The following is a 69,289-nucleotide window of genomic DNA, read 5'->3' as shown; positions in this document are numbered from 1 at the left end:
GGTGGCATGAAGAGGGGATGTTGCCGGCATTGTTGCTAAATGTTTGACTTGTCAACAGGTTAAGGCAGAATATCATAGACCATTTGAGTTACTTCAGTCGTTGCCTATCCCCGAGTGGAAGTGGGAGCACATTGCTATGGACTTTGTTGTGGGTTTACCTAGTACATGAGGTGGTTATAATGCAGTATGAGTGATAGTGGATAGATTGAGAAAATCTGCTCATGGCCTTCCTGTGAAGACTACATATGACTTTGCTAACCTTGTACAATTGTATATAGACAAGATTGTTAGTCTTTCCAAAATTTCTGTGAGATATTGAATTGAGTTGATCATAATTACTGTGAGATAATAAACTGAAATTTAAATTTATATATATATATATAAAACAAAAAAAAAAGGAGAGCTGGGTTTCTTGTCTGGATTGTTGCGTGTATATATATATAAAGAGAAGACTGCGTCCACCGAGAAGACTGTGTCCACCGAAATATATATATTTATGTTCCTGCGTCCACCTATATATATATATATATATATATATATATATATATAATTGTTCATCCATGCCCACCATGCGAACAGTCCCACCAAGCCATCCCGAAATATATATATATATATTAAAATTATTTTATTTTATTGTTATTTGATATTTTTCTTTTATATTTTGAGTGTGTAGGAGATTTGAATATTCAATCAATCAGTTGAAATTGTCTTTCGTCCATTGAAAATAATCATTGTCTTGGAGGTTTCAGGTGAGTAGTAATTATAGTACATGACACCTTTTTAGTCTCTTTTAAAATTCATTAGCATTAAATTATTATTAAATAAAATTTTAAATCAATATTTTAATAATTATTTTACACGTGATTTTTTAGAGTTTTATTTTTTTATTGAATTTTATTCTAATTTTGATTAAATAATTAATTTTGTTAATTATCTCTGTATTAGAGCCATTAGGATTATGGGAACAGCCTTTAATGTCTTTTTATTAATTAATATCTGAATATAAAATTTATCGATGTATTACACTAAATTTATTTGAGATTAATTTGATCTTATTGACTCCTTGAAATTATTGAAATAAACTGTTGGAATTGCACTATCAGTTATTATTTGCTATCTGAAATTTTTTCGTGGATTTTGATGGATTTGTACAATTTGATTTTCTGTTTTGAATTAGTACCTGTGTCCATTATCTGTATCTGCTATCTGGCCCCGCCGTGTGGACTATCACGGTATTAAGTTGCATTATTGAGTCATGCATCATTGCACTTTATGGTTTGCATTAGTATCATATGTATTGATATTTGTGAAGGAGGAGGAAGGTATCTAATATCTGGTAGCGTGCTTATCATCTGGTCTTTGGTGATGTGGGGTATCATCACCCTGGTGTACTGTATCATAAAATTTTATTAAATGAATTTCTTATATATATATATATATATATATATATATATATATATATATATGTTTTATGACATTATTTTATTAATGATTTTGATAGCATAAGCATGATTTTATTGAATAAAAAATTTATTGTGAAATTAATCAAGCGTCTGTCTGTTCTCGTTCCGTTGTTTGCTATAATTATCATTCATTGAGCATTAGCTCAAACCACGTTTTCTTTGTCTGTTATTTATTTCAGATCAGTAGAATTTTGCAGCTGATCTAAATATTCAGTTAATTTATTGAAGAGGGACAATCTTTAATTTGTTCTCATGGTATGCTCGAATTCATGTTTAGTTTATTGAATAGTTTAAGTTTTCATTTGAAATATGTAGAGACTCTGCAGTTTACTTATGGGATATTTATGATGTTTATTCAATATTTTGTTTATTTAGATTTTATTTATTTTTTAATATTAGTAAGTGACAATATATCTATTCAAGATACTTTAATAAGGCTTGTATGATTTAAGATTACTTAAATTATGTGCTGGTTGCGACACAGAATTTTGGATCGTGACAGTATTACGCATCCTACAAATAAATATAAACAATATGTAACGCAAGTAAAAAAAATTAATATTAATAAAAACATAAAAAAATTACCATGATAATAAAATTTGACATAATGCGTAGTTTAATTTTAGTTATAATAAAATTAAATAAAATATAAAATAATTTCCTAGTAAAAGAAGTATCGATATTTTTTTTTATTTGAAATCATTATATCTATATTAATTTAGTATTATTTAGTGTTATTAAACTTGACCTAGAGATTGACTCGGTGAAGGGACAAAGTGAATGAGTTAGTGGTTCAATTAATGAGTCAATAGTTCAATTAGTGAATCAGTAAAAATTAATTAAATATATAAATTAATTAAAATTAATTAAATATAAAACTTATTAATATAAATAAATATAATTAATTAAATTTTAATTATTTAAAATAAAACTTTAACATGTATTAAGTTATACTTAATAAATTTTAATAATATTTTTAAATTTTACATCGCAGTATTCAAGTAATATAATATATAAAAATTTATATAAATGTATAATTTTTTTTAATATTTATAAAATATTAAATATATATTAAAAAATAAATATATTAAAATAAAAAACATATAATTACTAAGCTAATTCAATTAATTCTGATTTTAAATATTTTTTATAAAATTTTAAGTTCAGTTTTATATTCCAAAAATTAAAAAATATATAAAAAAAGAAATTTTATTGAATAATTGAATTGTTTGAGTCAACTGAATCACTTTTCTATCTAATTCAATTATAAACTCAGACTAATTTAAGGGTTGATTCATTAATTTAATTAGTCAATTTGATCCGAATTTAATAATTATAATATTATTATTTAAATAATCATCTAAAAAAATTAATTTAGATATTTTAATTAAAAATTATTTTATATTAATTTTAATAAAATTAAATTTAAAAAATTGTACAAAAAATTTTAATTTTTTTTAATGATATTTTAAAATCATACTTAAAAACTATAAAATTTGGAGATCAAATCCTAATTGAAATCAAATAAAAAAAAAAAATAATCAAACGACTTTCGATCAATGTATGTAACGGCAAAACGTGGGATAACAGACAGCGAGGCACAACGTAGAAGTAGCAACCATCTACTGGTCACACGACCTGTCCTCTGCACCATATCGAACAAATAGTATTTAGCCACGTCATCAAGAAGATAAATCGAGTCAACGTGATCTAATAAAATTAGTTGCAGTAAATCATAGTCGAGGGCAGTTCTCGGTACTTACTGCGACAGTTGAGAATCCGAATGCCCACACACCCACTTTCCCTCTTGAAAAAGCTAGCCACTTTCAACACGCACACACATTCTCTCTTTCTCTGAACCCCGCATTAAAGCCACTCACCAACTCTACCAAGTACCATCCTGTTATCCCAGAGAGAGATATAGGAGCAAACGTTTCTTACTGGCCAGAAAAACACCAAAAGAACTTACTTCAAACATGCCAGGGGATGATATTGAAAGAGGAGGAGGAGGAGGAGTGAAGAGCAGAACAAATAACAGCTACCCATCATCGTCTTCCTCTTATTTGATAGAAGAAAATGAAACCCAATGGACCTCGTGGCTCGTGCCTATGTTTGTGGTGGCAAATGTTGCTGTCTTTATTGTTGTCATGTACATCAATGATTGTCCTAATCATTTTCATTCTCGGTTCCAAGGGAAGTGTGTTGCGAGGTTTCTTGGGAGATTCTCTTTCGAGCCCTTAAGAGACAATCCTCTCTTTGGTCCCTCTTCTGCTACGTAACTAGTTTTTCTTTCTTCCTCTGCTTTAATTTTTCCTTTGTCAATCTTTTTTTATTTAATTTTCCTTTTCTATACTCTTCCTTGAATGCTGTGAGGAATTTTGGACTATTGGTAGATATAGTTTTGTTGGTTTTCTATTTCCGTCGATGAGTAAGAATGGCTCCCCTGCTGATTTTGTACATTTCAATACCTGATTTTCCATACTGTTAATGACAATTTCCATGGTGGGATTTATGAGACATATAAATCTTGTTACTTTGTGTTAGTTTCGTTTGCTTTGGATTAATAAATTAATTTTGGAATCGAATTTTGCTTCTATATTGCAATCGCAAATTTGAAACTTGGAACTTGAAACTTTTGCATAGCTTGACATGAATATGTGATACCTTGGACATGATTTCCAAGTGGTTTTGATTGATTGTATGCCAGAGGTGAGAATCTGGCGAATTTGGAAGTGGAAAACAATGAGTTTGGTGGTGGTTGAGTGCTTGTGTATTTCATATGGTCATCTTAAATTATAATAGAAAACTGGAAGTTGTCTAAATAATCATGTTTAATTGAATTTGCTTTTCCCTTTCCTTTTCTCTTTTTTGGGTCAAAGATTGAAGAAGTTGGGAGCTCTTGAGTGGGAAAGAGTTGTACATAAGCACCAGGGATGGAGGCTTGTTACGTGTGTTTGGTTGCATGCGGGTATTATTCATCTTCTCGCAAACATGCTGTGCTTGGTCTTCATTGGTATTCGCCTCGAGCAGCAATTTGGGTTTGGTATGTAGCTCTTAAATGTTTTCTAAAGTATATGTTGTAGACTTCCTATATGTGGGGATATTACTTAGACAAGAAAAATCAATGTATATTTTTGGCCTACTTGAATGTTTTCCCAAAATATTTGGGCAACGTACCATTGAAAAGGCTTTAGTTTTGTAGTGCTTAATGTCTGTGTCACAAGGTCACACTTCTTGATGTCTTTGAACTTAAAATTTTATGATCCATGCTGAAAAAGGTACCTTTACTATTGAGAATTTAATTTTAATGTTAATGGGATCTAATTTTCTTTTCAAAATTTGGCAGTCCGCATTGGTATTATTTATCTGCTTTCTGGATTTGCTGGGAGCATTCTTTCCTCTCTATTTATTAGAAACAGCATCTCTGTTGGTGCCTCTGGTGCACTTTTTGGCCTTCTAGGAGCAATGCTTTCTGAACTAATTACAAACTGGACTATTTACACTAACAAGGTCAGCATGCTCATTTTTTTAATATATTTACTTATTTGCAAGTTTCCCTATGTTAATTTGGAAAATACTTTGATACTATGTCCAATCTATTATTAGATCATAACCAAGAGATGCTAATGGCTGTCAGTGTGCTGTGTGCACAAGATTTCCTATTTATTTTACCTTAATAATTCCTGTTCTTTGTTGCTTAAACAGGCTGCAGCACTCTTTACACTTCTGGTCATCATAGCCATCAACCTTGCTATTGGAATTCTGCCACATGTTGATAATTTTGCTCATATCGGTGGATTTCTTGCTGGGTTCCTCCTCGGCTTTGTTTTGCTACCTCGTCCTCGATATGGGTGGTTAGAGCGTCAAAATCTTCCTGCCAATGTTAGTGTCAAATCAAAGTACAAGTCCTACCAATACGTTTTATGGCTGGTTTCTCTGGTTCTCCTAATTGCAGGGTGAGTCATGCCCAAACTTCAGAATATCAAATAAAAAAGTCATTATCAGTCATATGGTTTTTGGGCCCAGGAAACAAAATGATATTGTACTTTGTTGTTTGAATGCATATTTTTATTTGTAGTTTCTCCTGCATTATTTTTGTGTTTGGTGGAACAATATTCTGAAATCATGAAATAAATGCCAGGCTGTAGATCCATTTTCCATGTCATGAAAAAGGCAAACAGATGGAACTACCTTACTTTTATGTGTGTTGTAGATGGCTTTGTTAACCAACATTTTCCATCATTTTGATACTGAATTTTTGGGGTTATGGGTCATGTTATTATTGTTCTGATTTGTGGCACATTGCCAGATTGCTGTTAGAGAAAAGTATTGTCAATCTGTTTACTGCCGCTTGGAGCTGAAATGGATTTAATTTAGTGCATGAATAAACATTAACCTGAATTGATTTGATGCAGATTCGTAGTTGCATTAGTGATGCTGTTCCGGGGGGAGAATGGGAATGATCGCTGCCATTGGTGTCACTACTTGAGCTGTGTACCCACCTCCAGTTGGAACTGTGATGAAAACCAGCTCTAGGGGAGGGGGAACTTCATGATCGCTGTGCTATCAGTTCCCTTATGTAAATGCTTAGCAGTAGCTTAGGAACCCCTACTGGGTTTGTTTATTTGCTTTCTTTTAATATCTGATTCTTGGCCATTCAATAAATAATAGAATTCTTATCTGTAAATCTCTATGTTGCCATTTTGCGTCATGTTACTGTGATTGCTTAGGTGGGTGTCTCTTGGTTTTGAATAATGAAGCAATAATTTGGTATACAACAGCTGCAATTGTTGATGATCCTCATCTAGTATGAATGTGGAGTTAATGACTTGGGGATTGGAGACTTGTAAACAGTCAATTGAAAACAGTTAAAAAATTAATAAAATGTGAAACGTCATGAAATTTCAACAGCTTTGAGCTCTCTAAAACCTTGAACAAAAAATACAACAAAATCCGAAAGTTCAAATACATGGCGTCACCAAGACTCAATCAAAGGTCTCAGTGTTATCAAAGGCGTGAGAGGTGACTAGGCGAGGCGAGACGCCCCTCTGTCGCCTTGATCGGGACGCCTCTCTTGACATTCCGAGAGGCAATAGGTGAGGCGCCAGGCAGACGAGAGGCTCAACTCCTTCAACGCAGTAGTAACCTTTTTTATTTTATTTTTTAAGACAAAAAAATAATAAAACCCTAAAAGCACTCATCTGCCGACAAAAAGGAGCTGCAACTTTCTTCCTCTCCGCGTCGCGACTCCAGGTATGTCTCTCTCTCTCTCTCATCTTCTTCTTCCTCCTCTGTTATCCTGTCTCTCTCCCTCTCCTACTTTTTTCTTTCCTCACAGCTCATGCAACAGTTTCCTTTTTTTTTTTTTTCCTTTCCTTCTCCTTCTTGCTTCTTCCTCCTCTGTTTACTCAGTTATCTTGTCGGTACAGCAGCAGTTTCCCTCTCCCTCTCTCTTTTTTTTTTTTTTTTTTATTTTTTTATTTTTTTTATTAATTAGTTATTTATTTATTATTAATTTAATTATTTTATTTTTTATTTTTATTAATTAATTATTTAAATTTTATAAAAATTATTAAATTAATTATTTTACTTATTAATTAATTATTTAATAAAGGTGTTATTAATTTAACGGTAATTACTTATTATTTTTATTATTTTAATTAATTTTATTTTTTATCTTATTAATCAGACATTAATTTTTATTAGTTATTTATTTTATATAATAATTATTATTTTATTATTAATATGATTATTTTACTTTTTATTTTTGTTAATTAATTATTTAATTAATGAATATTATTAATTTATTTATAATTAATTTACTTTTTAATTATTATTTTTATTAATTTAATTAGTTTGATTTTTTATCTTGTCAATTAATTATTTATTTTATAAAGTAATTATTAATTTATTAATTTATTTTTTATTTTTATCAATTAATTATTTAATTTATATAGATATTTATTAATTTATTTTTACTTTTTTATTAATTAACTGTTAGTTTAATTAATTTTACTTTTTTTTCTTATTAATTAGTCATTCATTATTAAATAGTTCTTTTTAATATACTTTTTGCTTATTAATTATTTAAAAATATAAATTTTTATGTTAAAAGTATATATATATATATATATATATATATATATATATATATATATATAATTTAAGTGCACTCAAATACATATATAATTAAGATAATTAAAATTATGATGCCTTACTTCAAAAAAAAGCTCTCTACTCGCCTCTTACCTAAGATCATAAAGTACTCTATCGCTGTAGTGTAATCTTTCGATTTGATAATACTGTCTTCATGTGTTGGTTTGGCGTGATAACCAGCTACACCACGACACCATACACCTGCTACATCATATGCAAATAGCGGGGCAACATTGTACCTGCCTGAAGAAGCACAAGTTCGTCGTTGCATCCCAACCAACTATTTCTATGATTCAACTGTACAATCGTTGAACCAATATAGTAGAAGGTCACCGGAATTAAGTTCCAGAGAATGAAGATAGGACTGCTGATGTTGCTCTCATGGGCTGCCATAGTTGTGGCAGACGGGGGGGTGCACCCCTGTGATAGGGCTTATCTCAGCTTGCTCCACATCATCTATGGTTTACCAGACCCACTTCCGGGTTAGCCATGCTGTGATGCGATGGCAGAACCCGGGAGATAATAAGAGGTCCGTTTGTAGATGCTTTATGGGCCTGCCTTGTGCCTATAATCCATTGGGCACTGCTATTGCTACTTTGCCGGGGTTTTGTGAAAGCAAATCTGGGCCTCGTTGTTTGTACTAATACAGATTGCAACTCGTAAATCAATCTCTCTCTCTCTCTCTCTCTGTCCCAGCCCATCACAGTGATTCAGCTGCTTGGTATTTTACTAAAAACTGAATTTGGCATAATTTAAACATCGAAAGCAGTTATTAAACTTGTTAACTAGCTTCATTATCTTTTCATGCATTCTAATGCTGTTTATGTAATGCAGCTTTCATTGAGTTTGATTCTAGAGGAAGAGGTTGGTAGAATATGAATTAGAGATTGAATAAGAAGTCTGTCAAGTAACATTGTTAACCAAATTAGAAAATAAGACAGACTTTGCTCCCCTCTTTCTGAAGGGGAAAATAAGAGATTTTTGCTATAGAAGTTTCTTGCATAATATATGTTTAGTATTTCTCTAATTATCCTTTGGATCTGCGGAAGAAATGAGGAGGGTGTATTTAAGAAGCTTGTCTAATTTGTAAGAAAAAGGGAATTAGTTTCATATGTATAAAATGTTAGATCCATTCCTAAATACTAAGCTTCTATGGATGATCAATTCTATTTGCTTCTTGAGCTCAAAATACAGAACCAAGCAGAAGAACATGTTCTAATGGCAGTCATTTATTGCAATGATGAATCCCTATAAAGCATGCATTTGTTTGTCATTTCCTAACGCCAAAAGGGAATGGAAGGTTTAAAAATCTCACAGGATCGAGGCAGTGGTAATGCTAAAACATGCACTTCAGGTTCAGGACATGCTATCCATTCTTTCAAGATTTGCTTTAACGCGATGCAATCGCTTATCATTTTCTTGTGAGCAAAGACAAAAACTTAAATGATTTACTTTTTCAATGTCACCATCATAATTTATTTCATATCATAAACATTCTTCAACTGTGTGATTCATTGGCTTCTTGTGGGTATCCTAGGTTACATTTGACAGATATGGTAAATAGTACATTGCATTTCTCCGTTCATTTGGTATGTAGCGATATCAGACAAATCTCTGGTAGGACAAATTGGGCCATTCACCACATATCAAACTAGAAACTTTGTCTTAACATTTATGAATGCACATGGGGATAAATATAGAGATACTATTTCGTTTTTTTATATGAAACTCACGACGACCACAGAATAGAATAGGATACCATCCGATTTACATAGATCAAATAAGTACTCAGTTTACGTAACGCTAGTTCCTCTCTTAACCTGAAGAGGAGAAATTATCTATCATTATGACTACAACAGCCAGACATCAGATATAAACTGTCGTGACAATGAAAGAATGGTTTGTAGAAGTTTGTGCAGCTGTTCTGCTGAAAATGACATGGCTTGGAAGTATCGCTGCTTCAACAATTGAATTTGAGGTGGTAATGACTCCATGCTAAGCTAAACACGTTTAAATTCTTCTCATACACACAAGTTCAAAAAGTTGCTGTTACTAATGGTGTTTTGAATTCGAAGCAAGTATGCTAGTAACCACAACGGCTAAGTTGTTTGAAAATTTAACATTAAGAAACAATAAGCACAACTGTAATAAATCAAGGTACAATCTAAATTTTGGAAAACTACATCCATTTGAAACACCAATAATAATTCTGTTAAAGACAAAGTTTGTGAGAACATGGTTAATTAATTACAACAATTGCATTCTGCCACACATGGGGGAAAAAGAAGTAGAAAAAACAGGGAAAAGGTAAAGAAAATTATTAAGAAACAAGCAATTGTCACCTTGCATTGGTACCCCCTTGTCTATTCAAGCGCCCAGATGCTGGATAAGCTCTGTTCCTGAAGTTGGCCTGTTGAGCAAAGCTTCTTTCTGAAATAGTGTCTCCATCATGAAACCCCTGGACAGATCTTTTATCCGAACCATATTTTTCAAACTCTAGCCTCTGCTTTGGGGCACTTTGTGATCTAACCTTAGCCCGAAAGGATTCTGTGTTAGCCATGTAGTTTGGGTAACCTGAGTACCCATTAAAGAAGCCCCATGAGTACTCGCTCCTTGTGGGTGTAAAAGGACCTCTTCTACCGCTACTTCCAGGTCTAGATGATGGGGAAAACACATGGGGGTTGTTCTCTACATTCCTCAAAACCGTTTCATCTTTTCCGAGGGGGAAATTAAGAGATTTCAATGATAAAACTTCTCCTGAAGAGACAGTTGGCATTTGATATGTTGCTTTTGTTGGTAAGGTAGATGGCAAGTCGAATGTTGCAAAGCTCTTATTGTTATGATCTGAAGCCAAAACATGCCGTGAGGCCTGCAAGGTTCTGATACTTTGTTGGGATTTCATGTGGGGCTTCCAAGTATCCACTTCAAGGATTTTGTCGCTCTTTTCATCATCAGCATGTCGATTTCTCATTGGAATGTTTCCATGGTTGTTCTGAAAGCTTTCCTCCATCCAACAATCTAACCAATTTGAACCGAGGTTTGCTTCATCTAGGTGAATGATCTCTCTCAGGTTTGAATTTGAACCACATCTCTGCATGTATTGAAATGCGAATGCAATTAGAATTCCCTAAAGAATGGGAATATAATATAGCGACGGCATTGGGATTGTTACTCATAAGCTCTAAGATATAGAATTCTTAATTAAAAAAAAAAAAAAAACTAAAATTTCTTATTTCTCAGTGAAAAAGGTAGGACAAAAGAACAACTTCGAATGTGTGCCACATTGTATAATCTTAGAACAGTGATTCATAATTTCCCATAAACAGCATGAGGAGCTCACTTGAAAAGCCTCTTCTGGTTGTTTGAAGATTAATTTTTTTTTTCTTTAATAAAGTATATTTTAAAGACTACCTGTAGCTCGTCCCTTCCCTCCCCCCCTCTTCTTACTTACAAAAAACTAGAAAATGGAGATTAGAAGTAACTCTGTACGTGTAGAAATATCAAGGTTCTACAGAATCAATTAAAAAGTACCTTAAGGATGGAGGGCCCATCAAATTTAGCACCATAATCATGAAGTACACGATCCTTATGAGGACGTGCAAGAACCTGCAAGTAAATACAAATAAAAGAAGTGTATAACCTAAATGCACATAAAGATCGAAAATTGTATCAGCTTGAAATTTCCACTAAAGTTAAATTATGATTTGGCCCAACAAAATCAGGAGTTTGGCTGAACAGGTATAAACTATTAAGCACTTGCAATTGGTAAATTCCACCAATCATAAAATTTCAATGCCTTTACTACTTTCAAGACTCGACATGCATTTGATGGTTCACCTTGGCTATGCTCAATAAGATACCGAGTGAAAGAAATAAAAAAGGGAAAAATAAAATATCTACCATGACTGACCGATATAATAATTTCAAAGGCAATTTCAGATACCTGAAAGGCAAATTGACATGATATCTTCATAGGCTTATCTTAATCTATCTCTTTAATTCACTATTCACAAGGACAATTACAGACCACTAGTCTACCAGTTTAACCATCATTTAAGACAATAATGATTAAAACTAAATAAAATTACCAGTCCACTAAAATGCAGCTGCAATTGCTTTAATAAAAATTAAAAACAACCATGAAGAAAGGCACTTTCACCAAGCTGATACTCCTCAACTTTAGATATTTTCACTTTTCCCAGGCAAAGATACTAAGTTCCTTTCAACTAAGTGGACTTGCCACTTTTCTCCTGCAAATAAAATATTATTATGATGTAACTTTGTATTTTAAATATTTTTCTATTGAGCTCCTGATTCAAAAAGTGTGCAATATCCAAATGATATATTTTGTGTTACCTGTAATATGAATTCGTATAAATATTATAAATTTCACTTTCTGCAATTATGGGGTTTATAAGATAATATTTATAACTAGCTTTTTTTCACCATATTTAAACTTTTGCTCTTGTTTTGTTTATGAGTACATTTTATAGTTGAATAGTGTAAAATCTTGTATTTTTTTTTTCAGTGCAGTATATGCTTTAAATTTGTATGTTTGTAATTAACTAATTAATTAATATGCATGTATATCAAGAATTGTTCGGGGTGAAAGAAAATATTTGAAGAGCCAACTTCACAGGGCACAATCTAATAGAAGCCACTTAAAGATCTACCATCAAACTAGACCAAAAAAAAAAAAAAGGAAGAAGAAGACGGGTGTCTTACGGTATGCTGTGACTGAGAAGACTTGCCCGGAGAATGCCATGATTCTGATACATGGGTGCGGCTAGCACGAGCTCGAGCCTGCACTGTCACCAACGTTTGCATTCGCCTAAGCATATCTGCTGTTTGCTTTCTCACAATGTGGCCTCTAACTAATGCTTGAAGCTTTACTAACGCTTTCAATGCTCTTAGTGCTCTTCTTGCCTAAAAAAAAAAAAAAAAAAAAAAAGCCCTGATTAATCAAAATAGTCCAAAACCAATCACATGGATTTACATACACGCGTAACCTGCAGCAAGCCAGTCTAAAATGTTACTAATAACAAGATGCTATTGATCCTTATTAATATCCCATACAAAAAAAATGGAAAAAAAAAATTATGGTCTTGATTTTTTCATCCATATGGACACCAATTAAGAAGCCCTTCTTTTGAAGTGTATACAGAGATTCCCAAAGGAAAAGAAGAAAGTCCTGGTACTGGTATTTGGCTGCTAAGTACCTCTTCAATGGAAAAACGGATGACAGTGGAATTGTTTTAAGTCCCCGAAGTGCTTTGGCTCCATAATCCATGACTTTAGTATGATTGGGGCCAGATTAACAGGAAATTTTGAATAGTGGGAGCCATGCACTTATTAAAAGAGGTGTTGTGTCAGAACACATCAAATATATATATATATATATATATATGAAAAAAAAGGGAGAGAAAGGAGAGGACTTGGGGTGGGAAAGCAGGACTGAATTGAAAAATAAAGTCATATGCAAAATCATTTTCCCTTTGGACACATGAAATCTGAAATTCATAGGAAAAAAGCTTTGTATTTGTCTTGTACAGTTCAGCTGGCTTGATTTATTTTACTATGGGAAGAAAGTTCCATTATGACCATTAGATTATTATTGGTTCATTACTGACTAATGAAAATTGTAAAATTAAATGAAATGAACAAAAAGCTAACATTTTTCAGTGAAAATGTTAAAAAGACAGCTTCCCAAGAAACATCTAGGCCTAGAATTCCAAAGCCACCTGCATAGTACAAAACAAAAATTGGGGGAAAAAAAAACCTGCTTAGTTGTAGTAGTGATTACTTTTTGAATAAAAGAGACCTAACCAACTCATCTAAGAACTTGGCCAATCCACCTCTGTATGTAGTCCATGCCGCATCATACGAAAAACTGGCATGTACGGACAATCGTGATCTCACGGCCCATTTTGATGATTCATAATGATACATTTCCAAAAAGAAAGTTATTAACTAATAAAAAACAAATAATTAAGTACAAGACTGAAGACTCTGAAAACGGTCAAACACATCCCGATATTTTCACATGCTAGTGCTGCATAAACTCCATTCGATTACAGTCAAGTCAACAAATACTACAATTTCAAGTCCCATCAGTGGTCTCCTTGTCTTGTGGTTAGCTAGAAAAAATAAATAATTTATATATATATATATATATATATATATAGAAAAATAGCGCGTGAGTTTGGTGTCGTGGTAATGTCACAAAAACGTCGCAGATGATAACGCACGCAAAATATGTACGTGTGAGGACATGGCACGTGTGAGATAAAAAAAACTTTGAAATAAACGACATTTATGATTTTTCTCATAACTAGCTCATATGGCTGAAGCTAACAATCGCTTTTCTTCCAGCCCTCAAGTGATGCTGAGATCACCAGAACTACTTGTATCGGCGCTTATTTATTGGCCTTTGAACTGTTTTCTTCTGTTTCTTTCAGTTTGGACCACCACAACTCGTTTATCAAAATGAAAAATCAGTTCAAAGAAAGGAATTTTAGTTATTGTTACGGACCAAATAAATCAGGATGATGCCAAATCTAAATTTACAATGGAATTTCAAAAGGCCTTTTTTTTTTTTCAAAAGAATGATTAATTTCCAATTTCAATTAGCAAGATTTCAAATATCACTTTATTTTCACTGCCCAATGTTTCCAGCAGCCCATGGGCTGATTGAATGACAAAAAAGCATCCGATCAAAACCACCGAATGTCCAAATCCACACAATCGCCCTCTCATTCAAAGGGCTATTTATGGAATAAAGAAGAAAGAGTTGAACAGAAACACTAACCAGATAACCACGAAACTCTGACTGTATCTTGATAGCAGCAAGTTCCTCTTCCCGCCGGCGATGACTTCCAATGACGTGACCTGAGCTAGTACTTCTTCCACCACTGCCGCTAACACTAGTCAATCTCACAACCTCTGCTGCTGCTTGAGCAGCCGCGAGTGCCGCCTCGGCAACAGCCGCAGTGGCTGCTGCCACAGCTATAGCGTGCTTGTTCGCATCCAAATTATCATCATACGCACCCGATAAAGCTTCACACTTATTGAACTGAGACGGAATCGTATTGGAAGATCTAGAAAAGCTCCACCTTCTCTTCGCCTTGGCCGGTGGTGAGGGACCAGCTTTTTTGATGCCAAAAAGTCGCCGGAAAAATCCCATGTTTCATAGTTTAAAAAATTTGATTAGTGGAAGACATTACCGGGAGAGAGTGGCTAAAAGAGCGAGAATAGAGAACTCGGGGAGTGAGAGGAGGAAGCTTTAAGAAGAGTTCTGCCTTGGATTAAGTCAGTCAGAAATTAGGGGGATTAGTTAGACGCGCGTGTATGGACTTTGTAAAGTACGCGCTTGTCTTTCTGCATGGCAAATTACCCTGCAAAAACCCACACCCAGCCCCAAACTCCACGACAAATTTTTGACCCGTTCTATCGATTTTAATATTATTAAAGTAAAATTTATTGATTCCATAAAAAAATATAAAATTTATTGAAAGAAATTTTATTTGTTTTTAAATATATATTACTTATTACTATTTAACATGTTTAAATTTTGATAAAATAAAAAAAAATGAAAATCATAATTTTTTCTGCTTCATTTTCACTGTTAACAATAGACTGTTTCTTTACCATGGCATGTCGCTGTGGTTTTACGCCTAGAAGTTACCGCTAAATACTGCTGCATTCAGATAGACTAGAGTATATGAAAATTTCAAATTTTGTTGCACTTTCACTAGTTGTTTACGTGGACGTGGATCCTCGACTGTCTCTATTGCATGATTTTATGTTAGAAAGTTTGCAAGGCCAATGATAGATTTAATAGAAAAATAACACTTTCTAAAAGCTGTCTAAATTTGAATTTTCATGTGTATGTAACGTTTGAGTGCCTAATAACTGTGATTTCCATATGGTAAAAACATGATGGCAAAGCGTAGCGTAACAACATCAAACAATTAGCAAAACTTAATTAACTGTAGAATAGAATAAAAGGGCAATTTTATCAACAATACTTATTTTTATTTTTTAATTTTAATTTGATATTAAAAAATTTTTAAACTTTAATTTTTATTTCAAAAAAATCTTTTTAACTAGTAATAACAAATTTTTAAATTTAAAAAAAATCCTTTTACCCATTTCTTCGCCCTTTTCTTTCCCCTCTCCTTTCTTTTTCTTTTCTTTCACATTCGTCAGCCCAGATTTTTTTTGTTCCTTTTAGGATTCAATGGTTTCTTTGCACTTGGGAAAGTTATTCTTACACCCTTTTTCTTTTCCTTTGCTGTAATAAATTCCGAGAGAAACATAAGAGCAAGGAAACCAAAAAGAATTCCCAATACTTGCTGCTCACTAGTAAAACCAAGAAAAAAGCACATGCCTGCTGTGAAAGTTTCATTCCTTCGCTGCGCATACTCGTGAGTGGTGAAATCAATTTTCGTAATAGGGATCTGGAAACACGTAATGGAATTTGATCATTAAGAAGAAAAGGAAGAACTAAGAAATTTTTGCCTTAGTAAATCAAGAAGTGTAGAGCATATATAAGGGTCAACCCATAAAGAAATAAGAAAAATAAAAGGAAAAAAAAAAAAAAGGGGGAAGAGCTGGAGACAATTTTAGTCCCAGTATTTGTCTTAGCATCACACAAGGTTAAATTGCATTTCCACAAAATGGTGACAAATCCAAGGGCATGAAAGTACTCTAACTATGCAGTATGCACCCTGCAAATCTAATCTTGTTCACTTTCCATGTTTACTTTTTCCCCTTGCAAACAACAATACCTCAAAGGCTCAAACGCCCCCAAGTTCGCTTCTCTCCACAATGTTACAACCCCTTCACTCCCCCTCCCCCCCAACCACCACCACCAACATAGCCACCATTTTTGCTAACCACCACCACTGTTGTCTCACCCACTCCCTCTCCTTCTACCCACTCCACCTTAGACCCTCCGATCTCTAGATATCCCCACTTTTGGTCAGTAGGTCAGCCAAGCAGGTGTTCAACGAATGTAAGAGAGAAGAAAAGGGAGAGAAAAAGGGTAAAAGAGTAATTTTCTTTTTAACTTGAAAACCTACTATTTCAAGTTAAGGGGACTTTTTTGAATCAAAATTAAAATTTAGGGATATTTTTTAGTAATAAAGTGAAGTTAAGGGACAGAAGTGAAACAACCATCAAAGTTGAGAGACGACCAATGAAAATTAACCAAATAAAACGTAACATGTGAAAAATATACTTTTGTGAGAAAAGAAGGTATTCTATTGAGCAATATAGGAGTGGAAGAAAAGGAAGGCTATAAAACCCATTTGTTAGATTAAAAAAAATGGAACACTCCAGACTGTACAGCTGCAAAATTTCATTTGTGGAGGGAGAAATAATGTCATGCCATATTCTTCATCTTTACTTTGATCCAAGGAAAGATGTGTCTGAAGCTCTATATCTAAGATCATATAACATGAATGAAGAAGGTTGTGGATGTTGGAGATCAAGATCCATTGCCTACAAAGGAAAAAAAAAAAAGAAGCAGAATAATCAGCACAAGAAACAAGTTCAATTCGATCACCTATCCCGACCGAACTTTGTTTTGTATAGGACCCCATATGTGGCTGTGTGCTAGAGACTAAAGGTTCAATCCATGACAATGAATTTATCAATCAAACATACCTGAAGTAATGGAGTTTGCCGAGATGAGTCATGCTGGTCAGAGTAAAAGTTTGATGGTTGATATAGATTGGGATTATCTTGATGGCTTATGACTGGATTCTGCTGGTGGTACATAACCTCCTGGTTAGACTCAAAAATATACAAACCCTGTATAATTTAAGTGGAAGTATTGGACAATTTTGATTTTTGAGTAAAAAATCTAAGAAATAAAAGACAATAGATTAAACAAGAATAACTGTCATAGAAGGTAAGCTGAGAATCACCTGCAGAAGAGGATTTGATGTTAGGGCTTCTGTTGAAACACATGCTTGTTGAGGACTTGAAACAAAGGTATCCGTATCTGGTGCAGGTGGTAGTGCACTTGGAAATCCATGTTTCTTAGAGCTTTTTTCTTTCATATATTTCAGTTGGTGCCTCTCAGGGACAGCACCATCGTTGTCTTCTATTCCCGCTACTCTGTTGTCCTCATCCTGATCCTCAACTGTTCTCTTATCCAAGAAAATCTCTGCATTCCCACTTTCAGAGACATTTGCAGCAGTGCTGCTTGAGGCAATACCATGAGCCTCCTCATGTTTTATTGTCAAGATTTTCTCCACTGCTTCAATCATTTGATCAAGTTGTCTTGAAGCAAACTGAAATGCTTCCTCTGATTCAGTGGCTCTAGCTGATATTTTAAGCATTCTGCGGCACAAAGCTTTGTACCGGCTACCAGCAACCAACTTGGGGTTTTCTTGTGCAATGAACTCTTTGCTCTCTCTCACATAGCCAATCCTCGCATCTTTTGTCCATCTCTTCAGGATATATTTGGAGGGAAGCACCTTTATATTCTTCTGATCAAGTACTTTCAGAGCATGGCCACACAGAAATCCAACATTTTCAAATTTCCTACAACTGCAAATGACTGTATCATCTGAAGGATTGAATGTGACAGTATATTCTCGACTTCGCCCAAATGTATTCACTTTGTACTCAAGAAAAAGGCTACTCTCACTGCACTGGCTAACAACAAAATTTAAACACTTCTCATATTCTTTCTGAAATATTTCAAATGCCTTTGGCGTGTACATGTCACTTGCATGCTTTAGCAAAACTACATTCCCCATTAACCTTGGCATGCATCTAGTCATCTCATCATTAGCTTGTAATTCTTTGAAGCGTTGCTCATCCACCATCCTCTCAAAAACCTTGAAAAACTGAAGTGCATCTTGATCAGAGCTTAAGTTACTTCTCAAGTTCCTATGTAAATCTTCAGCCACATGACAGCCTCTGGCATCAAGAAAAAATGTGTTCATGCCATATACGATGGCCCATTTCTCTCTTTCTCTAAACATCCATCTTAGCCACTCATTTTGCTGAAGACTATATTTATCCAGCAAAGCCTCCCAGGCATGAATGAAATCCTCCTCATCATTGAGATCATAGATACAACTTCTAAAATCACTGGAAAAAGATTCAGTATCCTTCAATGCATGGCTAAGGTGATTAAGAGCATTCTGGCACATCTGCCAAACACAGATACGATGGCTTGTTTCTGGCAAGACAGATTTAATTGCTTCAACAATTGCTGCATCTTGATCAGTGAGAATAACTTTTGGCTTCTTTCCAGACATTGCCTCTAGAAAGGTTCTAAATAGCCACTTGAGCGATTCAACAGTGTCATCAAATAAAAGTGCAGCAGCAAAAGTTACAGCTTGATTGTGATGATTCACTCCTATAAACTGTACAAATGGCTGAATATCTTTATTTGTTCGGTAAGTTGTGTCCAAACAAATAACATCACCAAAATGGTCGTAATCCACTACCATCGTATCATCAGCCCAAAAAATGTTGCTTATTTTGTCATCTATATCAACCTGTATCGCATGAAAGAATGTTGGGCTTTCAAAGTGCAGCCTCTGAAAATAACGCAGTAAGCGTCCTGCCTCCCCCCTTTTCATATCTCTAACTCTTTCAGATTGTAGGTAATTATCAAAATCCATGGCTATATAATCAAGAGACTCACCTACTTCAAATCTTCTGTTCATTAATTCAAAGGCGGAATTTGACTCTGCCCCCAAATTACTTGGCAAGTCAGCTTCTGCAGCTTCGGTAACACATAATTCCTTCTGAAATGGTAATGTTTGAACATTATTTGGGTTTATACTGTCATGGTTGTGTTCCGCTTCAAAATGTGTAACCCGGTATTTACCATCAGGTTGACGAGTGATGATCAAGTGTGCCAAGCAACCAGTTCTGGTTTCCTTTCTGTGCTTCTTCACATTAGCATCTCTCTTGTCTTTCCGTCGATAACCTTCCTTAGAGCAAGTAAACTTTCTAGACACCACTAGACCATGCACCTTACTCCTATTTACCCAATCCTTTCGAACACTGAAACCTACCAATCTAGCATACTTGCTGTAAAAACTATAAGCATGTTCGTCTGATTCAAACTCTGTACCAATTTTTAGCACCCCATTTGTAATGGAATCACCTTTGGAGGAGAGACTGCATTGAGCTCCAGTAACCTGAGCCACATTTGGATTGTGACAGTCCTGATCCAGATTTAAGTCTAACCTATCTGATGTTTGGAGTCCTACATCCATGTCCTCATCATGAGGGCTAACCAAGTCATCCTCATCCCTACTCATTTACCTTCACTCAAAGAGAAAGACACCAGTAAAACATCACATCAAAGGATAAAAAGAAAAAAAATGAAAAACTGTGATAAACTTCATGACAAGGAATATAGTAAAAAAATAGAATAAGCATATGGAAAAAAAAAAAAAGTGGTGATTTGAACTCATAAAATTAAGAAACCTCATTTAGATAGGTAAGTTTATGCTGCTCTTATGTCCAGAAGGAATCAACCAAATAAGATGAAGGGCCAGACTAAACAGCATCCAGCTGTCTTTTAAACACATAAGCAGCAGTAAATTCATCTCGAACCATCACTTACATACACAAATTCTTTGCAGTCCTTGGTTATGGAATCCAAGATAGCAAATAAAATTTATATTCCCACCAAGCCTTGACCAAAATATCTCATTCGCCATTTAAAATTTATCCCATCCTTTTACTTAGTTTTATTCAATTTTTTTTATTTACAGTCTAGGCTATTGTTAAAGCCCTACTGCATTATACAATTGGAAAAGTGAGTCTCTAAAATTGATGTGTTCTTTTTGTTAAAAAGAAATCGGCCAGTTAAAGCAACAGTGGAAAATCCACGAAGAACCATAAAACTCCACCAGAAACAGCTCACTGAATTGACATCGCGGACTTAAAAATGGTCTTTATAGCTCAAATTGGACATTGTGTTTACAGTCAATAGTTAGCATTTCTCTAAAGCCAAGCATGCATTTCATTTAGTTCTCTGGTTAATTCGAAAAATCTAAATTCAAAAAATCAGAGTACAATAAACTACATTTGTATAAGCTGGAACAGCCAAAGGAAACGGAGAGAGAGAGTGTGTGGGTGTGTGAGTGTGCGTGTGTATACCTTGATGCTAGGGTTGCAGCTCAAACCTTCAAATCATCGACAGAGAATTTGTCTGTGAGGGAGATAAAGAGAAAGGAAGGTAACAGGAGCTTGTGGGTGAAGCCCGTTCGGGTAGTGGTGGATTGAGAATTCGAAATCCGGTGTTACAGCGATCGGAATTTGTTGGTGACAGGCGATTCCATTACAAAGACGGACCGCAAAGCTAAACCCAACAAAAAACTTAAATGGGGGATAAGTATGATTCTAAAAAATACGGGGGATGTTTCTCGAGTTACGGTAAAGTACTGCGACGTCGTTGCAGTTCACAGAAAATTTTCTTCTATTTCCCTTTGTTTTTTTCGATGGTTTTTTTTTTCCTTCATCAATCAGCAATAACTAAATAAAAAAATACGAATAAAATATAACTCAACTCAACTCAACTAAGCCTTTATCCCAAAAATTTGGGATCGTCTATATGGATTCGCTTTCTCCACTCTGAACGATTTTGGGTTAAATCCTCAGAAATATGTAATACTTTTAGGTTTCGTTGTACTATTCTCCTCCAAGTTAATTTAGATCTATCCCTTTTTTTTTTTCTATCTTCTAACCTAATGTGCTCTACTTGTCTAACTGGAGCCTTCGTATGTCTACACTTCACATGACCAAACCACCTCAATCTACCTTCTCTCAACTTATCTTCAATTGGCACCACTCCTACCTTTTCTCTAATACTCTCATTACGGACTTTATCTAGTCTAGTATGGCCACTCATCCACCTTAACATTCTCATATCTGCAACTCTTATCTTAGATGAATACGACCCTTTCAGTGCAACAACACTCACTACCATATAACATAGTCGGTCGTATGGCTGTACGGTAAAATTTTCCTTTCAATTTATTGGGAATCTTACGATCACATAAAACTCCCATGGCATGTCTCTACTTCAACCATCCGACTTTAATCCTATGACTAATATCCTCCTCACATCCCCCATCTACTTGAAGGACTGAGCCTAGATATTTAAAGTGATTACTTTGGTACAGTACTACTCCATGCAAACTAACTCATTCCCTATCACCAATTTGGCTTTCACTGAACTTGCAATGCATGTATTCTGTCTTCGTTCTACTTAACTTAAAACCCTTTAACTCTAGAGTAATTCTCCAAAGTTCTAGCTTTCTATTGACTCCTTCTCGTGTCTCATCTATCAGAACAATATCATCCGTAAACATCATGCACCAAGGAATACTCTCTTGTATATGTTTCGTCAGTTCATTTAAAACTAATGTAAAAAGGTAAGGGCTTATGGCTGATCCTTGGTGTAATCCAATTGAGATCGGAAAATCTCGTACAATAGTAGTTGCTCCTTCATACATATCTTTCAATACTTGTATGTACCTAATAGTTACCCTCTTTTGTTCTAATACATTCCATAAGACCTCTCTTGGAACACTATCATAAGCCTTCTCCAAATCAATAAAAACCATGTGTAGATCTTTCTTCACATCTCTATATTTCTCTATCAAGCTTCTAATGAGAAAGATCGCTTCCATAGTTGAACAACCGGGCATGAAACCAAATTGATTAAGAGAGATACAAGTATCATGACGTAGTCGATGCTGCACAACTCTCTCCCACAACTTCATAGTATGGCTCATGAGTTTAATTCTCCTATAGTTTGAGCAACTCTGTATGTCTCCCTTATTTTTAAAAATAGGTACTAAAATACTCTTCCTCCATTCATCAGGCATTTTCTTTGAGTTTAGAATCTTATTAAATAATTTAGTTAACCATGCCACTCTCATATCTCCCAAATACTTCCACACTTCAATTGGTATTTCATCGGGTCCATAGGCTTTACCCACTTTCATTCTCTTAAGTGCTTCCTTTACTTCTGAAGATCTAATCCTTCTGGTATAATTCACATTCTTTTATATTGTTCTATAATTTATATTCACGCTATTACCATTTTAACTATTATTAAAGAGATCATTAAAATAATTTCTCCATCTTTCTTTAATGTCCTCATCTTTCACCAACACTTTTCTTTCTTTATCCTTAATGCTCATAACTTGATTGAGATCTTGACATTTCCTTTCTCTCCTCCTTGCTAATCTATAAATATCTTTCTCCCCTTCTTTAGTTCCAAGTTTCTCATATAACTTTTCAAAGGCTTGTGCTCTTGCTTGAGTAACTGCCTTTTTTGCCTCTTTCTTTGCTATCTTGTACTGTTCATATGCCTCATTATTATCACATTTAGGTAATTTCTTATACCATTCCCTTTTTCTCTTCACTGTCTTTTGTACTTCCTCATTCCACCACCATATCTCTTTTGAGGGTAGTCCATGTCCTTTAGACTCTCCAACTACTTTTCTAGCTACTTCTCTAATCTTTGATGCCATCTGTATCCACATATCATTGGCCTCCATATCCAGCTTCCATACTTCGGACTCGAGAAGCTTATTTTTGAACTCTACTTGCTTTACTCCTTTGAACTCCACTTGCTTTACTCCTTTGAACTCCCACCACTTTGTTCGAGCTACACTATTTCTTTTGACCTTACTTGAATTGTTTCTAAACTTGATGTCCAAGACTACCAGCCGTTGTTAACTTGTTAAAACCTCTCCTGGAATGACTTTGCAATCCTTGCATAGAGCTCTATTTGTTTTCCTGGTTAAGAGGAAGTCGATTTAGCTTCTATGTTGCCCACTTTTGAAAGTCACTAAATGTGACTTTCTTTTTATATAGTAGGTATTTACTAGTATTAGATCGTATGCCATAGCAAAATCCAGGATGCTTTTTCCCTCCTCATTTTGACTGCCAAAACCAAAATCTCAATGAACATTCTTATAACCTTATCTATAAAAAAAATATGAATAAAATATAATTAAATAAAAAATTCTTTGGATCTAGTGTTGTATTTTCCACTTTTTCTCAGTTTTCAATCAAATAATTCCTTTTATTAAAATAATTTTTCTTTAAATTAATGGTAATAATACAATTAAAGTTGGTTTAAATTTAAATTTTCAAATAATATGAATTGAAAAGAACCTTCAGAATTTCATATATAATTTTTTTTCCTTATGATTTAGATTATATTATATTTTATTTAAATTTTATATGTTTATATGTATATAACTATATATAATTAAACAAAAACCCAATCAAGAAAAGGAAATTTTAATACATGAAAGGACTTGCATTGCATATAATAATGACAAGTTGAACGAGTTATTTATTTAGTTAATTTCTTGACGTGCAATGTAAAATATAAATGGATATGGAGTTGAATATCGGGGATTATATAGAAATTTAACATATGGTGGTCAATATGATTATGATACCCCATGTGAAGTACGTAATAAATTCCCACTGCCCCAAAGCTGAAATTGCTTTGATTATATTATTTTCAGTCAACCTTAACGCATGCATGTAAATTACTGCTATAATAGAATATATTAGCTTGCTAATTAACTATACATAAATGCTAATATTATAAAGTTGATACGTCAATTAAGCATATGTCCCCTCCAAAAGCAGAAGGAGAAGTACCGTTTTGTTTTATTTCATACCATGAAGCTTCTGCTTGGCAGCAGATCGGGATACATAGAAACGTAAATTTGAAAGGAACAATTAATATTACACCTTAATGGCGTTAACATATGTATTGTTCTTTGCTCAATTTCGTCCTACGTACATTTTTGTATCTGCAATTACAAAAAGAACACAAGTTAACCAGTTTAATATATACATATGATAGATTTAAAGAAGTAATATTAATGCAATTAATTACCAGTTGGCGCAATTGAGAGGTGGGAGATGGCACTGGGATGGAAGGCGGGCAGCGATGGCGAGAGTGTTGCAGAGGCAGTCATTGTTCACCGACTGGAGCGCATTGCAACAATCACTACTTGGGTTGTTTTGGGAACCAGGCAACACAAATGGTGCGCACACATTCAGGGTGTTCAGCTGGCTTGAGCAGCCCTGCGACTCACCCAAGTAGGTTTGCGCCCCAAGTGCTATCAACAGGAGAAGCAGTGCAGCTTGCGAGCAGCTGAGAGAGATCAGGGAATTGCGAGCTGCCATCACGTATTGATCAATATTCTGCTTAATTAATTACTTCTTGTGTTTTAATTATTAGGCTTTTTACCTCATTTTATAGTGGGTTCCAGGACACATGCACAGCCTTCACGTGAGCCACCTAATACAAGTCCTGAGCTCATCTCTTTTGTGTTGGCCTCCAAAACCAAAATAGTTACGAGATATGCAGTTGAATCCATTAATGTCATAAAAGAAACAGATTATTTTCATTGTAAACGCAAGAATATCCAATATAACATATATTGATTCACAAATACTAATGAATACACAAATAAGATTGGAAAAAGAAATAGAGGCTAAACCATGTCCAATTCAGGAGGTGTAAGACAGTTCTAAACATGGTTATGCCAAATTTTTTTTTTATAAATTTATAAAAAAGAAAAGTAGAACAAAAGAATTTAAACTACGAATCAAATCAAATAATAGAAGGCCATAGAGGCTTTAATTTTGATCAGGGGCAGCAGGAGCTGTCCAGTACGACTTCACTGCATAAAGAAGCTTCTCTCTTTTGGAGAGGTCCATCTTCATGATCAACAATTTGACTATCGCAGTTTAATCCATCAGTTATTGATGAGGATCATCATAGAGCACCACCATCCTTCAAATAGGCAATCACTAGGGCGAGAGCTAAGTAACTTCAAAACATGCTCATAGACTAGAAAAGGGTTTTTGACTTAGGAGGGGAGTTGCATGAGGAAAGCTTAGTTTGCTTGCTCCAAGAATCTAAGTGGATCACCGTGTGGAAAGTTGGGGCTTCCATTGCCATGTCACCAGCCACGTCACCGACCACATCAGCTTCCCTTGCCACGTCACTAGCCACTTTGGACATGCCTCACACCTCCTTGGAGTCTACTTGGCAATCACCTAGGTATTTGTAAGGCTCACACTATGTGGAGGGAGCTCATTGATTCATTTAAATTAAAGAGAGCTACTTTTTAACTAAGTAGACCCTAATATTCTGTCACAAAGAGGGATCAATTACTACCACCTTCTGCCCTTTTGCAATTAATACTGCTGCCACCTTTTTGTCTTTATAATTAATATGCTTACTATTCTTGTTAGGATTGCCAATATGGCACAATTATTTTTAACTCTTATCTTAACATTTCCAGCTTGTGTTTATGTAACCCTGGGTTTATAAGGAAGAGAATATCATCTTCTTCCTTTAGTTTTTCATTTCTGCTGCACATAAGAGCCTCCATTAGAGAGACAGTCTGAGTTTTCTTTCTTGCTAGTTTCTTGAAGAACTAGAATTTAGGTAATTTGATCACTTGCCTATTTTATTTGATGATCAATGTAATCTCCCACAAGTTAGATTATTGTGTTGACACTTATATGTTTCTCTTTGAATATATATTCTGGTGCTTCTTTTTCCATAGAGATTGCATTTTATTTTATTAAAAGAAAACTAGTTTTGGTGGTGATGATCCTTGAGTTCCATTAGAAGTCTGCATTCTTAGGTAATGTTCATTTAGGTGCTTATAGGTTATTATATTGATCTTCACTAATATATCAATATCGTCTCTAAAGATCACACTCCTTCAGGCCTTAGAATTCTATCCATTTCTAGCAAAATATCTTCCACTTCATATCTGTTACACCAATATGCAAGTAACCTGTTAGCTTACGTGAATTTGAAGAGTAAACTAATTAAAGAAGCTAATTTTGCGGCTTCTTAATCCTAATCATGTCATGTGGAGTCGTCCCCAGATAGCCATGCGTTTGGTATTCTTAATTGACACAATTAATAAACAATCTTCACTAAGACACAAATTTCCTTTTTCCCTGTTAAGAAATTACAGGCTAACAAAAAAGTTACCTGCCCTGGTAGAGGCTGAGCACAGAGTCAGCATGAATCAGATCGTAAATTCTTGGATAAGTAGACATTGCTTCACACCCGCCAAAAAAACCAACAAAACAGGAAAAAATCTTGAGGCAGGAACTTCAAGTTGTTACGCAGATTGATCAAACCAATTAACATGAGTGTGAATATATGCTAGTTTACCAATCCTGATATGTTCCTATTAATCCTCGTTCGTAAATGACTCCTAGAGTGTTGACCTTGGTTTGGACAGGAACCACATTCATTACCCAAACTGGGTCATCGATTAGAGCAGCAGCAAATCCACCCAAGTAAGCGTTCTTGTCCAAAAGGTTACGGCACCTTCCAGCTTGTCCTAATTGGTTGTTCACAGTTTTATAATATGTTAATCTCCTATTCCATAACCGCATGTCTCTTGGCGGGATAGCATTCAATCTCTCAGGCCACTTCTTAAATTTTCCACCTGCAACTTCTTGATTGTTTGATACCTCGGGCAAATTAGTCAAACAAGTCTCCATTTTTGTATACCAGAAGAAGGATGAATTGAACTTCAATTAAGAACAAAGCTAATTAAATATATTCAACACTTTGCCATATATTGAAGAGCAGACCCACCAGGCCTTATCTGGATCCTGATATTCTGGGCAGAAAGTTGGATTTTGTGTGATCTTCCTGCTAAGTTTGCAGTTTAAATGATTAAGTGGTTTTTGCCGAATAGCGATGTCATCTTGCTCTACCAATTTTTTCCAGCATAGGCTTTTAGCCACATTCTCAATTTTAGTCCGGCGTTCAAGTCTTCCTCTGTTTTCTCCCAGCCTTTCCAATATTTCTTCCAGCGGATCGGAAGGCCAGACAGAATCCAGTAGCCACCAGGACGCAGAACTTGATCTACTTCAATTAAATACAACCCTCCTGTTGCATTAAATAATGTATAAGAAAACTTGCTTATATATATATATTATATATAAATATAAATATAGGACGACTAAATTACTGTAACACTATGAAAAGTGATCATACCAAGCTCAGCCCATGGAATAAGGCAGCGAGAGCAATGAGCCATGTCAAAAGCTCTAGATGGGCATGGGAGTCTCTTGGAGGCCAGAACTCCGAGTAAAGCAGGAACTCCTCTTTCAAGGGCGAATTGCACTTGGGCCTCATGGGTGTCCCTCGGTGCAAACGACATTGTTAGTATGTTGCGTGACAGAAGATAGGCACCCCAACTTGCAACCTGCATTGTGTATTGAAATGCCACTTCCCTTGAAACACGCAATCTCATAAATTCCTCCAATAGGAATTACCATAATTATGCATACTACATTTAGCCAAAATATTGTCATATTTTTTTAAGGCACTTCTGGACAATAATTTTTAAGACGTGTATTGTGTTAGTGGCACAATATTTGTATTAATTTTTAAAAGTTGGGGAGAATAATTTATTAAAAATTAAATTTTTTTAATTTTTAAAAATTGAGATACTACTATTTTTATATTTAATTACTAATAAAATAATTGAAATCATTATATAGATAATTAATAATTAATATATGAGGATGCAGGGATAGCAAAATAGTTAGTTGCTAAAATAGTTAATATCATAAACAGAGGCATAAGTATGAAAAATCAATTCTTACCAAAACAAAAATCTAAAATTAACACTACTTCACAATAAATAATCGTGGTTATTCTCCTCCATTTTTATAACATTTATTCAAATTTATTCAAAATTAGCTTTTTTTTTTTTAATTCAACTTCTTTTTGTTGAGTCATTCTCTTGAAAACTAAACTTTTCGACATTTTTTTAATGCTTAACACAGAGTTATGATATGGAAACTGCAATATCATGAAGCTTAACCCACAGCCGGTGTCAATGGCGGTCCTAATAGACCCACTTTTGAGATTGATCAATCTCCCAATATCATCAATGTACGCGTCGGCGCCATTAGGAAACATAGTCCCTCCCCCAGGAAATCTGAAGCGATCACCTTCGTATCTGATCCAATTCTGCACTGCCTTCTCCACCGTCAGGTGTTTGTGAGGCACGTTCGAGTACCAGGCGAAGTTCCTGCTCGCCGGCCATGTGAAAGGGTCCTTATACCCGTAAGGAGCTGGAATGCGGCACTTTATTTTCTCATCTTTCTCTGGGCAGTGCTTCTCTCTGTATATCAGGTTGTGCCTACTGAATCTCAGTGATCACTGAGTGTCCTCACATGGAGTGTACTCACTGAAGTTCCCGTTGCATGGAGGATAGATTTTGACCTCCGACGCTACCGTGGTTCCTCCATTTTCCGCCGTGTGGTGGGTTCCAAAGTGCAGCAGTTCTTCTTGTTTTGTGGCAGTGGTGGTGATGCTTTTCGCGGTATTACATGGGATTGAAATCCTATTGGTGGTGGCGGTGCTGGGTGCAAAGCCGCGAGATTGTTGCCAGAGACCGAAGAGATAACAGAAAATGCAGAGAAAGAGGATAAGAGAAGGGGATAATGATGGCGAGGGATTTGGAGGGCTTGGAAGTGGGGTGGTAGTGAGGGCTAGCCATGGATAATGATATATACATTCTGCTTAGCAGCTGCTAGTTAATTTTGGTTTTCTGCCTCTCCCCTATGATAAATCTGTGGATTTTATTACGGTTGGGGATTTGGGAGAAATTGAAAGAAAGAGGGTTTAGGAGAAATAGGTTTCTAAATCAAGAAGATCATGCAGAGAGATAGATGAAGTTTTGTTTAATTTATAGTAATGCGTGCTTTTAAAATGGGAAAGGGCTCATTCATATGCGAGCTAGATAATTAAGAGAAACAGGAAGTGATAGATTTAGAGGACAAGATTTGAACGACTCGATGGTGCTTCTCTAATATTACTTAATTAAAATAATAACAATATGATTTGTATTAGGATTTAGGAAGTAAGTAGTGGCTTAGTGGGTGGACTTGGTCAATTGTCCAGTCCAGTCCAGTAGACCCTTTCCAGGTATTGTCTCAACAAAATGGGTATGCATGTGCGACGTTTGTATCCAATTGGGAATATATATATATATATAGTTTGATTTTGTAGCCATTTTCTAGATGATATTGTTTTCATGACTTGAAGTAAGTGAGATACAAATAGGTCCAAATATATATTGCCAAAGGCGGAATAGGGCAGCGAAAAGAAAGGCATATTGAAGGCAGGCGTAATTAACGCAGCGTGGGTGAGGAGACATCCAAGTGAAGTGAGAGAGTTTCTGTTAATTCCTAGCTGCCAAAGGATCACTAAAGCTCTGGTTCATGTTGGATTCCGTGTGGTCTCTGCAACTGCAAAAACGTGCAGGTAATTTGGGAGAATTTGATCATCTGTTTATTTTGTTATAATGAAATGATTATATTTACATGTATGAAGGAATAATTCTAGTGTAATTATTTATTTTGAAATTTGAGTTCCATAGAATCGAGTAATGGAAATTATATTTGGCCATAAGCATGCATGACAAATACTAACCAGTATTTGACTTGGTTGTTAATTTTCTTTTTCTCTTTTCTTTTTTTTTATTTTTTTGATAACTTCAATTATCTTTAATTTTTATCGCTATGCCTGATTTGGAAGTATCTGTAACCCATTACTATTGAGGTACCAAAACTAACTGTAGTTACATTTTTAGACAAGCTAAAAGTAATCCATTAATATGTCATTTGGAAGAAAATATTGTTTAATAATTTCTTTATCACTTAAATCCATACCTAAACATTTTTACCTGATTTAAATTTTCCTTTGTAAAATTTATTAAAATATATATATATGTCTACCTACAACAAGTACTAGTTTAATTTATTAATTTAATTTAATTTTAATTTATTTATCCAGTTTTTTGCTCTTTGATAAAATAATATAATATACTTTCTTACTGTTCTTTAATTGCATAATTTTTTTAATTGGAAATGTGTGTGCATATATATATATATATATATATAGTTTTGGCTTTAATTTTTTTTATTTCGGTTTATTTATTTTTAATTTAATTTGAATTTTTATAAAAAAATAAAATAAAATTTAATTAATAATATTAATTCAATTTTTATAATATTAATTTTTTTTTATTACAATTCGATTCTTAAATTCATTTGAAATACCTAAAAATGGGACATAGCTATAATGCAACACCTGAAAAAGGACTATGAGACGTGTGCTGTGCTGTAATTACGATACTATATAATAAAGTGCAGTTGTACATTTCTGCCCTCATCTTTTACCTTACTGTGCTGCATACTATGGACCGTATATGTAAATTTCCTTTAGGGTTACATTTATAAAATTACCCTCCATTACATGGTGTGTCCACTTTTCTGGCTGGATCATTTTGTAATTTGCCTTTTCCCCCTTGCCATTTTTGCCGTCACTCACTCTCATACTCTTTAACAAAAACGACGACGTTTTAAATTTTCTTCTGCTTTCATCTTTAGCTTTCCTTCCACGCTTTTATGTGTTGACATGGAAGTCAAATCACAGTATATCCTCTGTGGGTTAGTTTGGAGTAGCTTAATGGTGCAAAATGAAATTAACCCAGCTTCTTCCTTTCTTTAGACTTGAAAAAAATGAAATATACAGGCAATTTCAATATAGGTAATTAAGCTTATTGAATCTAAATTCTATCTTTCACAAAATTGTCGTCATATATGAGACGTTGATTTTTGAGAGCCTTGATTTCAATTTCTTTGTGCCCGTCAGACAAGCCAGGCCAGCTTTAGAAAAATCTTCTATGGTAGGGTAGGGACGCAATATGGTCAAGAATTCCATCCTTTTCCACATATTCAATTTCAAACACCAGATCAGTTTTTCTTTTCTTTTATTTTATTTTTTTCCTTTCCTGATCGTGACCAGATAAATTTTTATTCAATGGCCAACATTGTCAAGAGTCAAAGTTGAATGCAAAACACAGTCATGAAAGAAAGCTTTTATTATAATATGCGCATACAAAATGGAACAAAAGTTGAAAGGCAACCTTGAATTTAAAATTTCTTTTTGGGAATAATGCGTAGAGGTTTTTCCTTCTGCAGTGTTAAGCCAAATTTATCATTCATGTCTAAGGTTGCTGGATCTTCGCCATTTTCAAGAGACCAATCAAAGTAATGTATTAAATGGGCTAAAATCAAGGGAATTTGCCTTGTAGCCATAGGTAGTCCTGGACAAATTCGCCTTCCTGAACCAAAAGGTATTAGCTCAAAATCTTGACCTTTCAAGTCTAAACTTGATCCGAGAAATCTTTCTGGTTTAAATGACAAAGGCTCTTCCCAAACTGTAGGATCGCGTCCAATTGCCCAAACATTGACAAATACTTGAGCATCTTTTGGAATTGTATAATTCATAACTTCACAAGTCTCAAGAGCTCGATGTGGAAGGAGGAATGGAGCAGCTGGATGTAATCTCATCGTTTCCTTTAAAAGTGCATTTAAATATGGAAGTTGAGAAACTTCAGATTCATGCATTGGGCCTCTGTTGATTACCCTGTCTAGCTCTTCCTCAACTTTTACCATGACTCGTTTGTTCTTGAGAATCTCAGCCATTGCCCACTCTATTGTTGTGGAAGTAGTTTCTGCCCCTGCATTAAACAATTCCTGCGCCGCAAAATGATAACCAAGCATATATTGTTATATTTCAATTAAAAATAAATAATATATGCAAAATAACCCACTAAAAAGAGAGGGATGGTCTGCATACAACAAACAACCAATTGATTAGATCGTCATCGAATCCATTGGACAGAAAAACATCCAAGAAATCTGTTTTGGGAGCATCCTTGACATGCTTTTCTCTTCTTTCCCTGATGTAAATTTCCCATAAACCAAACATTTTTTCAATGCACTCAGACATCTTTCTTCTTAGACGCTGAGGATCCAACCCCTCTAAGATGGGATAAAAATCAGCTATATTTGGAGTAGCGCCCAACTCCACCATCCTCGTTACCAGGCTTTTCAATCCACCAGCCAACCCTTGATCTTCCAAACCAATCATGTCCTTGGAGAATAACAGATTAGAAATTGTATTAAAAATAGTAGCAAACACAATTTCTCCAATATTGATTACTTTTCCTTGTTGGGTAGTCAAAAATTTCACCATCTCCGACGATTTCTTCTCCCTCAAAGTGGCTTGTGATTCAATTGCTTTGGCGGAGAAAAGCTCAGTCCTGAACAAGGCTCGTAAGGACTTCCACTGGTCATTGCATGTGGGGTTCCAAATAACCGATATACGTTCAAGTACATGGCTTTTGTGGGGAAGCACTTTAATTTGCCATCTAGCAGAAAGCAAACGATCGTGATTTTTCAGAATTTCAGTTGCTGCAGCAGGAGAAGAGCCAACAACAACGAGTTGAGTTCCGAGCCTTAATGAAATTAGAGGGCCATGAACTTTGGCAAGGCGTGTCATTGAGATGTGCAGCTTTTTCTCTAGATGGAAAATGTTGCCTATTATAGGCCATGGCCTGGGACCCGGAGGAAGAGGCCGACGCTTTGAAGATAGAGAGCTAATGTGCTTGATGATGATAAAGATAACAGGCAGAAGTAAAAAAAGGGGAGGGTATAAGGGACTGAAGTCTCTTGTAGAAGGTGTTTGATCCATGTCTCACAGAGGCCTGAACTGAATCCGGTCAAGATAACTTCTCTTTCTTATGGTTGATTGAATGCCGTAAATGAATTTAAAATCTTTTGTTTCGAAAAGTCCACAAAATGTCATTTTTATTATTATTATTATTGCTGGATTGCGACTGTATGCTGACTGCCGCTGAGAAAAATATAACTGATCTTCATATATATAAATTAATATATTCAAATCATTTGGCAGCCAGAAGTTGGATATTTGGCGAATCCCTTTCTCATCGCTGGATATTTTTGACTTCCTAAACAGCAAATTGCTCTAATTGTTTCATTTTCTAATCCAGGTGTCTGGAAGTACTGGTTATGCGTACTGAGCTTGGCGATTGCGTTCTGGGCCACCATTTAAGGTTAGGCCCGAGACCATGATGTTGCACGACAAGGCAAATCAGAACTGGGAGTTGTTGGGCCCCAAAGCCCAATATAATGTTAGTCATTACTCAATGGTCAAGGGAATGGTAATGGAGTGGTGTACTTAACCAAATCAGAGCCGGATAATACACAGAAGGGTTTTTGCGTCGTTTTCCCTGTTTAGGGCTTTGAGCACAGAGCGATTCAAAGGAAACAAGTTCTCTCTGTCTTCGACATTCAACCATGGCAGACGACGACTACAATGATGTGGATATGGGGTTAGTTCCGTCTCTTCTTTCTCTTTCTGTTGCACACGTAGACACACGCTCAATACCGCAAACGACTAGGGTTTCTGTTTTTTTTTTTCCTTAAATTTTTATGTTAATCTAATATATTTGCTACATGCTCTGATTGGTTGCCGAGAAAATTAATTTTATTGAATGAAACAATACGATAGTTAAGTTTTTGGTTCTCAAGAGGCTGATCAGGCTAAGACATCATTTATTTAATTTCAAGCATATGGTTTATTTCGAAATCAAAATAAAAAACTTAGAATTGGAAAAATCCTTATAACGAATCCTAGTTTTCGGAGCTCAAATGTTAGGTTTTCGGGTTTTTTTCCTTTTTTTTTTTTTTTTTGGAATCAGAGGTCCTGTAGTTTGTGCAAACCTCTAAATGTTTATGCCATAACGATGCCCTAACATTATAGTTGATTATCAGGTATGTACGAGTTGGGTTTCAGTTTTTGTATTCTATATTTATTTTCCTTTATTTATTGGTTTATTTCTTTTGGTTGTTGATCAATAACCTATCTAAGATTCCCTACGTTGTTGCTGCAGATATGAGGATGAGCCGCCAGAGCCTGAGATTGAAGTAAGAAGTCATTACTTGCACTTGATTAATGTGATGTAGCTGAAACTTCTTTTATATTATTTTAAATGTCCATGGAATGATTGGACAGGAAGGAGCAGAAGAGGATGTTGATAACAATAACAATGAGGATGTTAATGGGGAACCCATTGAAACTGAGGATAAAGAAGAACAAGAATCTGTGGAACGTCCTCGTAAAACATCAAAATATATGACTAAATATGAGCGTGCCAGAATTTTGGGAACTCGTGCTTTGCAGATCAGGTATCTTCATTTTTATGCTTAAAAACCTAATCATTTTAAAATTATGCTGATTGAGTTGAATTGATGGGATCATAAATTCCGTCGTTGGCATTGCAGCATGAATGCTCCTGTAATGGTTGAGTTGGAGGGTGAGACTGACCCACTTGAGGTAAGATTGTTGAAAGCGTTGCTTGTGTACATGTGAAACATGCTGTTGACTGAATAGTATGCTGGGGAAACTGCTTTTTTATTATAATTATTCACATTTTTCAGATTGTTGATTTCACATTACATATTTCATCTCATCTTCATTAACTTGTATTATTAGTGTCCTACATTGCACAATTTCACTGTTTGTGATATAGGACAAGTTGAGAAACCAGCCTGCCAATGCTTTTATGATTGGCAAATTGAAAGCAATTTATGATTTGTCGGGTTCTGATTTAATGAAGAAGAGACAATAGTGGTAGGATTTTGAATTGGAGCTGATCAGAGAGAGAAGACGAGAAATTACTGATTGTTTTGTAGCTGTGATCAGAGCCTGGAGTGCTGTAGTAGCAGCAGAGGGAAAGGGGAGAGAGAGAAAGGAGAGAGAGGGGGGGTTAATTGAAACTTTGATCTCAGCATTTCATTGTGATGGGGTGTTGGGCAGTTTGTCTGTAGCAAATGAGCTCTGCTGGCCATTTAGTTCACCCTGTGTGCCCAAATACATTACAAGCTGTTGGAGAGTCATCTCCAGCTGAAGCATAGCATTCTGAAGAGAAGTAAAACACTGGAACTCTATATCTCTGTATTTATCTTAGTATCATCGACATGGGCCATGTTTTTCTGGGTTCTTTTCTTATATTACAGCATTTTTGGCACAAGGATGCATTAATCTTCATCTGTGCACTCATGAATGTTGGTTGTGTTTTATTATGCACCACCTACTTGTACAGCCTTTTCTTCTGCAACACGCCTGCAATTATGAATTTGACACCTCTCTTTCCTTCACTGAATTTTAAACCATAAAATTTCATCATATCCTTTTTTTTCCCATTTTAAATTATTGATTGCTGTCTTTTTATGTCTTTTTTCTTCATTTGTCAAGATTGCAATGAAGGAACTCCGCGAGCGGAAAATACCTTTCACCATCCGGCGCTACCTCCCTGATGGAAGGTGATGTTCTTTGTTTTAAATTATTGTCATCTTGTAATCAATAAAAGTTGCTTGGTAGAATGTGAGGTATCCATGTAGTAAAATTTCCCCCCTTGCTTTGATTCGTCTCTTATTTCTTGTTTTTAACGTCCAGTTATGAGGACTGGGGAGTGGATGAATTGATCGTGGAAGATTCTTGGAAGAGGCAAGTTGGAGGTGATTAATCAAATGGCATTTGATCATTGCAGCTTATCATTTAGTCATTGGAAGACGGCTTCTAAAAGTGACTTCCGGTGTATGGTAGTGCAACATCATTTTATCATCGACAAGCATCTAGTTGTATAAATGGTCTCTTAACTTTCTGCTAGCCCCTTGGAACATGAAGTGCAAACTACTAATATATTTTGTCGTGGTGACTGGCTAATGGTTGCTGAACTCAATGATCTTAAGAATATATTTTTGCCTTAATTGGATAAACTTTGAGCCTGCCAACCTGCGATTTCTATTCAGTTGAATGGTGCGTCAATTTTTTTCTCGTTTGGTTACATTGCGAGTTGAGGCTATGCCTTCAATTGTGACTTTAGTCTTACATTTATCTTTTAAATATTTCTAGGAAAATCATTTCCGGTGATTTTGTTACTATCATTCAACAAATGAACTACTTTTTCAATAACCGCATCTTGCGCTACACATCAAAGCCAACATCCAGTAGAAATAAAGGCATGTGATTCTTGCTTGGTTTGTCACCGATCATGATTAATATCTTGATATGGGGCACTGGCATCGAATGTGATTCATGAACAAATCAAAGCTATTTGGAAGCTGTTCTTCATACCCATCAATTGTATTGGAATTGGAATAGAATCATATGCTGGATTTCATCAACCGACCTAGGAATCGCTAATTATCGTTCCCATCAAGCTTCAACTTCACGTTGCACATGAAATTTTTTGCAGGTGCCGAACCCTTTCTTATTGTTGGGCTTCTTGTATTGCATTTTAGCTGTGAACCCTTTTTTTTTTTTCCTTTTTATGCATACATGAAATTGTCGGTTTAGAACAAAAAATGCAACTGCAAGCAAATATTTTTGCCCATACTTTTCCAGCAAGTAATTTTTTTTTATATAATTTTAAAAATAATTTTATTATTTGAAAGTTCATTGGTCTGGATATAAAAGAATAAACTTTTTAATGATAAATATTTAATATATTTTTATGTTTTAAATTATGCTCAAATTAAATTGTGTATAATTATTTCATTTCTTTATCAATAAATTTTAATTTAATAATACTAAAATTTCAAATATAATTATAATTAAATAAAAAAAATCCCTTTTAAATAATTTCATTTAGTGTTCAGATCATCTCTCACACGTGTTGAAGATGCATATGAAACACTAGGCGTTGTAGATGGATATGAAACGAATATATGGACAGTGGCAGTGCTGAGTCGGCAACACGTCTAAGTTGGGTTTCCAGGGTGTAATGGTACTTGGCAAACATCATTCATGTGAATTAGTGGATGATATAATTTGTTTCAGTTTCAAGAGATAAGACTGAAATTTCTTTTCATTAATTAATTCCCTGTTTTGCCTTAATCTTTATGATGATTCCATTTGTTGCTTTATCGATTTGTTTATATCCATGGCTGTTGGCCCTTTCATCATGAGGACCAACTGGTCACTGTCTTTAGCAAACCGCATCATTTCTTAAGGCTTACTTATGCACTAATTAAATAGCTGGTCAACAAGTCATTAGTTTTAATTTAATTTATGTGTTGCTTAAACATTATTGCAAAATAACTGTTTTACTTTATTACGATAATTTAGGCCAGAATTTATCTGAAATTTTACATAATTAATTAGCTAAAATAAGTGGTAATTAAATGCTAAAACCAGAGCCAACTATTTTAAACCACGTCAAAAGGTAAACGGGCGTGGATTAATCTATATGTAATTTGCTCTAATTAAGTTGGTATCATGTGCGACTTACTGAAAGGAGTGGCTGGAGAAGCAGACTCCATAACAACTGATCTAATCAGGTAGCATCTTGGATATTACTACTTAATTATTAGTTAATATAGAGAGGATAATCAACTCAAAGACTTTAATCTGTCATATATAATAATAATAATAAAGAAGTCGAGATACTTCAAATTATCTATTACAACAGTCTTAGAAATTAATGATTCTGAAACCACTATAATAAATAATTTATTATAGAATAAACTGTTTTTTCCACATGCCACTGTCATATATTCTCTTCCCCTTTGATTATTAAATATTTTCCTCTAAAAAGAAACAGATTTTACAATTGCACTTTATGCTTACATCTTCTTCTTCTTCTTCTTTTTTTTTTTTTTTTTTTCACATGCACTTCCTCTTTAAACCCTGAAGACTCAGTATTCGTCTTCAATTATTCCTCCTTACATGAAGAAAATGGTGACACCTTCCTCAATCTCTCCTCCTCTTATTTCCCTTAGGATTTATCACCTCCTCCTCTATCTTTAAGCAGTTTCTTTATTTAGGATTCTTCTTTTTTTTCCCCTTCTCTTTTATTCCATATTCATCTTGGATCTTTCGTTTTCTTTATGGGAGCTGGTTTCTCTGGTTTTGCTTTGGCCAGTAATGGAGATCCTTCTCTACTAAGACCCAGTCTTGATGATGTGCCGGAGAGTTGTGTCTCTTCTATTCTTATGTACTTGGATCCACCGGAGATATGTAAACTGGCCGGGTTGAACCGGACCTTCCATGGCGCTTCTTTAGCCGATTTGGTATGGGAGACAAAGTTGCCTTCAAACTATAAGTTTCTTGTTGAGAAAATTTTACAAGAAAGTCCAGCGAGTTTGAGCAAGAAAGAGATTTATGCGAGATTGTGTCACGCTAATTGCTTCGATGGTGGCACCAAGGTGTGTGTATATATATATATATATATATATAGCTACTTCTGATTGCCGCTACTCTCTCATCCATTTATCGAAAATTCAAGCTTTTTCAAATATGTGAAAATCTTTTATTATAGATTAAAATTTAGCTTAACATATTATAAGTATTTTTTTATATAATTTGTACAGCAAGCTTGGCTGGATAAGAGTAGCGGCAAGATTTGTCTGTCGGTTTCGTATAAGGCATTAAGAATTACTGGGATAGATGATCGAAGATATTGGAATCATATTCCATCTGAGGAATCCAGGTAATAATATATTTTATTTTTCTTTTATTTAAATAATAAAAATTGAGAGAGATTTTCTTGTGTATATGTTTCTTATTGGCTTCAGATTTCGATAAATTTGCTATAGCTAAGGAAAGTGACACCTATTTTGCTCATTTGGATAAGCAATCATACAAAAATGGATCTTAATTGATTGCTTCTTTGCTTGGTGTTTGGGTAGCATTAAATGAAAATCCATTTTGAAAATGATTTGAATCTTTAATTTCTAAAGGTTTCATTTTTATGATTCTTCTCATTCATCTAAACCCAATTCATTTATATATATATATATATATATATATATATATATATATATATATATATATATATATATATATTTGGTTGTCATTGTCACTCGTAGTCTGGCTGAACACAAAGCGCAAGAAAAAGCAAATGCAAATAAAAAACCTGCTTTTTGTTGAAAGGTCACAAGATTCACAGAAGATTTGAATAATTAATATATATATATATATACAAAATCTGTTGCTTGTTTTCTTGATCAACTAATGTAGATAGTTTATTATTTGTTTGACTTGTATAGGTTCAATACAATTGCATATCTTCAACAAATTTGGTGGTTTGAAGTAGTAGGAGAAATGGAGTTTGAATTTCCACCAGACACATACACTCTCTCCTTCAGACTCCAATTAGGCAAAGCTTCAAAAAGATTTGGCCGACGAATATGTAATATCGATCAAGTTCATGGATGGAACATAAAACCCGTTCAATTTCAGCTATCAACGTCGAGTGGCCAGCAAGTTTCATCAGAATGTTATTTGCATGAACAAGGAAATTGGATTTACTACGATATAGGTGAATTCACAGTAGAGAAACCTCACACGCAAATAAAGATAAAATTTTCGATGATGCAGATCGATTGTACGCATCCTAAAGGTGGCGTATGCCTGGATTCTGTGTTCATATGCCCTAGTGAGTTGAGCCAGAAATTAAACCAAAATTAAGCAGTGAAAAATATAAATATGTTGAGGTGGTTGGTAATATACAGAGTATATGTAGATAAGGAGATGACCTTCTTTTTTGGTGTTTCTCTGCATGTACAAACAAATATAGTATCATGTAATTAGCTTGCTAGGTTTTTTTTTTAAATTTTTTTCCCTCTTCTTATAAAGCAGTTTGATTATTTTATTTTTCTTTTCCAATTCAAAATAATTCGATTAGGATTTAAGGTGACTTAATTTAATGACTAAAAAAATATCACTGATGATATCAGGTTTGAGTATCTAATTTTCTTCAAAAGAAAAAAGCTAAAAATGTGGAAGGAAGAGCATGGCAGTTGCGAGAGGGACGATTGAGCTAATGAGTATTTTTTTTTTTTTTAGAAAAATTATTATTTGATTTTTATATTTTAAAAAATATAATATTTAGTTTTTATATTTAATTTTTGTTAAACTATTTAATCCATCAATTAAATTTTTTATTATTCACAAATTATGATTTAGTCTCTCTATTTTAAGAAAATTAATTAACTAATTCTTATATTTTAAAAACGCTATTATTTAGTATTTTATTTTAGTAAAATTAATTATTTAGTCCATGCATTTTAAAAAATATATAATATTAGCTAAAAATAGAAATTTTATTATGTAAAAACTAAATTTGGATTTATATTTTTTAAAATTTTTAATTTATTAGACATTATTTTTACATTTTCTCTATTAGAAAATAATTTTCTTTGATTACTTAAAAATTTAAAAAAAAACTAATTGACTTTTTGATATAGATAACTTGTACCGCTTTTATTAACAGATGAAAACAAAAAGAGAATGAGAGAGAAAACAGTGTGAGCATAGAGGAAAAGAAATATGGAGAGAGAAATAAAGAAATATAAGAGAGAAATAATGAAGAGGGATTTTTTTTTTTTTTGCTAACTAGAAATGAGATATCTATTAATTTAAAGAGAAAAGAGCAAAATTAGTTTGCTCTAAAGGATTACAGGCGAAAGAATCATCCTGAAGCATTTTCTTAGCAAGATTATGAGCAACACTATTATAAGCTCTAGGAACACAATTAAAATTAATATTAGAGAGTACAGAAAATAAATGGGTAATATCATTAAAGATACCATGAAGATCACTCTGAATAATGTCTCCCTTAGTAGCTTGGATTACTAACTGAGTATCACCTTCCAAGCAAACAAGATGAAAGGATTTGTTTTTAGCCAAAAGAGCAGCTTCACGACAAGCAAGTGACTCTAAAACCATTGGGTCAATAATGCCGATTATCCTTTTGCAAAACCAAGCAATAGGATGACCCAAATTGTTGCGGGCAATACCTGCGATAGCTCCAAAGCCACGATGCTTATTAACTGCAGCATCAAAGTTGATTTTGATTTTAGGAAAAGAAGGTGAAGTCCAAGTGGATGGACGGTGGACTAGAGGGTGCTGTGGGGGAGATGATGACTATATGGACATTCAAAATTCTTCCAAAGAGGTGGAAGCTTCATAAGAACATCTTGGAAGGGCCAAATCACATTGTCAAATACCAAGGCATTACGACATTTCCAAATGTACCAAAAATGTAAGCAAGAAGTTGTAATAAAGCTTTAGCATCAACATGTTGTCGAATAACATCAAAAAGCTCAAGCCAATAATCAGCTAAATGATTACTATGTAGCAAGAGAGATCGTACTCGCAAAGGTGAATGGATCCATACTTCCAGAGCTTTAGGACATTGGAAAAAGATATGTTGCAAAAATTCCACAGTTCCACAAGTTTTACATTCTGCTGGAATATTTGAAATTCTGCGATGTAATAATTCTCCACAAAGGAGTCTTTCATGAAAAAGCTTCCATAAGAAAATAGAAATTTTAGTAGGCAATTGAATATTTCATAAATCTTTCCAAAAGTTGTCAATCATAGTAATAGAGGTTGGACCTGGACCCACTCTCAAATGTCTAGGTAAATCAGTATGAAGATTTTGAGCAACATAATACCCAGACTTGACATTGTAATTACCATGCTTACTGTAATGCCAGATTAACTTGTCTTCCTCTCTGAATAAAGAAATTGGTATAGACAGAATATTGGCAACTTCCTGTGGTTGGAAATTTTCCTTCAAAGCTTGAATATTCCAAGAACATTGAGTGGGCTTCATTAAGTCAACAACCCAATGGATGGATGGATTGGTGGAAGACGTGAGTTGGGGTGGATTAAGGAAGGATTTAGGAATCCAAACATCTTGCTTACAAAGAACAGATTTCCCATCCCTAATGCACCATCTAATACCCTTTTGTAACACTTGCCTACCCCATAATATGCTTCTCCAACCAAAAGATGCATCTGCATTCACATTCGCATTCAAAAAGGAAATGTAAGGGTAGTATTTACCTTTAATGACCCTAGCAAACAAAGAGTTGGCTTGAGAAATGAGACGCCAACCCTGTTTAGTCAATAATGCTTAGTTGAAGTCTTGTAAATCTTTAAAACGAAGACCACCCATACTTTTAGGAGTACACATCAAATGCCAAGAAATCCAGTGCATTTTCCGTTCCTGAGCTTGTTGGCCCCACCAGAAATTAGCTATCAAATGATTAATATCTTGCATACACCGAGATTGCTTGGGTCACTACTTTGATAAGAACTTCTTTTCCTCCTTGTGATAAATATTTTTCTTTCCATCCAGCTGTTTTTTGTTGAATCCTCTCTTTAATTAAAGCAAAAGCAACCTTTTTAGATCAAGGAAAAGTGGACAGTAAGCCTAAAAAACAATCATGACCAGAGATATTTTTGATATTAAGGATGGCAGCTATATTGGATTTAACAGCACCATGAGTATTTCTGCTAAAAATCAGGGTAGACTTGTCAAAATTAATGAGTTGGCCACTAAGTTCAGCATAATTCTTCAAAATATTGTCAATCAATTCAGCTTCATGAGTAGTTGCTTTGGAAAAAAGAATGGAGTCATCAGCAAATAGTAGATGAGTAATACGAGGACCTCGTCGAGAAATTGATTGACTCAAAAGACTTGATTCTCTAATCATGTGAGATAATCCTTCAGCACAAAAAAGGAAAAGATAAGGAGAGAGAGGGTCTCCTTGTCTGATACCTTGAGACGGATGAATAAACTTGGTATAAAAACCATTCACTTGAAAAGTGTAGGAAACCGTAGTCACACATTCCATTACCCAAGAGATCCAGGTAGGATGAAAACCAAATCGAATAAGCATTTGCTGAAGAAAAGACCATTTCACACATTCATAGGCCTTACTAATATCCAGTTTGACTGCCATTCCACCAGCGCCCTTACCCTGTTGCTTAGAAAGAGAATGCATGAGTTCATGACATATAAGGATATTTTCTGATATGTGTTTACCTTGAATGAATGCACTTTGCTCTTCCCCAATTATATTATCCATAAGAGGCTGAAGTCTGTGAACCAAAATCTTGGAAATAATCTTGTAAAAAACTGTACAAAGACTAATGGGACGTAGATCCTTCATAGATAGCACATGTCTAGCCTTAAGAATTAAAGAAATGACTGTGTGATTAAAGCCTCTCAATAGCTTTCCATACTGAAAAAATTCCTGAATAGCAACTTCTAGGTCATTTTGCAACACTGACCAATAGTTTTGAAAGAAAAAGGCTGTGAAACCATCTATCCCTGGAGCTTTGGATGGATGAATGGAAAAAACTGCTTTTCAAATTTCATCTAGAGTGACTTCTCTTGTAAGAGAGGCATTCATATCATGAGTGATCCTAGGTTGAAAAGAATCCAAAGGAGAAGCAGTGCTAAGAGGGTTACTAGTAGTATAAATATGGCGAAAATAATCCATAGCTACTTTAGTAACCTCTTGTTGTCCTGTGCGCCAAACTCTAGAAGAATCAAGAATTCTTAAGATAGTATTCCTTCTTTGTCGTTGAACAACTTGAGCATGAAAAAAAGATCTATTACAATCCCCCAAATGAAGCCAAGATTGTATGGATTTTTGAGCCCAAAAGGCTTCCTCACGTCTGATTGCATACAAAAGATCATGTTCTAATTGTTTGATCATTGTCATATTTTGTCCATGGGATGAAATTTTCACTTATTGCAATTGTGTTTAGAGGTTGGAAATGCAATGGTTGGCATTAACATGATGGGTCTTACTTCAATGAGAGAGAGCATATCGACAGTTTTTCAATTTTGAAAAAACTCTAGGAAGATTCAAACCCCTTGACTCCCTTTGCCAAGTATTTTCTATAATTTGTTCTACCTTAGGATTATGTTGCCATCGACTGTCAAAACGAAATTGTTTCCTGGATTTCATAGGAGGAGGAGTCATAGACATTAGAATAGAACGGTGGTCTGAGCCTTGATCATCAAGATAAGTTACAGCAGCTGAAGGATATTTGAGTGACCAAGTAGGAGAAACCAGAAATCTGCCAAACCTTTCCTGTATATTAGCTAACCCATCTCGCCTGTTATTCCATGTAGTAGGAAACCCAGAAAAACCAATATCAATCAATCCCCAGGAGTCAATGAATTGAGTGAAGGCTCTGATTCTTTGTTGGGAATGATTATTGCCTCCAATTTTTTCAAGAGGAGAAGTAATGCAGTTAAAATCCCCTGCAAAAACACAATCTTGACGCATAAGAGGCTTATATTGAAGTAAAGTTTGAAACTAACTATCTCTTATCTCTGTTAGTAGTATGTCCTAGAGCATATCATTTAGTATGTATCTTGTACATATTTTATTAATAAAAAGGCATTTTTACTTTTCTATTTACATAATATATTTATGTGTAATAGAAAAAGTTCATTGATATTTTGTTAGAAATTCTATTCTTAAGTTGTTAAGAATATGAGTGACAGTATTTCTAGCACAAAGTATCATAAATTGGTTCACAATCAAGGATACTTCACACAGGACATTAGTTATTCAGAAATATTGTAATCATGTTTGTTCCCAAGGTATTTATATGAGATATAAATAAGATGAAATGGAGAGTCTCATGCCATATAACAAACATGATAGGCACTTATATATGATAAGTAGGCCGAACCAGTAACATTTATGACAAGCACATAAAGTTTACTCTTGTCAATGCATTGTCATAAATCATATCAGTGCATATAATCTTTAGATCTGAAATAGCACAGTTATCTTATATATAGGAATTAACATAGGTAACAAATCATATCAGTGCATAAAATCCTATGTCCATTTAATTGTTCTTGATGTTTCAAGTTCCTGACAAAGACAGATAGATTTAATCAGAAAAGAGTTTCTGATGAGAAAATCTTTTTAATCAAGAATTGGAATTAAAAGAGAACATAATATTCATAGCAAATGGGTTTTAACATAAATCATGACTCCAACTCGAATTGGGATTTTGTAAAAAAGAGATTCTAGTGCATGGTAACATATGATTAAAGGTTCATTTAAGCTATTTCTTATTACTAATTTGGTGGCCATGACATGTTATGCTAGGTGTTAACCATGGTCTATGAGGGTGCATAAAATGATTTAGAGAAATCATTTATGGTAAGAAAGAGTTCTGATGATATTAAGAGTTAATATCATATCTCATTGCCAATTAGTGATGAGCCTAGTGAGTCACACATATACACAAGTAATCACCAAGTTAAATGTGATTTAATTAATTAGTTAAAGAGTTTAATTGATTAATTAAATAGGTTTAGTTTGCAATTAGATTGCAAAGTCTCTATCATGGCTTGAAACCAAATCTAGGTTATTGGATGTATAGTATAAGTTAAATTTATATTTAAAGTGTTTAAATATGAATTTAATTATGAAAAATTAATTAATAGAGATTAATTAATTAATTTATATTTGATATAAATTGATTAGAAGATGAGAAATAATTATTTTGGGTTGAGAACTCAAAATTACAACACAAGGGTAATTTGGTCATTTCATAGGGTGACATGTGGCACCATGAGAGGGTGACATGTGGCACCATGACATGGTGACACATGGCACCATATAAGCTTGCCATTTGTTTTCCAATCATATAAGATGATCAAAGTCAAGATTAAACCTAGCTTTGATACTTGGCTTAATGTGATTAGGTCAATTAAAATTCTGGCCAATCAGAAGATGACATGTGGCAAGGGTTTTAAGTAATGACTTAATTATATAATGTGATGTTATGAAAGAGTAAAAAAACAATCTGCTATTCTCTCATTTGTGCTGCCATCTTTGAGTCTCTCTTCCTCTCTTCTTCTTCATCTCTCATCAATTCAAAGAGAATTGCACACATTCTCTTAAATTAAAATTGCTAGAAATTGTTTCTAGTGTCCTGTATATATCTACAACATCTCTAAAGGCAGATTCCTATTTTCTAATTGGTTGGCAAGGCTTTAGAAGTTGTTCAAGGGGCTGCCATTGGTGATCTTGGTGTGGACAATCTAGAGGGACAACATTTGGGATCCTAGGATCTTCTCAAAGGTACCAAACACATCTACAGTGCATCAAAAGGTTAGTGCACATGTTCTTGAATTAATCTAGGGTTCTAATAAATTAATATGTTAATTCTAAAATCTTAAATGACAAATGTAGATCCAAATACATATTAAAAGTGTTTTAATATGCTATTGAACATTGAAATCAATAGGTAAATAATGAATCTTGCATAATGCATGAGACCCTAAAAGAAAATTTTTGAATTCAATATTCTAATTTAATTGTTTTCATGCTTCCGCTCCTTCAATCTCATCATTACAATTTGCATATATTAAAATTAAGTCCCAATCATCATTCAAATAAGAATCTGTGATTTGACAATGGAAGAAAAAATTGTCAACAGTAATAATATCAAGTTTCAGATCATCAATCCAGGCTGCACACAAACCACCAGCATGTCACACCCTACCCCTCTGTAAGGCATAACATGATCCCGTAGTATACCTAATGAATTACCAACTCCGTCTACTGATAATCCATTAAATACACTACAAGGGATTTTAAAAACTTTTCTATGTATTTTCAAATCTCAACTCCAACATTTTTATCAACACAACACATTTCTCAAGTCAAATCCACAGTGATTTTCAAAGACTAAGATACAAAAATATAACATAATTTTTAAAAGTCAAATAACTCATAATTATTTTATAACTTTACTGTACAACTTAAATTTACAACTGCTCAGAACCAAGAACAAAATATACATTGAATATACATTCAAAATGCCACATGTGGTATACTCACTATACCCAAAATCTCTCATAATAAAAGCTATTTGAGACAATGTCTACAACATTAACCAAATACAATTTTTAAATCACAATTCATAAATCATATCAATAGTGGATACTTAAAACCATAGTTAAATTCAAGACAATGAATGTCATAAGGAATTTAAACTCCAATTCACAAATTATCAAATTTCATAATAACACAATTCGATCAAATAACTGAATAATATCGTTTTGCAAATCAATAACACAATTCGATCAAATAACTGAATAATATCGTTTTGCAAATCAATAACACAATTCGATCAAATAATTGAACAATACAATGTTGCCAATCAATAACACAATTTAGGTCATGACACAAATTTTTTCATATATGCCGTGTTGTACACCACGACAAGACATACTCACCCCAATAATCGAAATCAATGAGGGAGGAAGCTAGCTATCTAATGAGTACTCATCCACACTCACCTCAGACTGGGAAGTCAAAGGGAGGAACATAATCATACTCACCCCAGACTGATAAGTCAAAGAGGGAGGAATAATCACACTCACCCCACTAATGGAGGAGGAACATATTATCAGTGTCATGCCAATTGTGAGTCAAAACAATTCCAAACATTTTATTCACATGATCCGTAAGAATCCAATAAATTTCCAAAGTTATAATTTCATTGACAAAATGGCAACACAATTCGTAATTCACTTCAATTTCCACAAAAACCATTTACAGTGCTTTTCAATCAATAAGTATCCATCAATATCATTCAAACAATTTTTCACAGTTTCAAACCATTCACAATGTTTTTCAATCAATAAGTGTCCATCAAACACATTTCCACAATTTAAAATAATAATATACAAATAGTCAATATTTATTTCAATTGAAAAATTCAAGAGAAATAGTTGTTGTGCACAAACTTTTGATATTTGTCTATTTCTTTCCCTTGAGTCCTTGTTAGAAATACAATTTGAAGTGTTCAAATTAATCTCTATCGATGGTGTTTGGTAAATAATGCTTGAACTCAATTATTCACTTAATCACCTAATATACTTTTAGGTAAATTAGGTTTTAGTGTCGTTAATATGTCACATTCGATAGGGTTTTAGGTTTGGTACGTTTACCAAAGTCATTTCCTTGTTTAGTGCATTTTAATGCAAATGGTTTGACCTAACCGGACGATCTAGTTCCTCGGTTGAAACTACAAACTTGTAGATCTATGTCTTATGGATGCAAAATTTTAGGTCAATCCGAGTTAAGTAGACCAAGTTATGGTCATTATACTACTGCTGGTCAAATGGTACCATTTTAGGTCAATTTTAGGTCAATTTGGTCAACTCTGGTTCGGCCAGTTTCTGGACCCGAACTTGTGCAAGCTTTTTGACTTGCTTATGGTCATTTCTGGGCTTTAGTGTCTTCATAAGACTTGTAGGTATGGGTCTTAACTATTCATGGTTAAAATTTCAGGTCAATTGGACCTGGTTTGAGTGAGTTATGGCCTAAACACTCACTGCTGCCCAATTGGTCATTTTTCAGGTCCTAATTGCATCTAATCCGAATTGGTCATTTTCTTAGGTCACCTTGCAAGCAGAATTTTGGTATGTTTTCTCAATGAAAGTTGGCACATTTTGTGCCTAGTTTCACCTCAAATTGGTCTCATACCAATTGAGGTTACACATTTAAGGTTATAGGCTAAAATGTACATTGCCCTCACTATGCCTTTCACACCCCACTTCAAACGCATATTTACCTTGCAAAGTTTACTTCCATACCCTACCAATCTGTTTTGGTACATTACCAAAAGCATATTCTACTTTACATTAACATTACTTTGGGCAGATTACAATTACCCTCAACACACCAAATATAATTCACATTTACAAATTCTAAGTACCATTACATACACACCTAACCATTACAAATCTTACATACACTTTTCAATACCAATCTACATACATATCATCAATCCTTCTAGGTCAATATTCTGCCCACACTTCCTTCAATACATACAATTACTCAAGTGTTCCCAAGCTGCATAAACCTTCTTCAACATCAAAGTGCCGTCAATTTACCAATTCCCATCCAAGTGTATAAATCACCATATAAACATGAAATAATTCACTAGGTTACTAAATCACCATGATCAACATTATTTCTCATCAATTATATGCACAACTATCTCATCAAAAACGTGACTCATGGCTGTCCAAAATGAAAACAACAATAACTCTTCAAACTCAAAATTTTCCTTCACCAAACCAACACCCATAACATGCACACAAAACTTAACAAAGGAATTCTCAAAAAATGTAAACTTACCTTTGATTGTAACTTGCTAAACCTTCACCAAACTTCTCAAATTTGGTATCAATATCTTCCTTGTGATGTGTAGACTAACTTTGATGAAGGAACTTAGGAAGAAATTGGCTTGGAAGTGGATGGGTGGAGCTTGAACATGGGACGTCAATGGTGGAATTTGGGAGGTGGTTTCATTCGGCCAAGAAGAAAATCAATGAAGAAGAAGATGAAATGGACGTGCACTTGTCCACTTAAAGAATTTATATACCCCTCCCTAGTGCTCCACTAACTTAGGTTTTTTAATTATTATAATTAAACTTTCCATTATCCCATTTTATATCCCTTTATGTTTTTAATTATACTACCCATGAAATTTCATTTTTTTATGGCATTTTCAAAATTTAATACTATTTATTTTTAAAGGACATTTAGGTCAAAAGTTAACTCGGAGTGTGAATTGACCAAAATGCCCCTATTTGGGTTGTACTCCTGATTATTCGGTAAAAACGATTTTTGTCAGTTTTTTGTTTTCTCACTTTTCTTTGTACTAATTATTTAATTTTTCTTTAATCTTTCTAATGAGATTAATTCTTCCATAAGGTTCTATTTATGTCCTAAAATGTTTTTCGTGACTTCATCGCTAAGTTTCAACTTGATCACATTTCTTTGCTATTATTTTTCCTTTGTTTTCTTGTATTTTCTTTTCTTGTATTTCATTATTTTATGTCTCCTCACTCATATTGAAGTGTAGTTCTAGGCATCCTGAACTTAGGGGTGTTACACAGCAATTCCTTCAGGATTAATGCAATTCAAATTGAAATTTCCAAGTTTTTCAATCTTCTTTTTAACCACATGGTAAGCATTTTTTGTTTCCATCAAGAAGATCAAACCTGGATTGCTATCTCGGATGATATTCCTGAGATTAGGTAGAGTGAGAGGACTTCGTATCCCTTGGCAATTCCAACAACAAATGTGCATGGTGAAAACCAGAGCACCAACCCAACTTAAGCTTTAAGGTGATGGACGTAAGAAGATTTCTCAGCCTTTGACAATTCCAGCAAAGCAACTCATGAGTCCAACAAGAGTAAGAGGTCCCTAGATGCAAAGAAACAAATTCTGGGCTACTCGTTTCATAGCAAGTCACTGAGGCATTTCGTCAAACACCTTCTATGCCAAGTCCAAGTATTACAAAAAAACACTAAACCCAAACTGCGAAGCTGACCTTCAAGACTTAATAACAGAGATGAAAGATAAAAAAAGATAACTTGTATCTTCAATTACAAATTCGATAAAGAAAATTAGAGCACCGGATAAAAGTAGCGCAACCCAATGGTTGAGAAGAGAGCTCGTCCCGTACGAGAAGTTCACGAAAATTCCTAACATTTCCTTGTCTCTAAGTAGGGAATTACGAAAGTTTAGATATAAAAAATTATTATGAAATTAAATAATAAATAAAGTCAAATTATAAAGATTAATTAATATATATTTTTAAAATATATGAATTAATTAATTAATTTTACTAGAATAGAAAAATTAATATGAAAAAATTAATAAATAGATTAAATAATTTAATAAAAATAAAAATATAGTGATTAAATAATATATTTTTTAAAATGTAATAATTAAATAATTAATTTTATTAAAATATAAAAATTAAATAATAACTTATTTTTTAAAAATTAAATATATATGTGTGATTATATTATTTGATAAAATTATTATGACACATTAATCCAATACTTGTAAGTCAAAACATACACGCATCCATTGAGATCAAAGTTGATGAAAAAACCAAAAAGAGTTGATGAAATAAACACGCATCATGGTTGGCGTGCTTATCTATAAACGGTGAGAGGCCTGGACGGCGGGACCCACCATTTTTAAGCCTTATCCAACATTTTTTTTTTCTCACTTGCCAAGTTACAGGGATACTCCACCAAATATTATTTATTGAAAAAAAAGCATAAATTTGTTCCTATATTTTTTAAATAAAATTAATTAATTTTTAATTTTGTACTTTTTAATTAATGAATCCTATTGTCATAAAACTTTAATTATTAAAAATAAAATCTAATAGCTCCAATTAAACATTTTTATTTTAATTAAGAAGTAAATAATTTTAATATTTAAAAATAATGAGAATAATATTTTTTATTATAAATATAATATCTTATTAAGTTAAGATTAATTTGAGTTTAAATAAAAAAATTTTAAATTAATTAGATTAAAAATGAAAATTAGTTTGAATTGAATACATTTAAAAATACACAAAGAAAATAAACATTATTCTATTATTTATTTGTAAAATAAGTTTATTGGAAAGATACATAGAAAAAAAAAAGCCACTGATATTGATATGCATGGTTCTCCAATATAACTATTTAAATATAAAATAAATAATTATTTGAATATAAAATTACAAAATAACTCAAAATAATCGAAGAATAACACAAATAATACAAAATTAATTTTTTTAAGAGAACAATTTAAGAGAATAAAAATAATATAAAATTATTTTACTCTTATCCTCACTTATTTTTCTCTCTTTATGTTTCTCTTCTGTCCCATATCCTTCTCTTTCATTTTTTCTTTGTTTTGATATGTTGATAAAATTAATCTAAGTTGTTTACACCAAAAAAGTTTATCAATTTCATTAACCTTCTACGTAATTTAGGAAAATTATTTTTAAATAAAAAAAATATAAAAATAATAAAATTATAAATTAAAAAATTTAAATTTAAATTTAATTTTTACATAGTAAATTTTTTATTTTTATTAAAAATTATATTTTTCAAAATATTATATTTTTAAAAAATATATAGACAAACTAAAAAATATAAATTTAAATTTAATTTTTACATAGTAAATTTTTTATTTTTATTAAAAATTATATTTTTTAAAATATTATATTTTTAAAAAATATATAAATTAAATAATTAGTTTCAGTAAAATAGAGAAATTAAATATTAGTGTTTTTCAAATTTTAGAGATTAACTAATTGGTTTCCTTAAAATAGAGAGAATAAATAATAATATGAATAGTATGAGTAATAAAAAATTTAATGAAAATACTAAATAATTTAATAGAATTAAATTATAAGAACTAAATAGTATATTTTTTAAAATATAAAAATTAAATAATTAATTTTATTAAAATATAAAAATTAAATAGATTAATAAAAGTAAAATATAAGAACTAGTATATTTTTTAAAATATAAATATTAAATAATTAATTTTATTAAAATATAAAAATTAAATAGTAATTTTATTAAAATTAATATAAATATTTTTTATAAAAATCAATATAAAATACGAAATAGGTTTTTTAAAAAGTTATTTTTTTATATGAAAATTGTAATTTTGATTTAATATAAAATAAAATAAGCAAACTCGATGATGACTGATGAGTCATCAGAAGGGCAAATCGGGTGTGGGCCACTCTATCTTCCTCTGCATCTGCAGTTTGAAGCAATTTATGTTTGGGGTTTCTTTTGAATTTTGATGATGCTTTAAATCTTCCATTGCAACTCCCCTCCATCTCTTCTCTCCATGAAGGTATAATTTTTATACCAAACTCATCCTTCTTTATTTATATTTATGATTTATATTTGTTTTCTATCTCGTGAATATATACATGGAAATGTATGAGGGTATTCTCTTTCAATTTTCATGAAATTAAGTTCTATTTTTATTTATTTATTTCCCCCCACTGATGGATATCATGAAGTTTGTTTTACCGATTAGCATTTTTCCCATTTAATCGCCTTCACAAATTGAGATTTTTTTGCTTTTTTATTTCTTGCTAGTTAGTAATGGGGTTGTTTTGTTTTGTCTTAATTTCATAAAAAGTATATATTTATCAACTAAACATTTACAGAGCTTTCTGCCATTTAGATTTTTAGGTATGTTTATTGTCGTGATTTGTGCACCGTTTCAATCTGAGTTGAGTTGCTGCAAAGGTCTTAGCTGATCTGTGCCAAACATGTCCACTATGGAAAATCGTGGTGATTTTGTACAACGGATTGGAGCCGACATGTCAATTGAGGTCTTCTTGCATTTGGACGACCCTTCTGATCTTGCCCGTGTTTGTTCTGTTTCCAGTTCTTGGCGCTATTTTGGTATGCCTATATTTAATCATTCTGGCTTTTTTATGATTTTTATGAATGTTGATATCCCATGAAATGCATTGACTGGCATGTTCATGTTGTAGTTGGAGATTGATATGGAATATGTTTATGCCCCCATGAAAACTTCCATTCTATATAGAATGTGTTTTGGTGATATTTTCATCACAAGTTTGACAATTTTTAAGAATCAAATCGGATATGTGGGCTTGTTTTTCTTTTATTATGTGTTTGCTTTTGAGTGATGCACCTGATATAAGTTTTAATATGTTCTGCAGTGATTGCAAATGGCCTTTTTAAGAAGCTTTGCTTGAAATTGTTGCCTGAAATGAATAGTGTTGCTCATTTCATTGAAGTAAACAATATGATTGAACCTGTAAGAGTTGGACAGAGTGATTGCATGGAATGGGAGTGCCTTAAAAGAAATCATAGAGTCTATGCTCAATTGGCTCGAGGTCTTACACCTATCTTGCAAAATGATTGCATATCAGAAGCTATTAGTGCGTCCAGCACTGATAACTACCCTGAAGAAAGCATCTGGAACACTTTGGAGCCAAATGATAAAGTTGGACATGGAGCTTCATATTGGTCAAGTAAAGGGCAAAGTAACCCTACTGTTCCTGAAGCATTAGTGTACAAGTTTATAGCTAATTTATGTCTCATAACTGAAATCCATATTCAACCATTCCAAGGTTAATCCTGATTCTTTTGCATATATATGATGACATTCTTCAAATGCTGAATATTTATCGTCTTTCTTATAAATTTATTGAGAAAAACACCTGACAGATAGCTTATGCCTGCATATCAGCATACTTCCAGTATGGCTTCCCTATATATTCATCTAAGGCTGTCCGATTTAGACTGGGTCATCATAAGTTTCCACTGCAGTTGGAGAATAATGTCACAGTTAATTCTGCTTTCAATCACAATTCAATGGATGACAAGTTTATTTGGACATATACTTCACCAGAATTTCCAATGGCTCAGGTGAGTTGCAGTGTCTATTTGTAGCCATCTTTCTCAAGGGCTTCATTCTTTAGTTTGTTGGTCATTTTTTATTCGTCAAGCAACATTATGAAGCTGGAGCAGCTGGACTAATAATTTTGCTACTTGACCTTTTGTGTTTCTTTACTCTTTTGAATGATTTCAAAATTTGAATAACTTAAGTAAATTAACAGGAAAACTGCTTGCAAAAGTTCAAGCTACCAGAACCGGTTCTTTGTATCGGAGGAATTTTGCAAGTTGAGCTACTGGGAAGAGTTCAGAGACAAGAAATGGATGGATTATATTATATATGGTCTCTCTCTCTCTCTCTCTCTCTCTCTCATTCATTACTAATTTTCATTTGGATTTATGTTTTTTCTGAAAAAAAAGTCATAATTTAAAATAGCCATATCTTTGCATGTGCATCTAAGTGGTGTTCCTTGTATTAAACTCTTTCTAACTTGCAATCACAAGTCTAGGAGAGATGTGAGGAAAGTACTAATTGTACTCCCTCCCCCTCCCCAAATCCACACATGAAATTCACTTCTAAAGATAACAGTTTTGATTTTAAATTGTATCTTGTTATCTATTATATGTCAACATGGAAAAGTTTACTCGTTTTATAGTTTTGTGATTTAACAAAAATGCATTACTTTTTATTTATGAAATAAGAGCGTGGCTAAAAGAAAGGGAGAGGGGTTCTTTTTGTTTTGGTTGCTACAAAGGAAGGTTCACAATCTTGTAATCATATTCTCTTATGACACAGCCTATCAAAACACTACCTTTGTTAGTTTCTTTTCGCATCCACCACCACCTCCTCCTCCTCCTCCTTCTCTCTTTCTCTCCCTTTTAGCTTTTTCAAGCTTCTCAATGGTTAGATTCTGATCTGCCCCAGATGCTAATGACCAGTATGCTGGAAATTGAGATTAAGCTGAAGGATGGACTGTGGTTGCAATTTTGGAAATGATTACAGATATCAGTCTGCTGAGCCCGTGATTATCACACCAGTCACCAGTTACTACTGAAAAGAGTTGGGAATGGACCTTCATAACTTCATGCCTAGAGCATGCTTGTCCGACTATTTTCAAATTTGCCTTGCTTTATGCATAATCTTTGTAGAATATCTGCCTTTTGATGTAAAGTCTTATAATTTTTTTCATTATGCAGTATATCCCATGTTCAGGCGGTGGGACGACCCCTTTCACACCCATTTGATGTGGAAATACTTGATCCCACAGGAAAGTGCACCTTAAAGTATAGCCCTCTCAGAGAATCCCGTGGATCACATAAAGGAGAGACATGTGCAACTTCTCGCTTGCAAATGTTGACTGTGAGATTAATGGAGAGAGGCGTAAGGGGATGGGAAAATATGATTCTCAATACACTGCTTGGCACTGGGCCAGTGGCTGAAGAGGATGAGTCAGATGATCTTTTAGAGGATGACTCGGACGATGAGCTGTTGACATAAGCTTTAAAATTTTTGTTTGCAGTTCGTGTTCCCATTTACCCCTTCTGCTGCACTAAGATCAATTGTGCAAATGGGTAATGTGGAAAGCCATAAACTAGTGTCATCGACAAGTAGGAGGGGACATTTCTATTTGTTTTAACATTTTTATGATATGGTGATGTGTGACCAACTTATTATTTAGTTAATGATATATCATTGAAGTTTCCTTTGTTATCCCCAATTTTATTTAAGTTACTAAGCTAATAGATGCCCAATAACCGATGAGAACTTCTCATAACCAGGTTAGAGGAGATTGCGCAGTTTGTTCTGTAAAACTTAGCAGCTCTGATTGCTTACGGTACTGTTTAGATGCTTTCAAGTTTCAACCCATCATGGGCCATCTCTTTGGTGATTCCCTTGTCCTGGTGGTTACCCTTGAATGATAATCAGTTCCTAGGCCTACTGCAGGGCTTGTACAATTACCTTAGAAATTCTCTTTGGAATTGGGATCGATTGTCACCTTTTGGTGAAACTAGTGGAAAATGAGTGTTAAATCTTTTTCGGGAGCCACCGGACCAGTAGTACTTTTCAACATGCCTTATTCTTGGGCTTCTTGAATTACCGGCCACGGAACATCATCCATCATGTTAGAAGAAGCCTAATAATGATAATAATAATAATAATAATAATTTGCAACAATAACTGAAATATAATTTTCCCCTGACGTTTAAATGGTTAAACTATGAGAAGTATGAGTCGTAATGAGATAGAAAATATCCTGTGAAATTCAACGTCAGGCACTCGCAATTGATAAGTACTGTCAAAGAAGATTTGTCAAAAGCAAGAACAATGCCATTTGTTGGTCGATTTATGATATAACATTTAGAATCCAATCAGTCCAATCCAAAATTAAAACTGAATTGAAATTACTTAAATTTAGCCCTGAAACCGGAGTCACCAGTAACCGGCCCTATATACACGCACCTCCGATATGAATAAGTGAACGAGTTCTAAAACAAACCAAAAGTAAATAACCACGACATTCTATACTCTTTAAAAAAAAAAAAAAAAAAACTAATTTTCAATTTTGAAGTGATCCTTGTCGCAAAAGGTTATACAGGGAGCAATGGCAGTGCCACCATGCACAAGCAATAAACCACTGATGCCTCTATCAGATGTTTGGAATGATCATTCATGTTACAGGAACTGGACGGGTAATGTTCGAGTCTCTGATAAAATACCATAATGCAGAACTCATTAAAATATCATATTCGCTGTTCCAGTTTTCGTCCAATAGATTACACTTGAAAGAAAGCCCTCAAAGAAGAGAAAAGGAAAGAAGAAAAAAGAAACAAAAACTGAAAGAAGATAATTACCTACAGAAATACAGGATCCTAACGTCACAACAAATTCGATAATCAGAAAAGCAAGGATAGGTGGAGTAGAGCAGCTATTTAATGTTCTGTACAAATATATCTGGCCAACATTTGCTCATTGACAGCAAATGACTGGGCCATACCATGTTAGTCATGCCTTCCAACCATAACCAATGTTATCGTCAAGGTCACTGTTAAAAAAGCCATTTTCAGTGAACTCGTGGGCAATATCTGGAACAATGTCTTCCTGCAAATGGAGATTCTGAGGCAAATCTGGCACCTTTTGATTAAAACCATTATTTCCAGCAGCTGCGGAAGAATCGCTGTTCGAAGCAGCTTTAAAACTGTTGCTCCTACTTGGTGCAGGTCCTGCAACACTTCCTGAAACAGTGGTAGCAGCAGGAGGTGCTGCTGAAGAGTTGCTTCCAAAACCTAATCCATTCCTTGCCATACTCCCATTCCCATTTTGTCCAGCAAGCGGATGTTGATGAACTCCTCCCCCACTATTATTAGACATCTCCTGCAGCAGTTGCTGGATCATCTGCTGTTGCAAGGCCTGACTGCCTTGAGAGGACGCTGGATGGTTTTGTTGGAGTAAGCTATTAGTGCTTAATGTACGCTGCTGTGACTGTTGGGGAGATATTTGTGGACTCGAAAAGCCACTTGCAGGTAAGCTTTGCATGGATCCGGGTACAAAAGCAGTAGGTCCTTGGAAGTTCAAAGATGGGCTTTGATTAGAATTATTGAAAGATGATGCAGACTCTTGTTGAAGTGAGTGAGAGTTCGAATTCATTGAGTTTTGCCTCATGAGCAGATTCTGGTAGTTAGTCAGTGCCAAAGCAGCCTGTGCTGAACCACTTAAGGCTCCTCGGCTAACAATTTGATTATTGTTACTCATGTGGTTGTTTATGCCAGGATGTAATGCCATAAGCTTATTAAGGGTATTCCGATCAGTAGGCAGGCCCTGAACATTCACTAGCTGCTCCATTTCCTGCATCTTGTGCATCTGGAGTTTGGCTACAGTGTTATGTCGAGGATAATTTTTCAAGCCCTCTGTAAGGATTGGAATCAGATTTCCATTAATATATTGCAGTATACAAATAACAATCTCTAGTTGCAGCAACAGCTAGTCAACAGAAACAACAAAGCAGAAGTTGCTAGAGTTCAAACAGCACAACCACTAAATTTTAAGTAGACAAGAAGCAATGCAATGACAACAAAGTTAAAGTAAGGAAAAGGAACCTGGTTTCTACAGTAGTCAGAATAATATTTGATCACAGTGAGATAAGATTTACAGAAAAATAAAAAATAAAAGATGAAATTACTTCAGTCAGAGGGAAGCAACAGAAAGTAAATGTGTATTTTCCAAATTGCACTTTAAAGGATCTCCATACTGAAAATACCTAGCTACTAAGGAAGACATGTAATGAAGTAAAATATAAAAGCAGAAACTACAATCACAGAAACGTTGCCCAAATTATGCTTAGACCAAAACTAAAGTAATGCTCAAGGAAAGCACTACTTAGTCCTAATGAATTTAACATCACTCATATGTGAGGCTTTCCACAAATAATAAACGGTGGATCTCACATTTATGTAAGTGAAGGTACAATGCGCCACAGGTGTCTGATGATCTCCCTTTTCTGGGATGCATAATTTCAATAAGAATCATTCATTGCAAAAGTTTTCTCTAGAAAAGTAATGGTTCAGACCGTAGCCCATGATATATATCTCACAAGCAACAGCTACATTCAAAATCTAATCACACCACAACAACCATAAAGGGATTACCTATTGGCCCAACTTTGTGCTCCTGACAGAAATCAATCAGATCCTTCATGCTGTTAACAACCTCAGAGATCTGTCACAAACGGGAGTGTGAACTTATAAGAATCATCAAAGCACATAAGAGAATCTTATTTCAATGCTGAACTCCAGATCCAGAAACCAGTCAAATTATACCTGCAAACACCTGACATATCTTTTGGAAAAACCCAAATCATTTAGAGACTGTAACTCCAAAGCCTTTGCAAGCTGACGCCCAGCAGTCAGGACCCTTGAAAACAATTCACATTGAATTAGTATTAACTATTAACCTTAACTTGTACTGGAATAATTATCCAATCCAGTGCAAACCAAAAAGGCAAAGACTAAGGTCAAGTTCCATATATGAATAATCGGCTTTCAGAAAGTCCTTAGTAGACACAACTATGAGAAATAAAAAACCATCATATGTCCTTATCACTCAAATCTCACTCGGTAACAAAGACTAACATTTTTTTAAGGCCATTCCAAGTGCCCATCATATGGTTTCTCATTTTGCCCACAAAGCCTCAAGAATGGGATCTATTTGCTCCCTGTTTTCACCAATTCGTGTCTGAGGGCATCTTAACCATTTAAAGAATCATAGGATTTCAGCCAACAAGAATTAAAAAAGCAACATCCAACCAGAAAAGGAAAAGATTCAAGTGACTAATCAATCCACTCACATATTGCTGTTTGTTTGCAAGTCCTGCTGAGAAACCCCATCAGATCCACATTCAGCAATTGTGCTTTGGCATTTCTGTGCAACCTGAACCAACTGATTCACCTGCAAAGACACTAGATAGTTCAACTTAAATATATTGATTAAAAAAGGCTTCAGTTTTGTATTTGAAACTCGATGGTTGATGTATAAAAAAGAAAAAGGTTGCTCCATTTATTAAAGAAGCCTAGTATGATGACAAGGACTGAAATCACACTTCTTTATTTCTTTTTCAGCTCATTCGCTATCCCAAAATTCAATTATCAAACAACACAAAACTGCTGACACATCATTTCACCCCTCTTTTTGCATCTCTATCTACTCCAGAAAGCATTACTCGCTGGAAATGAAAACTGCATTCGTGTTTCTCTGAAAAAAATTCAATCAAGCATGTTTATAAAAAAATACATCTGCATATTAAACTAAAATTTGGTAAATAATGCCTCAGATGTGCATATTCCTTAAAAGTTTTGCTGATGTACATAATCCAAGTTTTGGAAGAAGTAATAAAATTTTGACCTTGTAAAAGTTATCTGAGAGAATTAATGATATAATCCAGATAAATGGTTCATATCTTTACAACTCCAGAAACATCTATAAAAAAAAAAAGGAGCATCCATTTAAAGATTCTGGTCAACAAGAGAATTGGCAAAACCAGAATACAAACGTTTTATTTCTTCGTAACTCAATGCACCATTTGGAACAAAAATGTTAAAGCAAGAGAGAATAAAGTTTCAAAATTGTACCTGTGGTGCAACCACCCTCCGTGGGAGAAGTTCTTCATGTCGTCGAGCACAAAATTCCCAAGACAAAATCTAAAACGTATAGACATGTCATCAGTTATTTTCAACAAAGTTAGCAACCAATACATGCACATAAAATATTCCTGATTAGTGTTTACCTTCAAGTCATGGGTGAATATGATACGAAGCTGACCCTCACGAACAACACGAAGTTGCTCGTATACACTCTCTTGAACTGCTTTTCCATACTCTAGCATCATTATTCCAGAAGGAAATCTAAATTCACGTGGCAAGTCCAAAAACAAAAGCTCATCGATGACACCACTACCAAATTTGATTTCATCCAGTCTAGGAAGTATTTCAAAAGTGGCCTCTGTAAAAATTGCCCCAAAAAGTGAATGTAATTAATCACATCTCTAGAAAAAGAAACTGGTAAAGATACTAAGTTACAATAATGAAGCATCTAAAGTCCCGCTCTGTCTCTCCCCCTCTCCACTCTCCTTTCTGAAAGCAGAAACTGTTAATGGAAAAGTCAATCAACAAAGAGTCTGCCCACAATTAGACGAGTTACATTTTGCTGAAAATCACCAACCCATCCCCATTACCCCCCCAACCAAAAAAACAGACCCAAAAAAAAAAAAAAAAAAACCCCACAAACACCCACACCCCTCTTATCTTAAAACTAGGTCTTTCTCAATTTTGAGATCAATATTTGCTTCAATCATAATGCAAATAATTTCAAGATTTGCAATTTAATGGTAATTGTCTTAAAGTACAAAATTCAACACTTAAAAAATTATATAATTCCCTTACCAAATCCTCTTCCAGACTTTGAACCACAAATATCACACTGCCATGCCTCCTGAAAATCAAACAGGAAACAAAAAGGTGCTGCTTTCACACAAGTGCAATGCTAAATATAAGTTTTAGAAGGATAAAAAATAATAAACAAAAACATAAAATATGTAAATGTAATTACTAAAGCAATTAGATTTATCAAAGACAGAATAATTGAAAAAAAAAAATTAACTTGCACGACTGATAAGAAAAATGAAAGGCACGTATGTACTCAGATCAATATGAAGTTCAACATTTTCATATAAAAATTATCTTCTTATAAAGAAAAAAAAAGGGGAAAAATACATTAAAAAAAACTGACCATAGCTGCTTGAGGGAAAACTCCAAGTGCATGATGCCCAACATTATCATATAATGACAAGCACCATCTTTTCTTTGCACGAGGTGAATAATACTCTGCCACAAATTTCTTCCAATAGGCAATAGAATTCTCCTGTCAAAATAAAGAAAGCAATAACATAATTAAATGTTAGTTTGCCTTCAGGAAATGCTTAAATGAAATTAAAGTTGCTATACTGGCTTTTATGTAAAAGAACACAAGCATTAGTACACAGGAAAATAAAAGAAATATGCATACAGAAATAAGAACTTACAGCTGGCCGTTGCCGTTGATGATACAGATATTGCATCAATCGACGTGCACATACACCTCCGTCATGAGGACGCTTCATGGCAGATACTGGCTGTATGGATTGTTGCTGCATTTGCTGCCTCAACTGCATCTGCTGTTGCTGCTGCTGCTGCTGCTGCTGCTGCTGTAGCAAGTGGGCTCTCTGCAATGGTGGCATAGATTGGAAAAGTTGCTGTTGTTGCCTCAGTCTCTGCTGCTGAAGCAATGTTTGTAAGTGTGGACTTCGGCCCTGCAACTGCATGGTGTCCTGTCTCTGAAGCAGTTGTTGGAAAACTTGCTGCTGCAGAATATCTTCCTGTTTGATATCCAATCTTGGCTTCTTTTGCACTTGGGATGGATTATTAGGGTCCTGTAGGAAGGCACCAGGAGCCCGTGGGCCAATGGGAAGTGAAGCTTGTGCAGCTTGTGAAGAAGGCAGGGATGTAGCACTTGATGCCCCCTGCTGTTGCTGCTGCTGATTCTGCTGGACTTGCTGCGTGCTTGGGTCTTGATGATTTCCCTGCTGCACTACAGAGGACCCATCAACAACCGACGAGCCTGAAATGCTTATATTATTGGATGAAAAAGACATGGGAGATGCCGGCAAGCGCATATATGACTCTGTATTGATGCTCGCACTTCTCTGCAAATGGGGACCTCCTGAAAGTGCTGAATTTGCATCTGTCACCAAAGAACTTGCTCCAACACTTGGTCCAGAGTTTCCCACACTGTTCAAAACCGCATTATTCATGTCCCCAGAAACGGGACCCAGATTGGGTCGCCCAGTTCCAGGAATTGAATTGGATGAGTTACCAAAAGATGAGGTCAAGTGTGAGTTAACTAAAGCCCCATCCCCCTGGAAGAAAATTCCTGAACTTGAGGAAGACTGGGCTAAACCTCCAGCCACACGAGAAGGTGCCATGGCACGCACCACCCGTTGATGGCCAGAGTCTACGTAGCTCTCCAGAGCTAGGCCTGATCAGTAACTTTTTTGAATAATAAATATGCTCAATCCGCTTAACACCTATAAAAACGGAAACCCATGCCAAAAAAAGAAAACCCAAAAGAGTATATAAATACAAATTTCCACACAATAGAATCACAATTCCCCCTTCACCAGCCAAAGAGAAAACTAAATCTGATTCCTTGTACAAATAGTGTCACTGAGACTCTTGTTTGGACCAAATGGAGTGCAATATTTTGTGATCTGTTTGAGCTTTCAACAATTTGTTGTAGGGATCTAAGCAACGTTCAATAAACAAAGCAAATAACAACATTAGCTGCAGAAATACACATACTAGGAACAAAAATAACGCACTAAAATTTTTTAAAATAACTTCCCTCACAAAAAAATCAAGAAACTAGAAAGAATAACAGAAACACCAAATCTTTCAATCTATGACACCTCAAGCACGAAAAGAGCTTACTTACCCAATTATTCCCCAAAAAACCCTAATTTTCAGTTAAGTTCCCCGAGACAACGAGACTGACTTATGACGTGAACCCAAAAGTTATGTAGATTATAAGGCCTAATAGCGATGATATTACACAACTCGAGCTTTTAACAACTAATCAAGCTTAACTTCAACTTAATCACACACACTGAAAATCACAAAGTGTGACCATGCTCAAATCGAAATCGATATTGCCAAATTCCCAAATTAGAATACCCACAATAATTAACAGTTTAACCTTAACATAGCACTTCAATAATAACTTAGACTGAAAGATCAACAGGTAATCAAGGAAATAAATTCCATTAAATGGATATCATTAACTTAAAACACTAAGTTTTCAGGCCTAAGTGACCGATCCAAATTTAATGCTTAAAAGGGGAACAGACAACAAATTTAAAGAACAAAATAAAAGGAAAAGAAGCTCGAATCATTAAAAAAAAAATTAATTATAATGAGGAGAACTACTAACCATGAAAGTTGAAACAGCGAGCTGGATAAAGCAAAAACGTTACTTTCCTCTCTCAATTGGGAAATTGAAATCAGGGAAAGAAGGGGCAGAGGGAGACACAAGAGGTCTCGACGAGGCCACTTATATACCTAGCGGGAATTGCAGAGAGGGAGTGACCGGCTGCACTAGTAACAAGCTCATGTACCACCGGCTGTTCCCGGTAAGATGTAGAACTCGTGTCCGTTAAAACGTAAGAGTAACGTAGTAGGTGTTAGATCGCGCGGTGGCGACGCGAACTCATATATTACGTGTCGCAAAATCATTGGCCTATCTGAAGGTTGCCTATGATGATCGGTAGGTCACTTAGGGCAATGATCGCCTATTATAATTATTATGATCGATGGGAATTTATATAATATATAAATATATAAAGGCAGGAAAAATATTGCCATTATCTAACCTGTTTTTTATTATTTGTAATATTTATAATTATATTTTTTATTTTTTAATTTAATTTTATAATTTATATAAATTTAAAATTTTTAATTCTATTTATATTTAAATTCTATTGAAAATTTTTTTTAGTATAATTTAAAATAAAATTTTATAAAAATATCTTAATCATTTATATTATTTAAAAAATATAAAGATATTTTATTTATATACATTACTTTTTTAATAAATTTTAATATATTTTTATTTCTATCTTATAATTATTTATATAAAAATATTTTAATATAATTATATTTAAATTTATATAAATAAATAAAAAATAAATTAATTTTTATCAATTAAATATATGAATTCTTTTATTAATATTTTTTAATTTTATTTTAATTTAATTTTTTATAAGTTGATTTCAAAAATGTTTCATATGAAATAAATATATTAATTTATAGATTTATTTAAAAATTTTTAATCATTACATTAATTTATAAGTTAATTCTATTAAAATTAAATTTATAAATTCTATGTAAATACTACTACATCTAATGATAAGATTTATATATATATATATATATATATATATATATATATATATATATATATATAAAACAATGAAAAAATATTATAAAAAAATTATATTCATTGATTTATAAAAGAATTGTTAATTAGAATGTAATATATAATAAAATTAATATATAAAACAAATTATATATATATACATATATGAGAAAAAAAAAGATAAATATATTATTTAAAAAATTAATAATTAATATAATATGTTAAGCTTAAGTTTATTTGCAAATTAATAGAATAATTAAAATTTATAATATTGATTTTTTTTATTTTAAATGGTACATTATTAAAAGTTTTTAAAAATATTAAATATATGTACATATAAAAATATAATTTTTTAAATTTTTTAATATTATAATCTTATCTTAATATGAAAAATAGTGAATACCTAAAAAAAAAAATTAGGAATCATACTTTAAATATAAAATTATTATTTCAATTAAATAAATTTATATTTAAATATAAAAACAAATTAACTTTTTATTAAAAAATAATCTAATTTTTATATGAATAGAAGTATTATATTATTTAATAGATTTTTATTTATTTTGATTCAATAACCTTTTTTTATTAAATTTTGACATTTACTTCTAAAAAAATAACTATAAAATTAATTTAAAAATATATTATAAGTTAGTTTGACAAAGTGTATTATTATAAATTGAATAATTGCCTATACTTTTTTAATATAATCATTCCAATTAAAAATAATAATATACTAATATCAATGTTTTTCATTCTATTAGCATTATTTTTATTTTTTATATAAAAAGAAAATTTTAGTTATTGATTTATTATTGTAACACCTCTAATTTTTAAATTTATTATTTGGTGGGTAAATATTAATATTTTATTTTATTTAACTTTTAGGAAATTATTTGAAATTTTTCGGATTTTAGAAATCGGGTTTGATTTTCTGAAAATATAAAACTTTGATGATTTTTAAAAATTTATTTAAAGACCACGTGACAAAACTAAAAATATATTTGGACTTTACAAATTTTTCTGAGTTTTCTAGAATTTTTTCCAAATTTTTAGGCCTCGTTTTCGGTCCCAAGGCAGAGTAAAAATTTAAAATTTTGTATCTTGAATCGGATCAGCCGAATCGAACCGGACAGATTGAACCAGTCGAATCGGACTGGCCTTTTCTTTTTCTTATTCCTCCTCTCGTGCGCGCTCGATGTCTTCTCCCTCTCCCATTTTCTCTCTCCTCTCACCTCCCTTCACCACGCCGCTGCCGCCACCCTAGCCCTCCCCACTCGCCGGCGAGCCACCCCAGCACCTCCCCGCTGCGGACCAACACTCCAGGAGGTAAAAAACGACGTGCGAAGTTCCTCCCTGTGCGCGGACGATGCTTCACCTTCCCGGCCAAAATCCGGCCGATCCGGCCACCGTTTGGGTTGGGTCTTGTGCCAAAATACATCTACACCTCGAGAGCTTTCCATAGACACCAAGAACACCAAAATCCATCAAGTGGTTTGCTCAATTTTTGTCCAGAAAGTTTTAGCCCATTCCAACTTTTGAGCTAGATTTCTCGCAAACCGTGAACCCCCACAAGAAAACCGAGAGTACCGGAGTGCTCCACTCGTCGAGAGCTTCGGGGCAATATAAATTTCAAAATTTTTCGATACCGTTTTTCAGTGGGTCCCATGAAACTTCGTAGTATTTTTCCGAGTACTAAATGAGCTTAGAAAATTCTATAAAAATTATGTACTAACCCCAGTGTTGTGGGCTTCGTGTAGGTACCTTCAATTCGCGGAAATTCAACGGTTGCCCGGGTTTATAAATTTCGGGCCAGACAGACAGGCTACCAAAAAATCTCGGAATTGGGTCGAGATTTTGGCTACCCTACCGTTGTCAGACGTCTCGAGCGTGTTCCAGAGGTCAGAATCTACATATGTAAATCCGAATCTTACTTTTTCTTAATTGTCTAATGCTTGAATTGGATTAAAAATCCATAAAATATTCGTGGTAGCTCAGAAAATTATGATTCTTTTTGCATTAGCTTAGTAATATTGCTAAGGACTGCGGGGCAAAGTTTCAGAATTTTCAGAGCTTATTTGGGTAGTTCTTGCAAAAAGAGTCAATTACAAGGACTAAACTGTAATTTTATATGTTGTGATTGATGACTGTTTGGATAGGCCTAGGATAGGCTGTGTGATGTGATTGCGTTGTGGGTGTATGGTTTATGGATATAGAAATGTGTTTTAAGCCCTTTTGCAGGTTGGGTAGGTCCTAAGTATAGGGGAGACTCTGCCGGATTTTCTGCACGACTTAGGACATCTTTGGTCTTTTCTCAGTTTGTATTGAGTAAAATGTATTAAATAATTATAATAAAATTGTCAAGTGAGCCAGGACAGCCTTCGGGGTAGACCCGGTCCTTCGGGGTAGACACGGTTTAAGATCTTCGCTAGGACCCGGTCCTTCAGGGTAGACACGACTTGAGATCTTCGCTAGGACCCCGTATTTGGTTTATTAAGTGAAAGTCCTGCTTGAGATCTTCGCTGGCAGAAATTGGATTAAGAGGGCTGTATAGGGGATCAGCTCCCGTATATGTATTGTTTGATGTTATCGGGTGTGTGAGTGCTCCAAATTGCCTTTTTGCTGTTATGATGTGAAAATATTAACGATGTTGCATTTCAATCCACAGGGTGCATTAGCTTAGATAGCTATAGAGATTATGGTTAAAATTGACATTTTACTCTCTAAGTCGAATGCTCACTCCTGTTCACCTATTTTTTTTATGATACAGGAGGTTTATTTTTGAGTTTTAACCTGTTCTCATCCCTCGCAGGTTGCCTATTTATGTTCTGATATTATATAATTTTTATTTACTCCTAGAGTTTCGCATGTGTTAGAAATATTTATTTGATTTGAGTCTATTATATAATTGCCATGTTGGACCTGTAAACTTATTAAAAGCATGTATGTTGGACTGGATAAGGGAGCCAAGCTCCCATTTATTTTTATGGCATCATGATTATATGGAGGGTGAGCTGAGCTCCCTAGATGATTATATATTGTGTTTATAGGTCGGGTGAATCAAAAACTCTCCGTCAAATTATCCATTTTATGGCCGGACTCTATCCGGTTGAATTCTTGAAATTGGGCCCAAATGGGCCTTAGAGTTGGGTTGAGGAATAGTTAGGCTTACTACGAGCCTCGGGGGCTTTAGGCTGTCTCAGATCCTAGTGCCAGTCCGGCCCATAGGTTGGGTCGTGACAAATGTGGTATCAGAGCTTAGGCTCCAGATTCATAGGGAATATTTGTCTAAAGTGTTGGGAAGAGTCTACAAGGAGTCACATGCGGAAAATAGGGTCCATATTCATCTTGCATTGTCATCTTTGCTTCTAGTTTCTGCTTTATATAATTGTTTGTAAATATGAGTCTATAGAGCTGTGTAACATGCAATTTTGAAATTTTGTGGGCTAATGCTGCTGAATTTCAGGAAAATGCATAGAAGCAGGAGAGCTGCCACTACACCAGAACCAGATGTGCCTGACTAGGTGTCGGCACAGGATGAGGCGCCTGCCCCGAGGAGACGAGATAGGAGGCCTAGAGCTGCTCAAGTAGAGGAGCAGCCACCACCAGTTCAAGAACAGTCTTTTATGGGCCCGGGTCCCATGGATCTAATAGCAGCTACTCTAGCTGGTTTGCAGAGAACCATCGATATGATGGCATAGTATATGGTCCACCCTCCCCAATGGTAGCAGTCTACTCCACCAAGAGGGGAATCTTACAAACAAATAATTAATTTCAAGAAGTTGGTGCTGGATACTTATGATGTGTCAGATGATGCTTATCGGTTTTTGGATTCCTGCAGACAGGCAGGGACGGAGTTGCAGTTGACTGATAGGAGACTTATAGTGTATGTGCAGCATGCCATAGGGCCTATGCCTAGACAATAAATGAATGACTACATATTACCTCGGATGGAAGGTTTGTCTTGGACCCAGTTTGTGGAACTGTTTATCAACAGGTTTGTGCCAGAAAGCTTCAGAGATCAAAAACAGTGGGCCTTTGAGGCCTTATGTAACACCCTCCCTGTGGCAATTTCGTATATTCTACTGTTCCGATGATCGGTGTCGGTCCGAGCAGCTAGAATGTCTGGAAAAATATTTAAACTAAAGTGAGGAACTATA

General features: G+C 34.1%; 10 protein-coding genes and 1 pseudogene across 17 annotated transcripts; 4 read left to right on the top strand and 7 right to left on the bottom strand.

Moving 5' to 3' along the window:
• Positions 1-3,257: 3,257 nt before the first annotated feature.
• LOC110658406 (RHOMBOID-like protein 3) lies at positions 3,258-6,150 on the top strand. Its single transcript, XM_021815995.2, has 5 exons — positions 3,258-3,738; positions 4,343-4,506; positions 4,810-4,973; positions 5,169-5,419; positions 5,879-6,150. The coding sequence occupies exons 1-5, from the start codon at positions 3,440-3,442 to the stop codon at positions 5,997-5,999; spliced, it is 999 nt and encodes a 332-aa protein (XP_021671687.1). The 5' UTR covers positions 3,258-3,439; the 3' UTR covers positions 6,000-6,150.
• Positions 6,151-9,788: 3,638 nt separating this feature from the next.
• LOC110658407 (protein IQ-DOMAIN 23) lies at positions 9,789-14,907 on the bottom strand. The gene is made up of 4 exons (XM_021815997.2): positions 14,428-14,907; positions 12,345-12,545; positions 11,151-11,225; positions 9,789-10,710 (listed from the first exon to the last, which is right to left on the bottom strand). The coding sequence occupies exons 1-4, from the start codon at positions 14,800-14,802 to the stop codon at positions 9,958-9,960; spliced, it is 1,404 nt and encodes a 467-aa protein (XP_021671689.2). The 5' UTR covers positions 14,803-14,907; the 3' UTR covers positions 9,789-9,957.
• Positions 14,908-16,117: 1,210 nt separating this feature from the next.
• On the bottom strand, positions 16,118-21,006 carry LOC110658409 (protein FAR1-RELATED SEQUENCE 5). 4 transcript variants are annotated; one of them, XM_021816000.2, is made up of 4 exons: positions 20,763-21,006; positions 17,552-19,919; positions 17,289-17,408; positions 16,118-17,123 (listed from the first exon to the last, which is right to left on the bottom strand). In XM_021816000.2, the coding sequence occupies exons 2-4, from the start codon at positions 19,913-19,915 to the stop codon at positions 17,025-17,027; spliced, it is 2,583 nt and encodes an 860-aa protein (XP_021671692.1). In that variant the 5' UTR covers positions 19,916-19,919; positions 20,763-21,006; the 3' UTR covers positions 16,118-17,024. The 4 variants fall into 4 exon arrangements, with proteins under 4 accessions (XP_021671692.1, XP_021671693.1, XP_021671695.1 ...); XM_021816001.2 differs by having other exon boundaries at positions 17,289-17,390; XM_021816003.2 differs by having other exon boundaries at positions 17,289-17,387.
• Positions 21,007-24,533: 3,527 nt separating this feature from the next.
• Positions 24,534-24,830, bottom strand: LOC110658368 (stamen-specific protein FIL1). Its single transcript, XM_021815942.2, has one exon. The coding sequence runs from the start codon at positions 24,828-24,830 to the stop codon at positions 24,534-24,536; it is 297 nt and encodes a 98-aa protein (XP_021671634.1).
• Positions 24,831-25,286: 456 nt separating this feature from the next.
• On the bottom strand, positions 25,287-29,132 carry LOC110658369 (probable methyltransferase PMT16; annotated as a pseudogene).
• A 2,440-nt stretch (positions 29,133-31,572) lies between these two features.
• LOC110658410 ((S)-N-methylcoclaurine 3'-hydroxylase isozyme 1) lies at positions 31,573-33,332 on the bottom strand. The gene is made up of 2 exons (XM_021816004.2): positions 32,353-33,332; positions 31,573-32,249 (listed from the first exon to the last, which is right to left on the bottom strand). Exons 1-2 carry the CDS (start codon positions 33,247-33,249, stop codon positions 31,644-31,646), a joined length of 1,503 nt encoding a protein of 500 aa, XP_021671696.2. The 5' UTR covers positions 33,250-33,332; the 3' UTR covers positions 31,573-31,643.
• Positions 33,333-33,706: 374 nt separating this feature from the next.
• On the top strand, positions 33,707-36,359 carry LOC110658411 (DNA-directed RNA polymerases II, IV and V subunit 6A). The gene is made up of 6 exons (XM_021816005.2): positions 33,707-33,910; positions 34,472-34,505; positions 34,594-34,766; positions 34,863-34,914; positions 35,836-35,903; positions 36,037-36,359. The coding sequence occupies exons 1-6, from the start codon at positions 33,876-33,878 to the stop codon at positions 36,104-36,106; spliced, it is 432 nt and encodes a 143-aa protein (XP_021671697.2). The 5' UTR covers positions 33,707-33,875; the 3' UTR covers positions 36,107-36,359.
• Positions 36,360-38,242: 1,883 nt separating this feature from the next.
• LOC110658413 (F-box protein PP2-A11) lies at positions 38,243-40,331 on the top strand. The gene is made up of 3 exons (XM_021816009.2): positions 38,243-38,789; positions 38,955-39,073; positions 39,633-40,331. Exons 1-3 carry the CDS (start codon positions 38,472-38,474, stop codon positions 40,051-40,053), a joined length of 858 nt encoding a protein of 285 aa, XP_021671701.2. The 5' UTR covers positions 38,243-38,471; the 3' UTR covers positions 40,054-40,331.
• Positions 40,332-40,887: 556 nt separating this feature from the next.
• Positions 40,888-50,999, bottom strand: LOC110658414 (uncharacterized). The gene is made up of 2 exons (XM_021816010.2): positions 50,444-50,999; positions 40,888-44,656 (listed from the first exon to the last, which is right to left on the bottom strand). Exons 1-2 carry the CDS (start codon positions 50,529-50,531, stop codon positions 44,199-44,201), a joined length of 546 nt encoding a protein of 181 aa, XP_021671702.2. The 5' UTR covers positions 50,532-50,999; the 3' UTR covers positions 40,888-44,198.
• A 1,947-nt stretch (positions 51,000-52,946) lies between these two features.
• LOC110658412 (F-box protein At4g00755) lies at positions 52,947-56,345 on the top strand. Of its 3 annotated transcripts, none has more exons than XM_021816006.2 (6): positions 52,947-53,108; positions 53,448-53,671; positions 53,956-54,369; positions 54,489-54,667; positions 54,859-54,977; positions 55,832-56,345. In XM_021816006.2, exons 2-6 carry the CDS (start codon positions 53,536-53,538, stop codon positions 56,130-56,132), a joined length of 1,149 nt encoding a protein of 382 aa, XP_021671698.2. In that variant the 5' UTR covers positions 52,947-53,108; positions 53,448-53,535; the 3' UTR covers positions 56,133-56,345. The 3 variants fall into 3 exon arrangements, with proteins under 3 accessions (XP_021671698.2, XP_021671700.2, XP_021671699.2); XM_021816008.2 differs by having other exon boundaries at positions 52,954-53,108; positions 53,513-53,671; XM_021816007.2 differs by having other exon boundaries at positions 52,963-53,108; positions 53,456-53,671.
• Positions 56,346-57,349: 1,004 nt separating this feature from the next.
• LOC110658416 (probable transcriptional regulator SLK2) lies at positions 57,350-64,296 on the bottom strand. 3 transcript variants are annotated; one of them, XM_021816011.2, is made up of 10 exons: positions 64,149-64,296; positions 62,206-63,462; positions 61,914-62,045; positions 61,568-61,616; positions 60,913-61,127; positions 60,758-60,826; positions 59,977-60,077; positions 59,450-59,543; positions 59,279-59,348; positions 57,350-58,540 (listed from the first exon to the last, which is right to left on the bottom strand). In XM_021816011.2, exons 2-10 carry the CDS (start codon positions 63,142-63,144, stop codon positions 57,639-57,641), a joined length of 2,571 nt encoding a protein of 856 aa, XP_021671703.2. In that variant the 5' UTR covers positions 63,145-63,462; positions 64,149-64,296; the 3' UTR covers positions 57,350-57,638. The 3 variants fall into 3 exon arrangements, with proteins under 3 accessions (XP_021671703.2, XP_021671706.2, XP_057988694.1); XM_021816014.2 differs by having other exon boundaries at positions 62,206-62,950; positions 64,149-64,280; XM_058132711.1 differs by having other exon boundaries at positions 62,206-63,246; positions 64,149-64,265.
• Positions 64,297-69,289: the final 4,993 nt, after the last annotated feature.

This window comes from Hevea brasiliensis, chromosome 13 (assembly GCF_030052815.1).
Source record: "Hevea brasiliensis isolate MT/VB/25A 57/8 chromosome 13, ASM3005281v1, whole genome shotgun sequence".
NCBI lineage: Eukaryota > Viridiplantae > Streptophyta > Magnoliopsida > Malpighiales > Euphorbiaceae > Hevea > Hevea brasiliensis.
This window is presented reverse-complemented; position numbering and strand designations above follow the sequence as displayed.

Bases quoted from the DNA above. Each gene is read 5' to 3' on its own strand.
- LOC110658406 (XM_021815995.2), top strand. From the start codon at position 3,440: ATGCCAGGGGATGATATTGAAAGAGGAGGAGGAGGAGGAGTGAAGAGC. The intron at 3,739-4,342 runs GTAACTAGTTTT...TTTGGGTCAAAG, and splicing joins TTTGGTCCCTCTTCTGCTAC to ATTGAAGAAGTTGGGAGCTC. The intron at 5,420-5,878 runs GTGAGTCATGCC...GATTTGATGCAG, and splicing joins CTGGTTCTCCTAATTGCAGG to ATTCGTAGTTGCATTAGTGA.
- LOC110658407 (XM_021815997.2), bottom strand. From the start codon at position 14,802: ATGGGATTTTTCCGGCGACTTTTTGGCATCAAAAAAGCTGGTCCCTCA. The intron at 11,226-12,344 runs GTAAGACACCCG...ATTTACTTGCAG, and splicing joins CTTCTCAGTCACAGCATACC to GTTCTTGCACGTCCTCATAA. The intron at 10,711-11,150 runs GTACTTTTTAAT...CAATACATGCAG, and splicing joins ATGGGCCCTCCATCCTTAAG to AGATGTGGTTCAAATTCAAA.
- LOC110658409 (XM_021815998.2), bottom strand. From the start codon at position 19,915: ATGAGTAGGGATGAGGATGACTTGGTTAGCCCTCATGATGAGGACATG. The intron at 17,436-17,551 runs GTGATTCTCAGC...TAAATTATACAG, and splicing joins CATCAAATCCTCTTCTGCAG to GGTTTGTATATTTTTGAGTC. The intron at 17,124-17,288 runs GTATGTTTGATT...TTTCCTTTGTAG, and splicing joins GGCAAACTCCATTACTTCAG to GCAATGGATCTTGATCTCCA.
- LOC110658368 (XM_021815942.2), bottom strand. From the start codon at position 24,830: ATGGCAGCTCGCAATTCCCTGATCTCTCTCAGCTGCTCGCAAGCTGCA.
- LOC110658410 (XM_021816004.2), bottom strand. From the start codon at position 33,249: ATGGATCAAACACCTTCTACAAGAGACTTCAGTCCCTTATACCCTCCC. The intron at 32,250-32,352 runs GTATGCAGACCA...TTTGCGGCGCAG, and splicing joins TAATCAATTGGTTGTTTGTT to GAATTGTTTAATGCAGGGGC.
- LOC110658411 (XM_021816005.2), top strand. From the start codon at position 33,876: ATGGCAGACGACGACTACAATGATGTGGATATGGG. The intron at 34,506-34,593 runs GTAAGAAGTCAT...ATGATTGGACAG, and splicing joins CGCCAGAGCCTGAGATTGAA to GAAGGAGCAGAAGAGGATGT. The intron at 34,915-35,835 runs GTAAGATTGTTG...TCATTTGTCAAG, and splicing joins GTGAGACTGACCCACTTGAG to ATTGCAATGAAGGAACTCCG.
- LOC110658413 (XM_021816009.2), top strand. From the start codon at position 38,472: ATGGGAGCTGGTTTCTCTGGTTTTGCTTTGGCCAGTAATGGAGATCCT. The intron at 38,790-38,954 runs GTGTGTGTATAT...TAATTTGTACAG, and splicing joins GCTTCGATGGTGGCACCAAG to CAAGCTTGGCTGGATAAGAG. The intron at 39,074-39,632 runs GTAATAATATAT...TGACTTGTATAG, and splicing joins ATTCCATCTGAGGAATCCAG to GTTCAATACAATTGCATATC.
- LOC110658414 (XM_021816010.2), bottom strand. From the start codon at position 50,531: ATGCACATTTGTTGTTGGAATTGCCAAGGGATACGAAGTCCTCTCACT. The intron at 44,657-50,443 runs GTTTGATCTTCT...GTGTTTTTGCAG, and splicing joins CATCCGAGATAGCAATCCAG to GGGATTTTAACTGCATTACT.
- LOC110658412 (XM_021816006.2), top strand. From the start codon at position 53,536: ATGTCCACTATGGAAAATCGTGGTGATTTTGTACAACGGATTGGAGCC. The intron at 53,672-53,955 runs GTATGCCTATAT...TATGTTCTGCAG, and splicing joins CAGTTCTTGGCGCTATTTTG to TGATTGCAAATGGCCTTTTT. The intron at 54,978-55,831 runs GTCTCTCTCTCT...TTCATTATGCAG, and splicing joins GATGGATTATATTATATATG to TATATCCCATGTTCAGGCGG.
- LOC110658416 (XM_021816011.2), bottom strand. From the start codon at position 63,144: ATGGCACCTTCTCGTGTGGCTGGAGGTTTAGCCCAGTCTTCCTCAAGT. The intron at 61,617-61,913 runs GTCAGTTTTTTT...TTTGATTTTCAG, and splicing joins TTTTCCCTCAAGCAGCTATG to GAGGCATGGCAGTGTGATAT. The intron at 61,128-61,567 runs GTAAGGGAATTA...CAATTTTTACAG, and splicing joins AAAGTCTGGAAGAGGATTTG to AGGCCACTTTTGAAATACTT.